This window comes from Anolis sagrei, chromosome 1 (genome assembly GCF_037176765.1).
Source record: "Anolis sagrei isolate rAnoSag1 chromosome 1, rAnoSag1.mat, whole genome shotgun sequence".
Classification (NCBI taxonomy): domain Eukaryota; kingdom Metazoa; phylum Chordata; class Lepidosauria; order Squamata; family Dactyloidae; genus Anolis; species Anolis sagrei.
Window position 1 is genome coordinate 232,954,504 of NC_090021.1, and position 55,866 is coordinate 233,010,369.

Consider the following 55,866-nt stretch of genomic DNA (forward strand, 5'->3'; position numbering starts at 1 on the left):
GATTTTCAGGCTCTAGGAGCACAGAAATCCCAAGAAAGCTGTGTGGATTGGGCCTGGAAGTTGCGTGCTGTAATCCCCAGGCCCAATTCACACAGGGCCCACAGCTGGAAAGACCAGGGTCTTTCCATGGGTCAAATTAATTCGGCACAAAGTAGGATTTTCCTGCTTTGTGATGAATTAATTCGCTATTTATTTATTTATTTATTTATTTATTTATTTATTTATTATAGTATTTATATTTTACCCTTCTCACCCGCAGAGGACTCAGGGCAGATTACAATGTACATATACATGACAAACATTCAATGCCATAGACACACAACATATATAGACAGACAGATGCAATTTAACTTTTCATGAGGGTATTCTAGCCACCAGGGGAGCTGTTGCTTCACCATCCATTTGTGACACTGACGAAGTACTTCCTCATTCTTTGCAGGCTTGCTGGAGATTTTTATGGCAACGTAAATTAGTTAACTTAACCTCCCCACGTGGGCGGTACCTAAATTTCCTACTTGACAGATGCAACTGTCTTTTGGGCTGCAAAGGTCGACAGCAAGCTACACAATTTGGTCAGACACTCACTCTGACCTGAGCTGGCTTCGAACTCATGACCTTTCAGTCAGTAGTGATCTTAATGCAGCTGACTCCAAGCCAGCTGTGCCACAGCTTTTACTAGAGGCGTTGTTTGGACAGCCCAGGTAAAAATGTGGGAGCTCGCACAAGTGTGAGCTATCTGGATGCACCCTAAGACTCCTAGATTCCTTTCACGTGTACTTTTTTTCAAGCCAGGGGCCCCTCGTGACACAGCGGGTTAAACTGCTCAGCTGCTGAACTTGCTGACTGAAAGGTTGGCAGTTTGATTCTGAGGAGTTGGGTGAGGTCCTGCTGTTAGCACCAGCTTCTGTCAACCTACCACTTCGAAAACATGCACATGTGAGTAGATCAATAGGTACCACTTCTGTGGTAAGGTAACACGCAGTCATGCCGTCCACATGACCTTGGAAGTGTCTATGGACAATGCAGGCTCTTCAGCTTAGAATGTTGCACTCAAGAGCAGGAACAGGACCCTCTAATCATTAATTACACCACACCTTGGATGAAAGAAGAGTAATTTATTTGAAGAATAATTGGAGTCAATAAAAGAGACGAATATAAAGTTGAAAAAAGTCAAAAGCAAAAAGCCAAATAAGCAGCAATAAAAAAACAGTGTCCAAACATAAAAATAATAACAAAGTTCCAAAAGCTTGCTATAATAATCAAGATGCAGTAAGATACCAAAAGCCTTCAGTCTAAAACCATGAACATAGCCACGGCTAATCCACTTAAAAAGCCAGGAAACCGTGGAGACAAAGCCACTTGAAGCAGGAATAACCAGGAGACTTGACCTGATTCTAAAGGATGCCTGATCTAAAGGAAATTTCCTAAGAGCTCAATTTAAGTCCCAGAAACTGATTTCTACTCCCCCCAGTCTTTGACCTTAACTGCCGGATTCTTTCCTACCTGCATAAACATTGGGCCTCTCTACGGTTCTGGCTGATTTCCAGACAGCAACTGGTCGTATCTATCTCCTCATTAGCTTCAGCAGATGTGAAACTATCTTGCAAACTGGAGCCTGGAGTAAACTTTCCTGCCTTCCCATGGCAAGAACTTTCTCATGAGAACTTAGCCTTTACCCTGACCCTTCTCGATCAGAGTCTGTAGTAACCTTATTGTCCAAAGTGTCTCCATTTTGCACCTCATCCTCACTGACATTGATCACATCAGGTTCACTATCCAAGTCAGGCTCAGAAACATTAGAAGGGGAAAACACTATAACAAATTCAGGCTCAAACACAGGCTGAGTCCCAACATAGAAATGGAGATGAGCATCACCACCCAGAGTCGGACACGACTGCACTTAATGTCAGGGGAAATCTTTACCTTTACCTTATCACTTGTCTTATAGTTGTACATTTAATTTTTATTGCCAAAATGTAGTACCATGCATTTCTCCCTGCTGAAATGAATTTTGTTAGTTTTCGCGCTTCTCTATAATCTGTTACAATCAATTTGGATTCTTTCTTTTGTAGTATTAGCTATCCCTCCCAATTTCATGTCATCTGCAAATTTGATAATCATGTCTTCTATACCATCATGCAAGCCATTTATAAAGATGTTGAATAGCACTGGGCCCAAGACAGAACCTTATGACTACATTTCACTCCCGGATCATGGGGAACCCTTGGCGAGCACCTTTTTAGGTTTAGTCAGGTAGCCAATTCCCAATCCACCTAATAGTAGCATTATCTACCATACATTTTTACCCACTTTTTATGAGAATATGAGAGACCTTCTAAATGGCCTTTCTGAAATTGAGATATGCGATAGTCACAGCATTCTTTTCACTTACCAAGCTTGTGTACTCTATTAGAAAGATATAAAATTAAGTAGGCATGACTGTTTTTGAGAACCCCATGTTGACTTTTAGTGACCATGGCATTCCTTTCTTCCATATTGTCTATTTAATAGTCTGCTCTAGAATCTCTCCTAGAATTGATGTCAAGCTGACTAGGCATAAATTTGGCAGTACTTGGATCTTGGAGTAACAGTAATAATAATGATAAATAAACTTTATTTTTACCGCTTCATCATCTCCCAAAAGGGACTTGGGGTGGCTTACAGAACATTCGTGATATAAAAATGCACACGTACAATAAAATACAAATACATCAATAGCAAAGGTGAAAACATAATTTATACCATCTATATAAATAAAAATGTAATGATAGTTTGTGGGATTAACATAACTCAAAAACCACTGGACGAATTGACATCAAATTTGGACACAATACACCTATCAGGCCAACGAGTGACCATAGCTCAAAAAAACACTGAGAAACACAGTGGAAGGGACTTTAAAAGCCAAAAAAAGCAAAAAGATGCTACAGCGAATGTGGAAAAATGACTTCCCAGGCAAACAAAACACACAATAGCATATCCACACTCTCTTCCAAACTACAGCTCCCAGCATCCCCTAGACCAGGCCCATTAGGAGAGGAGGATGATCCAAATACACTGCTTCCAAGCTGCAAGCTTTCTTCTCCTTGGATTTCTTTGAGAGCATCCCAATCCCTGCATATTTCCAATTTCCTATTCCTGGACTGCAACTCCCAGCAATTCTCCAGATAGATAAATCAGATAGAGATAGGTAGGTAGGTAGGTAGGTAGGTAGGTAGGTAAGTAGGTAGATCGAGCAGGAGTACTGCTGGGAGTTGCAGTCCAAGAATAGGTAGAGAAGGAAGAAAGGAGAAAAAGAGGAAGGGAAAGAAGAGGGGGGAGAGGAAGGGGAAGACAAGGAAGAAAGGAGAGAAGAAAAGGAAAAAAAGGGAGGGAAGGAGAGAAAGAAAGGAGGAGACAAAGAGGGAGGGAAGGTTGGCCACAGCAACGCGTGGCGGGGAACAGCTAGTCAATATATAAAATAATAAATACAAATTAAACCCTAAAATAAACATCAATAAAATGCCACGATAATTATGGACATAAAATGAATAGCAACCAACCCGTCACATAAAGTGCTTTCATTGAAAAAAATCACTGGGTCTACACATTTTTTAAAAGAACCTTTTCGGCTCTATACCTACTGAAAAACTTGAATAAAGAGCCAAGTTTTTAGGTTAGACCAAAAACATTGGAGGGTGGGGGCTAGCCTAATTTCCCTATGGAGGGCGTTCCAGATCTGGGGGCCACCACTAAGAAAGCCCTCTCCCTCATCTCCACCAACCACACTTGTAACAGCAGTGGGACCTCAGAGCCCACGCCAGTTCAAAAAAAGATAGGCTGGACCTGAACCATATAGGGCTTTGTAGGTAATAACCTGCACTTTGAATTGGGCCTGGAAACTTGTTGGCAGCCAGTGGAGCTGCTTCAATAGAGGCATGGTAGTAAAAGAGCAGATAACAAATGTAAATCTCAATGAATAGTAGGAAATTCTGGATGTACTATTGCAACATTTTTTTTTACAATATCTATATTTTTCCTTGTAGTTTCCAAATGGTGTGAGAGATATAAGAACCAGAGGAATCTTTGTTCATTTTGGTAGTTTTGCTTGCAAGTAGTTAGGTTACTGTAATTTTTTCCATATAATAAAAAGAAACACTCCCCACTCCTCAATAATTCTACAACAATTCTGCACTCCACAAATACAATATTAAGAGCCTTGGGATTGAAAGATGTGATCCTATATGTTTATGAATAAAAGATAGTTATAAAGCATTCAAATGTGATCAGATGCTTCAACAAAACTGGTCTTTATTCATTATTGGAGGTCAATGTGATCAGATGAAGATAAGACTTTAGATACAGTGCTTCAGAAATCAATACAAGTATCTGTACAGCCAAAGAAATTAACTCTCAAACTAAATTAGCTCTCACCTGTAGACTGATGACAAGAGTTATGATGGGATGAATGTGTGGCAGTGGCCAGGCAAACTTACAGTCCTCTTTTGTTCTTCCTCTCATATCTGTACCTCAGCATGGATACAGATATGACACAATTCAGGTAATTTCTGGTAGCCTCGACGCTCTTGAATGCTTCTCATGTGGACATTGCTTAGTGCGACATGTCCATATACAGGGTAACCAGCTGTGTGGGCTCTCATGCTTAGTTCTCTTAATGCCACAGCTGCATAGTGTTTCCCACGGTGTGCAGGCAGGGTGTAGCCAACTCCCGCGGCCCCAAGAGCATCCATTGCACACCAACTGATGAGCTGACCGTTGGGATCCAAGATGCAAAAACTGAAGAAATGCTGCACCAGGCTGGCTAGGTACCTATGACTTTGTTCATTGCCCCCATAGGCCCATGTTTCATCCATCAGGTCAACATGAGAGGCATTCAGGGTGGACACTGTGAAGCCGCGATCTAGCCTGCAAGAACAGAAATATAATTAGAATTTGGCCAAAGAGGGGTTTAAATAAAAGACTGATATACTGGCTGAGTCTAAAGATGTATACTCCAATAATGGCAAGTTATGAACTGGACAACAGTTTGCTTTTAGTGTCACCAAAAATGTTCTGTCTCTGAATGCTTTCCCCAAAATAAGTCTCCTCCTCAGTACATTCCACTCACAAGACTAATTCCACAAGGTTTCATGTGAGACAGATACAAATTTCTTGCCTGGGACCAAAAAATAAGTTATGCTTGAGCCCTGATAACAGCCATGGGATGACAGACTAAAATGCACATATGAGATTCAAATGGGAAGCTTATCAAAGGAACTTTTTTTCCAAGTGGAAGCAACACAGTATCCAAAAAGCATCACAGGTGAAATCCCCAATTTTAGTGTAATTTAGTGATACTCACTGGTACTCAACTAATTTATTTGGGTTGGGGTGTGTATAGGTAACGTAAGAAGTTGCTGACAGTGGCACATTCTTAATAGCAGCAGCAAGTTTGGATACTCGATATATGCCATCCTGGTTCCCTGCAGAGTCACAAAATAGTAAGCATATGGCATGAATATGTGTCTATTAGGCATGAGCAAAACAATTATAATTACATGAAAAATCAAATATGGAGATACAAAATTCACTTTCAAAATGAGTTTTGAACCATGCAGGAAAGGTGGGCAGGGGGGATTCCGAATTTGAACCACTTATCAATTATTTTCAGAAATATTTTGTAATGTTCGGATGTCTCCTGAGGTTATTTTAATTTTCACAACCATTTAGCAACTTTGGTAAAGGCAAGGGAACTTTTAAAATCTCATTCTTTTGGTTGGCACTGCCAGAAGGGATGTAGTGGACATGGCTAATAACAGCCATCTTAACTGTAGTTTGGGAAGGCCAAGCCTCCAATGGTAGAGATTGCAAAAGTTCCTGTTGTTAAGCTATATTTCTCACAATGAATGCCTGCTCAGTAGCCAAATGACGGCTGAAGGACCCAAAAATAGCTGTCTGTAGCAGTCTTCATCTAAATATAAAATAAACTGATTGAATCTACAAAGAGTACTAAAGAAGGCAGCAAAGCAATAAGCAACTTTTGCAAAGACAAGAGAACACAAACTGCTTTAAAAAACCAATCATTTTACTTTGGTCTAATTGCCATGAACAAGGCACTGAGGTAGCCAGCCACAGCCAGGCATCCCTTTACGTCAATAAATAATGATAAAATAAAATGATTGATTACATCTACAAAAAGGAATAAAGGGATGGTCATGTCTTGAGGGTCCTCTCCAACTCAGTAGAGGAAGCAAATGGATGTCAGGAGAGTTTGGATGGTGCCTTTCTGTTTAGAAGAAGGGAGTCAGTACTATGATTTCTGTTCTCTACCAATTTAACACAATTTGTGCCATACAAAAAAAGTTTCTGGTGTACAACAACTACTTTCAGAGTAAAGATCACCCAATGAAACCGGAAATAACCAGGAATAGATTTTCTTTATTATTAAAAATGTTTTTTATAAAAACTTTGAAAATTCTCCAAAACTCCATGGATATGTCAAAGCTTATGAAATTAGGTGAGCTAACAGTGGTCCATGTGTTCTACCACTGTAGCAAGTTTCATTAGGATTGGTCTAAAAATGAGGAAGGAAGAATTCCCTGAAATTTCCCCAGTGCCAGTGCTGTTTTTCCCTACTGCGCATGCACGTCCACATTAACGAATCAATTCAGAAGTTTTGGAAATTCTGACTTTTTTTCAGAAAAATTCAGAAGTGACTTTAAAATCTCACTACCTCTGAGGATGCTTGCCATAGATGCAGGTGAAATGTCAGGAGAAAAATTGCCTCCAGAACATGGCCACATAGCCCGGAAAAACCTACAACAACCCAGACTTTAAAATCAATTGAAATTATTCTCCTCTGCAACTCAGCTTCCTAACGGAGCTCCTGTGGCTTGTGTTTTTTTGTTTTTACATTGTTGAGCACTTGTGAATGTCACAAATGTAAGGTGGGGTGGAAGGGAATGGGAATAGACATGATTACAAGCCCTGTAAGTTAGTAGCAAATGTCAAGCCCATGCCAAAATAATGCAATATTTTGAATGGTTAAAATATGGAGATGTTATCTTTTTCCACCTGAACAGCCTTATAGGTGGTCTGAAAATATTATTAATCTCAATAGATTCAAAGGAATTCCTTATGTACAAAGGGTATATTATGTTGTTAATTGTGAATGAATGGTTCAGCAGAAAATGGTATAATATTGACTATGTTCAGATATTGCTAAAATTGCTGCTTTTTGGTAGACTTTTACCACAAGCATCTTGATTCTTTCTCTCCCAGTTCCACTGCTCTGTAATTTTAAAAAAACCTCAAATTTTCAATTCAAGTAAAACTTTATATGACCAAAAAATATTGCCTTGGGAATTGCAAAAAGAAAGTGGGAGAGTAGAAGAATCCCACCCCCTGTGCATGCTTGCACAGAAGTAAGTAGCTCTTCTGAACCAGTTAAGTAACAGAAACATGGGGTGATTTACAGCTACTGATAGCTTTTACTGTCCATAGTGGAGGACATTTTTTTCACTGGATGAAGGTGGAAGGGGGTAAGGTGAAATGAAGTAAGTGCTGAGAGATCCCTTCTCTTTCCAGGCTGAGGATGGGGAAAGCTCTACTCGCAGCAACTTCAATATTATTGCCCAATAGAACAACCTGAGAATTCCTCTACAGTAGTGGTTCTCAACCTGTGGGTCCCCAGGTGTTTTGGCCTACAACTCCCAGAAATTCCAGCCAGTTTACCAGTTGGAGAACCACTGCTCTACAGTAATGAGTTTCCAAAATTGATGAAAGGATCGTAGACTCTCTTGAAAGATCAACAATGGGGAGATGACTCCAGGGAAGAGGAAGATTCCCAAGGAGGTAAGCAATGGCTGTAGAACTGCACTATAAATATCAGGTCTTCCTCTTAGAGATTCTGGTCTGCTGGAATAGGAATAGTTCTTTCCTGTTGATAATCATAGCCAGGGAAACAGAGAGAGAGAGAGGGAGAGAAATACTGGAAGTCAACTTTAATTCTGTAGGTTATGGTTTAGGGGTGACTTGATTTTTGAACTATTATTTGCACTTCTATGTAGAAGGACTTTAGGAGAGATGGGCCATATTTCACAACGTTTGGAGAGAAGTGTTTCCTAGCAATCTAGTAAATCTAATCAGGAGAACTTTAAATCAAATCCTATGGAAGAGGGAGCGATTGAAGAGGACAGGGTGATACAAGCTACTGTTGAACATTGTATCAATGGTTAATGAAAAACTGGACCTGGCAGATGAATAACCAGTATTGGTAAGAATTGGGTGAGTAGCCAAAATCATAATGAGAAGGTCAGAAAGGCTAAAGCTCTCAAAACTGCAAAAATACATTAAAACAATGAAAAAGAGGATTTCACTTACATTAAGAGGAAAAAGATACACAAGAACAGTATGCATGGAGAAGATGGAGAAATGCTAATGGGAGAAAAAGTGAAGTCCTGTCAATAATAGACCTTCACCAAGGGGTATGCCTCAGTGCTCAACCTAGTGAAAATAGAATGAATCATATAGGGATCTTCAGATGAGTAAAGAGGGGATACAATAATACCTAGCTACTGGAAATTAATTCAGGTTTCTATAGTGAAATAAATCCCTGCAGGCACGTAGCCAGGATTTCGATTCGGGGGGGCTGAGTTTCAGGGGGGGGGGCTGAGTCTGAGTGAAAGAGGGTCTAGCCTAGCAAACCTTTTGTATCATTACCCCAATACCCCCATGCATATGGGATATATTGAGTATGGTGATCAGATCATGATATGAATAAACATAACAGTTTAAATAATGCACCAGTAAGGCCTCGTGAACCACCATGAGAATTTCGGGGGGGGGGGGGGGCTGAAGCCCCTCAAGCCCCCCCCCCCCCCCCCCCCCGGCTACATGCCTGAATCCCTGTAAAACAACTTACAGATGATAATTTCTCAAATCCCAGATCTGAGCAAGAACGAAGAAGGCCATCACAATAGCATCTGCTGAGGTTATAACAGGTGCCTGTGCAATCAGTAATAAGGAGGGTGTTGCTCTTCTGACGCAGCCTTGGTCAAACTGGGCCATCAGGTCAATAATATGGCTTCACCAAGGGGTATAGGTTTTAACTATATGTTTGGAATTCTATGCTTTTTAGCTCTTGTGATGTCAAGATGAATAGAATCTTGTCCTTGTTGATTAGCCAAAAGGATTTCAGTGCTCAACCTAGCACTGATATAACAAAGATATAACAAAATGAAGCAAGATGACTGCAGCCAAAGATGGGTAAAGAACAACTAACAATTTTAAATGAATTAGGGACTCTGGAGCCAAATGAACATCAAATTCAGTGAATTTGTACCTATTTGACCCAGAGAATCAAGGCAGTTCCTATCAATGATTAATCATCTTGGAGAGAATTGGCAATTATAGTGTTGCAAAGTTCTGATTGTCAGCCTCTTTATGAATTAATCTGTAAAGACAGAGGGGATTGACAGATCATACCGAACTGGGAAATGTAGTATATGGCTCAAATGATGGAATCAGGATATAATATGGTCTTAATAGATTAGGTAGCCTTAAAAAGAATGGTTCGACGTTTAAACAAGAAAAGCCACGTGCACAAACATTGCTTGAAGGCTATCGGCTTGACATCAATACACATGAAAAGTTCCAGATGCCTAGAATAAAATCCTTTGGGATGATCTTGGGTTTTTAAAAACTTATTTCTTTCCCCATATCCTTATTTGTTTCGGTCTGCATTGCCTTCTTTTTTGTCTGTCTTTACTCCTGCCTATCTGTACCCAGCCAATGCTCTGTGAGTGAGAGTGGTGGTGAAATGGGGGAAAACCTCATTTCATGGATCCATCCTATCCTTCTCCTTTTTTCTTTTGGGAATCCCTGATCTCCTCATAGAGGAAAACATAGAAGCTTTCCCCTCTATGCAAGTGTTATATACCATCAAAAAACATATCTCACCCTAAAGCTGGAAGCTTGCACTCTCCTTTTTAGAGGTTGTCTTTTCCTTTTTATATATCTTGGCCAAGACTCCACTTTATTGGGTTGTGCATCTTAATCTTAACTTTAAATCGTCTAATTTTTGGCACCATAATAATTATTTAATAATTGTACATGTAGAAGAAGACAAGAGTTCTATCCCATTTCATCAAGCTGTAGACCTATCAAAGGTTATATAGTTTTCATAACTATTTCCTCAGAAGGAAAGAACTTAAGAAGTTACCTTGGATACGGAAGCGTTGCATCCAGTTAACAGCATCTGTGTCCAGTACCAGAGTCTGGTAGACAGCAAGATCTTGGTAAAATGCTGCATACACATTGGCATAAAAATCAGAGTCATCAGAGACAACCTAAAAAGGAGAAGTGTGGAACTCTTCTGTAATTTAAAAACATATGTTTTCTGCCATTCCTGAGGTTTGGTCAAAGACCCATATTCTACATCACCTACTTAGTTCCGAATGTGTATCAAGTCATGTCCCAAACTTCAGTCCTACTTTACCAGGCAACAACTGCACTGAGAGATGGAAGTCTGTTCTGCTGGACAATGTTTTCACCCACGCAGCTCACTGTGACAAGGGATTATTACAGGAGACCTGCTTCTGGATTTCCACAGCCTCACTTGCTGGTGAGAAGGAGATGGATATGTAATCCTTCTCTGCCCTGGGAAGCAGAAAACAACTCTGCTCCCTCTTCCTTATGACATCCTTTCACATAATTATACATGACTATGTGATCTGGCCATGGTGGTCCATGCCTTAGTTACATCTTGTATGGATTACTGCAATGCACTACACGTGGGGCTGTCTCTGAAAATGGTTCAGAAGCTCCAGTTAGTACAAAGATCTGCAGCTAGGCTACTGACTGGGGCATGTTTTAGAGAACATAAAACCCGTTCTTAAAGCAGCTTCATTGGTTACCTATTTGCTTTTGGACCCAGTTCAAAGTGCAGGTCATTACCTATAAAGCCCTATACAGTTCAGTTCGTGCCTATTTATCCACTGCATCTCCCTTTATGAACCTGTCCAGGCTTTGAGATTGGCTGGGAGGCCCTCCTCTCGATCCCACCACCATTGCAAGTGAGGCTGGTGGGGCCGAGGGAGAGGGCCTTCTCAGTAGTGCCCCCCGCCTCCCGGCTCGGGAGCACCCTCCCCAGGGAAATCAGACAAGCAGCCAACCTCTTGACTTTTAAGAAGGAGTTAAAAACCTGAATATTCAAGCAGGCCTTTGAAAATGATATTCCTCTTAATGTGGACAAGGTCTTTGTTCTATGGATATACTTGAGTATTTTGGCTTTTATCTAGTTTATTCAATCTATTGAAACCACTGTGTTTTAAATATGTTTTTAACTGATGTTTCTACTGTTTATTGTTAAATCTGCCTATTTTGTTTTACTTTATTTTGTTTATTTCCTTTATTAACTTGTCATTTACTTTGTATATATTATTTATTGTATATACATATGTTGTGAGCCACCCTAAGTCCTTTCAGGGTGATGGGGCGAGCTAGAATAAAGATGGTGATGGTGGTGATGATGATGATGATGATGATGATGATGATGATTATTATTATTATTATTATTATTATTATTATTATATGTCTCCTCTCAATCTTCTCTTCTATAGGCTAAACATGCCCAGCTCTTTAAAATGCTCCTCATAGTGAATGGTCTCCAGACCTGTGATCATTTTAGTCATCCTTCTCTGGATACCTTACAGCTTAACAATATCTCTCTAAATTGGTGTGCCCAGAATTGGACACAGTATTCCAGGTGAGGTCTAACCAAAGCAGAATAGAGGGGCACCATGGCTTCCCTTGATCTAGACACTATACTTTTGATGCAGCCTAAAATCCCTTTTCCTTTTTGAGCTGTTGAACATGAACTGTTGGTTCATGTTCAATTTGTTGTCCATGAAGACTTCAAAATATTTTTCAAATTGACTGTTGTCAAGCCAAGCATCACCCAATCTGTATCTTTGCATTTCATTTTTTCTGTCTAAGTGAAACATCTTACATTTGTCCTTGTTGAAATTCATTTTGTTAGTTTTGGTCCAACTCTCTAATCTGTTAATATCATTTTTTAATTCTTATCCTGTCTTAGCTATCCCTCCTAATTTGATGTCATCTGCAAGCTTGATGAGCATGTCTTCTAAATCTTCATCCAAGTCATTAATAAAGATGTTGAATAGCACCGGGCCTAGGAGAGAACCCTGCACACTCCACTCGTCACTTCCTTCCAGGATGAAGTGGAATCATTGGTGAGCAGCCTTTTGGGTTCGGTTGCTTAACCAATTACAAATTCACCGAATAGTAGCATTGGTTAGCCCACATTTGACTAGTTTGCAAGAAGGTCATGAGGAACCTTGTCAAAGGCCTTACTGAAATCAAGAGGTGCTACATCCACGATATTCCCTGCATATACCAAGCTTGTAGCTCCATCGAAAAAAGAGATTACTTTGCCATGATTTGTTTTTGAGAAATCCATGTTGACTTGTTAAAAACAGTCAATTTTTAAAAGTCATTTTTTAAAAAGTTCACTATAAAATTTAAAAACAATTTAAATCATCACATAAAACTGTATAGATGATCCATGTTAAAAACAATTTAAAAAGATTTAAGATAAATGAAACAATCCAGTAAAAAGCTCCTCTGCTTACATATTAAAAGCCGGCTTAGACAAGAGCATCTTTGGCTGCCTGCAAAAGGAAAGCAAGGAGGGGGCTAACCTAGGCCCCTTCCACGCAGCTGTATAAAATCCACATTGAACTGGATTACATGGCAGTGTGGCCTCAGAAACCCAGTTCAAAGCAGATATTGTGGATTATCTGCCTTATATTCTGAGTTATATAGCTGTGTGAAAGGGCACTTAGCCTCCCATAGAGTTCCAGAGGGTGGGAGCAGCCTTTCCCTGTAGATTAGATTGGGAGATGTGGTGTTTCGGGTCTCTTCCACACAGCCATATAACACAGAATATCAAGGTAGATAATCCACAATATCTGCTTTGAACTGGGGCGGTTCCAGACAGACCGTTATCCCAGGAGCATAGTTCAAACAGATCAGGAAAACAATTGTTCTTGGCACTACATATAATGCATGTTCTGCAAGATCCCTCAAGGCCATTACCTCTCTTTGTGGCCGGGTGAGGACTGCTTTGAAATTGGGCCAGGAATCCACAATCACCTCATGGCCAGCTGGGTTCCCACGGTTTATGTTCATTACTGCACCATGGACCTGTCAAGAGTCAGATGTCAGAACTGGGGCTGCAGTGCAATCAAAAGGGCCAGCCTGAGACCAAAGAGTAGACTGAGGATCTCATTCAGATTTTCACCAGTTGTATCCACACACACACAGCTAAGAAAATGCATCTTCCTCACTAATATTTGAAGAAATGTAGGGATTCATTGGCACATTTCATGACAATTTAATCAGTAACCTTTGATTTGCACACATATATACACACATCCACTGCAATCCCATTTAGTCTCAACAATTTCCTGAATATTTCTAGATGGCAGCTTAGATCAGGGACACATTTTTCTGAGTATTGGTGTGTTGTACCAAAAGCCTAAAGCTGTTGGAGCTCAGCCTGTGGTTGTGTTTCAGGACAACGGTGCTTTGGATGTGGGGAGTGATGTCAATGAGTTTCAAGATGGCAATGGTTTGGTTGATGATATTGATGCAGAGAATGACCAGGAGATCCCTGTTCAAAGTGTAGTTTCCCATGAGAATGTCCCTGAGGGGTGTGGGGATGATGGTGTGCTTTCTAAATTGTCACCAGAGAGTTCTCATTATAGGGAACACCCAGCCCAGCTGCAGAAATTAATGAGCAAATAGGTAGACGGGAGGAGATCAGTCAAAACAGGAGAGCCGAACAGTGGCTTCAGCCTTCTGCCAGGCTTCGAGAGAAAAAGATAAGACACTCTCAGGTAAAGCGAAACCAATTTCTGCGCATTAGAGACATAGCTAACGAGGAGATAAAAGTCCCAAGTACAGGATATGTAGTTAGATCGTTTGTAATCAAGTTAAGATCTTGTCCTTGTTTCATGGAAGCTTTGCTTGGAAAATTCATGTTTTAAGTGCCTTTGTTTCATGGTTTTGATTCTTGGATTTTATGCTTTATATTCATGCCTTGGATTCATATTTCCTGATTTCTTGCATTTTGTTTGGGAAGCTTTGACTTTGTTTTTATGAACTTTGCTGAACTATTACCCTTGACTACTTTGTTCCTGCTTCTCTTCCAATCTAATTGGACTTACCTATTTCTTTAAAGTGCTTTTTTACTTTCCTGCTTTTTTAATTATCTTCAATAAAAGGATTGTTTCCCTATCCAACGGTGTGGTGTTTAAAGTCCGAGGGCTTTTCCTGTCCTGGAGTGCAACAAAAGCCATGGTATCCAATGTTTAGTTCTTCAGGCCTTTGGGGTTCCCAGCTCCTAGAAACCCTGGCTATCTTGTCCAATGCTAAGGATTTCTGGGAGCTGACATCCAAAATACCTGGAGGACCAAAGGTTGACACCACTTGTCTAAAGGCTATAACTAGAAACATGTAATTTCTGAAGTTTCCTTTTGATGCCAAATGACAAGGCTAGAAGTGCAGAAGATATCCATCTTAGGGCCCTTCCACACAGCACTATATCCCAGAATGTAAAGGCAAAAAATCCCACACTATCTACTTTGAACTGGGTTACTGTCTTAGATTCCAGTTCAAAGCAGATAATGTGGGGGTTTATTCAGCTGTGTAGAAGGGCCCTTAGCTCCTCAAATAGATTCCATGTTTTACAATTACCACAAGTGCTTGAGGGAGGCACTTCCTCAGTATCCCCTCCAGCAGCCGCAACTTGGAAGAACAGGAGAGAATCAACATTGTGTGGGAAGCAGAGGCAGATGAGCAGGTCTCTGATGAAACAGATTGGACAGCAAGCACCTAAGGAAGGGAGAGACCAATGCCGTCATCCCTTGTGTGTCATTAGCAAAGAGACATGGGGTCTTCCACACAGAATATCAAAGCAAATAATCCACAATATCCGCTTTGAACTGGGTTATCTGAGTCCCCACTGCCATATAATCCAGTTCAATGTGGATTTTATACAGCTGTATGGAAGGGACCTCCATATATATTGGTATATCCCCAAGGGAGACAAAAATAAGGCCTCCTTCCCCTTCCTTCCTGCCTCATTGCTCAAGAGTGGTGGTTCTCAACCTGTGGGTCCTTTTGGCCTTCAACTCCCAGAAATCCCAGCCAGTTTACCAGCTGTTAGGATTTCTGGAAGTTGAAGGCCAAAACATTTGGGGACCCACAGGTTGAGAACCACTGCTCAAGAGAGACAACACATACCCACATGAACCAATGTGACTGTCACACAGGCAGCTACTCACCAACAGCGGACCAGATTTTCTTGACAGAAGAAATCTTTTACAAATCAACTGCTGGAATTGCTTCCTCTATGCTTGTGTTTGATCCAGCTGAGTCTCCTGGCAAGACTGTTTTAATTTAGAACCGAAGCAAGGGGTGGGGCGAAGAGTATACTAGAATGAATGAAACATTAACAGAGACTGTTCTCAGCTTGTAGCTATTAATCTTAGGAATGGGATCTGTAACACACATAATAATTGGTTGACTATCCAAATAAAAGGAAAATGGCTGTTCTAAAGGATGGGGAAAGGTGTCTGCTGAATGGGAAGTTCCTGGTTTTTGCAGCTTCTTCCATCAAATGCTGCTGATGAAGAGATTTATAGGGAGAAAGTCTGAAAATGTCTGGCAAGGATAAGGCTTATCGGCATTATTAGGGTGGTTCCATACATCATTAAATTGCGCACTTTAGTCAGGGGCAGAAAAAACCAAGACCTGCAACCAGGTCCACACACGGAACTATCAGTCCAGAGATTTCTGCCTCCATTGTCCACACTTGCTACTTTGTCCCGGGATTTTGCAGCTCCCGAGATGGCCGCCACGGGACATCCACTGGAAATTTCGGCTTTAAAAACAAAACTTAAGATGTGAAGATGGGAATTATTATATAAGTTCCATTCCTGGGTTATATAAGCTGCAGGCCATCTGTGCAGACAGGTTTTGTGGCGTACTTGTGGCATGGAACAACAGGGTGTTGTTTTTGGATTATGCATGTCTGTTCCTGATTGCTTTTATTGTGAAAACATGTACAACATTGACTAGAGACTGACAATTTTGTCACACATTTCATTAAGTTTCTGGCACACAAACAAAGTTTTTGCATTCTACTCAACTGTCACCTTCTTGTTAGGAACCAACCAATTAGGAACAGACATCTAAAACCCAGGAACAAACCCAGATAAAAAATACCATGATTTCCGAGTGCAAGGACATACAGACATTCAAAGACGTGGATTTTTGGCTCAGACCGGGATAGTCCCACACCTGAAAAGCTCAATTTATTGTTTGTAGCAATTGCTTCTGAATTTATAGGAACGGTGTTTGGACACCCTCTAGTTTGCTTCGGGAGCTCCTGGGATAAAGGTACTCTCTGGATGAGCCCTTAGATGCCTTGGATGGGGACATGGCACTGAATTTTTTTTCATGTTCCTCTACTGAAAACAATACTATCATGACAGTGGCACAGGTGTCTCATTGACTACTTGCTGCTGGGTTTCAACATTTGTATAAGCCCCCTTCTACACAGCTGTATAAAATTCAGATTATTGCTTTGAACAGGATTTTATAGCAATGTAGATTCAGATAATCAAGTTCAAAGCAAATATTCTGGATATGACAGTGTAAAAGTGCCTTAAGACCTATATATTTAGCTACTAATGACTGTTTCTTGGCTATAGAAGTGCTGTCACCAAATACAGTCAGACACTGTTTCCTTTGTGTAGTAAACTCCAGAATTTGATTGCTGATACATGGCTAATAGTAGTAGTAGTAGTAATAATAATAATAATAATAATAATAATAATAGTAATAATAAATGTACCACAATTTACTCATGGCTTGAGGCAAGGTACAACACATTATAACATACATTTAATAGAGACTGCAGAGTTCTCCTCAGATAAGCACTTGGGGAAACAAGGCCCCTTCCACACAGTTGGAAAAAATCCCACATTATCTGCTTTGAACTGGAATATATGGCAGTGTGGACTCAGATAACCCACTTTAAAGCAGATATAGTGGAATTTTCTGGCTTGATATTCTGGGTTATATGGCTGTGTGGAAGGGCCCTAAGTTACACCTGTAGGTTATATCACTGGTTCAGAGATATCTTGGGGCCCTTCCAGTTCAAAGTAAATAATGTGGATTATCAACTTTGATATTCTGGATTATTTGGCAGTGTAGAAGGGCCCTAAGACCTATATATTTGGCTACTAACAACTGCTTCTTGGCTACATGAGTGCTGTCACCAAGTAGTCAGGCACTGCTTCCCTTGTGTAGTAAACTCCCCAGAGTTTGATTAGTGATCCGCGGTTAATAATTTCTACAAAATCTGTACTTTCCCTGTAGCTTTCAGACTGTGTCAGAGATGTAAGAACCAGAGAAGAATCTTTGCTCATTTTTGATAGTTTTGCTCGGAGACCAAGAGTGATTAGGTTAATGCCGTTTTTCAGCGTGGGGCACATGCCTCAGGGTAGGAGGAGGGTTTTGATTTGGGGGGGGGGCAATTTGAGAATGAGTTATTAACAGTGTTTTAACATTTCTAGGGATCTCATATACAGTATATAAATATATATTGTGACATATAAAAAGTAAAGGTTGTCCCCTGACATTAAGTCCAGTCATGTCTGTCTCTGGGGTGTGGTGCTCATCTCCATTTCTAAGCCGAAGAGCCATAGACACCTCCATAGACACCTCCAAGGTCATGTGGCCGGCATGACTGTATGGAGCGCAGTTACCTTCCCGCCGGAGCGGTACCTATTGATCTACTCACATTTGCATGTTTCTGAACTGCTGGGTTGGCAGAAGCTAGGGCTGACAACGGAAGCTCACGCCGCTCCCTGGAATCGAACCTGCGACCTTTTGGTCAACATGCTCAGCAGCTCAGTGCTTTAACCCACTGTGCCACCGGGGCCCCCTATTGTGACATATACATTTTCAAAATTAAAATCAGAATGGACACAGTGGTCAGCTGGTGATAATGGAGAGTGGGAAAGACCACTCATAGAGAAAAGTGGAGAGAGCATAGAGTTCACTAGAGAGTGCAGGAGCTCAGAAATCAAGCCACTCTCCTTCCAAACTGCCCCTCTAGATATTATTTTACCAGTAAAATTAGCAAAATTCAATAAAAACATATCAGATAGCTGCTGGAAGTGTGGAAAAGAGAAGGGATCTTTCTTCCACCTATAGTGGTCTTGTAAAAGAACCAAAAAATATTGGGAAAAAATTCACCAGGTCACTCAAAAAATACTTAAAACTAATTTTCCTCTAGCACCAGAGACATACTTACTAGGAATGCCCCCACCAAATTTAAACAAAAATCAAGATAAAATCCTCTTTTTAATAAGCACGGCTGCAAGGATATTATTTGCAAAGTTATGGAAACAAAAAGAAACACCAAGTGTCGAGGATTGGTTGCTGAAACTCTTTGACATTATCCAAATGAAAGAATTATCTCAAAGACTCAAAGGAGTAACAAAGAAGACAGACTGGTCAGGGTTCAAAGAATTCATCTCCAAAAAGGAGATTCCACTACTTATAGAACTGTCCAATATATGAAGAACAACAATGATAGAAACAAAGCCGGAAAAAGGACTTGAGATTATCAAAAGAACAACGCAAGAAGAGGACCTGGACGCTCTAACTCCTCTCTTGCCAGATAATCTCAGAAGACATTGGGAAGTCGAGCACTGGGCACGAAGGTCTTTTTTCCTTTTTTCCCCTTTTTTCTTCTTCTTTCATCTCTCTTCTTCTCTCCAGTTTTTTTTTTCTCACACTCACCAATCCCCCGCTTATCCCAACGCCATCCCCATGCTCTCCCCTCCCCGCTCCCTACTCCCACACCCCCATACACTCCTTTTTTTCCCCTTTTTATCTTTTTCTCTTATCAAGTGTAATATATAAAAAACCAATAAAAATTATTTTTAAAAAATAGATATTATTTTAATGTCACAATCTATACAAAATATATAAAAAATGTTTTTGTTCTGCATATTAATGTAGCAAGAAATATGTGAAAAATCCAAAGCACAATTTGTTGCACCCTAGCCCCGAGGCACCTGTTCACCCAGCACCAAACCAGAGGGCAATAGTCCAATAATAAAGTGTTTATTGAAGAAAGAGTATAAAAGGGGAGGATAGGGTTATATCCAAAAGTAGCAATTAGAATATAACTTGCAATATACAAAATAAGCCAGTGTTCAATAAAAGTCTTTCAAGAATGCCAAGGAAAGTTTGCAGAAGCTAGAAATCCAAAACATAGAAATAATCTAAGGTAATTCCAAGAACCTGAACACAGGAATCTCTTCCAGTCAAAACTCTTTGAGGATACATAGGCAAAGGCAGGAACATAAAGAAAGAATCTTGACATTTTAAGAACCATGGACTTGGGAACTTGGTAACATAAACAGTAGACTGTTTCTCTTTTAGTAATGCTGTCTCCTCTGAAGTGCTTGGAACCAAAACCTCAAATTTAAGCCCATCTAGGTTCCCATGAAATCATGTCAAAAAGCACCTTGATTTCCAGGCCTTATCTTGGAGGCACTGAGAAGACCTAGCCTGTCTACTTTTCATGTCCTGTGTTCTGAGATCTAATGTACACTCCCTTGTGGCCTTTTCGCCTTCCCCATCTTCCCAAGATCCTTTCTCCGGGGAAACGACAGTTTCACTTTCCCTGGTTTCTAAGAAAAGATTTAAAGATTTAAAGAATCTACAGTGTTGGGCGGGTCAGGCTGACCTGTCTGGAAATCTGTTGTGTGTAAAAAAAAAAAACTCCAAAAAACTACTGTGTGAAGCTCCTGTGTAAGTTTGGTCTGCGAGGAAGCTGTGTGAGAGTGAAGCTAGAAGCCGTTTATCTGCATAAGAAAGAATCCCAGCATGGAAGCAAAGAAGGAATTATAAAGAACTTTGTGTTATAGAAACTTTGTTCTTGTAAATAGTGTAACCATATTATTTTGCTATAAAGAAAAGCCTCCTATAGAAGAGATAACATTAGTCTGTGTGTTTTTGTTCTTTTTATCACTTTGAGCTACTGGTGCTGGGTCACGCTGCTATTAATAAGTTACTCTGCTGTACATTTATGAGGAGGGTCTTTGTTTTCATTAACAAAAATGGTATTCGACAAACAAATACTGTATTTACTCAAGTCTAGTGTGCCATCAATTATAATGCAAACCTTAATTTAGAGGTGTGGATTAGCAAAAAATGGATTTGCCATCCAATGTAATGTGCTCCTTCCCAGCTGGGTGCAAGCAGAAGCCACGCCCTTCTGCTTACAGCCTGGGCTTGGGATGTGTGGCTGTGTGCATTTCTCCTTTACCTCTCAGCTGGGGCTGACAACCTATGGATTTCTCACTTTCATTCTGGAAACCTATGGATTTCTGTTTCATTTGTGCTTGGTTTCCCACAGTATCTGATGTATATTACATACATTATAATACTGGTATCTGCTGGAGTTTGATTGTAGGATATGCTGTGGATAGCAGCATCTGTGGATGTCCAAGTCCCATTAGGGCTTAATGGTGTAACATTAGAAAATGTTGATCATTTCTGCTACCTTGGCAGCCACATCCCCATAAAAGTCAACATTGACACCACCTGAGCCATTGTCCTCCTAACCCTGCTATATGCCTGTGAAACGTGGACTGTCTACAGATGTCATATGCAACTCCTGTAACGATTCCATCATCGTTGCCTCTGAAAAATCCTGCAAATCTCTTGGGAAGACAGACAGACAAATGTCGCATTCTGGAAGAAGCAAAGACCACCACCAACAAAGTGATGCTCCTATGCCATCAATTCCGCTGGACTGGCTACGTTGTCTGAATGCCCAATCACAGTCTCCTGAAGCCGTTACTCTACTCCCAACTGAAGAATGGAAAATGGAATGTTGGTGGACAGAAAAAGAGATTTAAAGATGGACTTAAAGCCAACCTTAAAAACTGTAGCATAGACACCAAGAACTGAGAAGCCCTGGCCCCTGAGTACTCTAACTGGCTGTCAGCTGTGACCAGCAGTGCTGCAGAATCCGAAGAGGCACAAATGGAGTGCGAAAGGGAGAAATGTGCCAAGAGGAAGGCACGTCAAGCCAACCCTGACCAGGACCGCCTTCCACCTGCAAACCGATGTCCTCACTGCAGGAGAACATGTGGCTCCAGAATAGGGCTCCATAGCCACCTATGAACCCATCGTCAAGACACCAGACTTGGAGGACCATCATCCTCAGGCTATGAGGAATTGCCTAAGTAAAACAGAATGAAGGCTGTTTGACTCCCCTTTGAGTGCCATGGCTCAATGAATTCCTTAGCGCTTCTGGGAGTTGGAGGCCCAAACAGCTGAAGGCCGCACTTTGAGGATGCCTGTTATAGACTCATGATAGCTTGGTGAGGCACCAGCACCATTTCGCAAAGTGAACAACGTATTGTCGAAGGCTTTCATGGGTGGAATCACTGGGTTGTTGTAGGTTTTTGGGGCTATATGGCCATGTTCTAGAAGCATTCTCTCCTGACGTTTCGCCTGCATGTATGAGGTTGTGAGGATCGGCTGCCACGGGGAGGCTCGCGCTCTCTCCCTCCCTCCCCTGGAAAGCTCGGTGCGCTTGGCAGCCTCCCTGCGCAGGAGGAGGAGGAGTAGTTTCACTTTGCAAAGCGAAAGCAGCCCTGCCACTGGGCGAGAAAAACAACCCCCTCTGTGTCGCAGGCCTCTGGGCGCCGCCGCCTCCTTCCTTCCCCCTCCGGAGAGGCCACCTTTAGGGTCGCGGTCGCGTTTGGCAGCCTCTGGAGCTGTTCCCGGTAATGAAGCCCCTGCCTCGCCGAGCAGCTTTGCCCAGGAGGGCGCCCCCGGTTTCCCTTTCCTTGTTTGCGCCCTCCCTCCCTCCCTCCCTCCCTCCGCAGGAAGGCGACGGGCATCAAGAGGGGGGTCTCTCCTGCTTTTATTAAGAGGCTCGGCAGAAACAGTGGGGGGGGGGGGGGTTCTCCGGAGTCACCCGAGAGGAAGAGGAGGAGGGGGAGCAACAAGGGTGTCTCGCCAAAGGAAGGATGTTTGTTGGGGACTGCATGCTGGGACAGGTTGAATATCTGCATGAGACTTTCGAGAAGTGGTTCTCAACCTGTGGGTCCCCAGATGTTTTGGCCTCCAACTCCCAGAAATCGTAACAGCTGGTAAACTGGCTGGGATTTCTGGCAGTTGAAGGCCAAAACATCTGGGGACCCACAGGTTGAGAACCACTGCTTTAGAGACAGGCTGGATCTACACCAGGCATAGGCAAACTTCGGCCTTCCCGGTGTTTTGGATTTAAGTTCCCACAAATCCACCGACTGTTAGGAATAGTGGGAATTGGAGTCCAAAATACCTGGAGGGCCAAAGTTTGCCCATGCCTGGGTGATAGTATGATAGCTGGATTCAGAAGCTCCGAGCCTTATGGAGATGCCACAAAGGTGGCTTTGAATAAGGGAAAAGAGGGGGAAGAGCGAAGTGAGAGCGAAGGAAGGATAGAAAGGAGGGGACACTTAGGGTTTGGGTTAGGGCAAGGTTTTGGGTAAGGGTTACGGGTTGCAGTTAGGATATGGTTTAGGGTTTGGGTAAGGGTTAGGGTTTGGGGTAATAGTATCATAGCTGGGTCCAGAAGCTCCGAGAGTTAAGGAGATGCCACATCGCTCCTTCGAGAGCACTGTTTGTGCAAGAGAGACTTAGCTAATGTAAGCCAGGCCAGAGACAGATAATATTAGAAGGAATGTAAGAGTTATTTAATGGTGAAACCCTCACTCTTACCCTGACAGTAACCCTAAACCTTGCCCTTACCCTAAGCGTCCCCTCCTTTCTATCCTTCCTTCGCTCTCCTGGCTCTCACTCTGCCCTCTCTCTTCCCTTATTCACAGCATCTCCATAACGCTCGGAGCCTCCGGATCCAACTATCACCGGGTTTGGGCTAGTGTAAGGGTTAGGGTTAGGTTAAGGGTTTGACTAAGGGGTTAGGGTTAGGCTTATGGTACGGTTCAGGGTTAGGGTAAGGGTTTCACCTTTAACGAACTCTTACATTCCTTCTATATTATCTGTTTCTGGCCTGGCTTACATTAGCTAAGTCTCTCTTGCGCAAACAGCGCTCCCGAAGGAGCGATATGGCATCTCCGTAATGCTCAGAGCTTCTGGACCCAGCTATCATACTATTACCTATGCCTGATCTACACTGACCATGTAATTCAGTCCAAACTGTATTGTATGGGTCTACAACAGACATGGACAAACCTGGGCCCTCCAGGTGTTTTGAACCTCAACTCCAACAATTCCCAACAGCCACAAATGCTATGTTCAGCAAAGGACAAGAGGATCCTCTCACTTCTGCAGGAGTCTACTGTATACCATGCAGCTGTGGACAAGTCTACATAGGGACCACCAAACGCAGCATTGCCCAAACACAAATCAAGTAACACGAAAGGCACTGCAGACTAACTCAACCAGAGAAGTCAGAGAAGTCAGCCATAGCAGAGCACCCGATGAACCAACCTGGACACAAGATAATATTTGAGAACACAGAAATGCTGGACCACACTAACAACTACCAAGTCAGGTTACACAGAGAAGCCATTGAAATCCATAAGCATGTGGACAATTTCAACAGAAAGGAAGAAACCATGAAAATGAACGCAATATGGCTACTCGTATTTTTTTAAAAAACCTCTAAAATTATAACTGTAAATAATAAACAACACTCAATCACAGGGGAACTATAGACAAGAAACAGGGACGGCTAACCTCTCAACAAAGGATTCCCCCAGTAACAAGCCCCACCTAAAAACTGGCAGGCCATCAAATGCTAATCTAGGTGGCCAATTGAAAAACACATGAGTTCTTTCTCCCACCCTTGACTTTCTACAGATATATAAACCCATTTTTTCTAGTTTCCATCAGACCCCACAACTTCTGAGGACGCCTGCCATAGATGCAGGTGAAATATCAGGAAAGAATGCTTCTAGAACATGGCCATACAGCCCAAAAAACCTACAACAACTCAGTCAGTAGGCTGTTAGGAATCGTGGGAGTTTCAGTCCAAAACACCAGGAGGACCAAAGTTTGTCTATGCCTGGTCTACTTTGACCATATAACACAGTTCAAGATGCATTATATGGCAGTGTAGATCCAGCCTGAGAGAACAAAGTTAGTAGCTTCAGCTGTAGTACTTTGAGGCTTCATTACACTGTAGAATTAATGCAGCTTGACACCACTAATTGCCTTGGCCGCTCAGTGCTATGGAGTCATAGTTTGGAGAGGCACTGAAATTCTCTCTTTAGGCAGGGAAGGCCTAAAGACATGTACAACTACAACTCATAATACTATAGCTTTGAGCTGTAGCACAAAATCACCATCATCTTTATTTATATCCCACTACCATCTCCCATAAGGACTTGGGGCGGCTTACAAAATAGCACACAAAATCCACTTTAAATCCACTTTCTGCCTCCTTCAGAATTCTGGAGTTTGTAGTTTAGTGAGGCTGTTAAAGACTCCTCCATAAACTACAACCCCCAGAATTCTGCAGGAGATATAAACCAGATTTAAAGTGGATTTTTTCTCTAGTATGATGAGGCTGAATACATCAACATATAAAATCAATAACACATTTACATATAATCAGGCATATAAAATTAACAAAAGCAACCTCTGGTACCAGACCTCATTCACTTTACAGTGTAGATGCACCCAAAGTCTACAAAAGATGCATCTACACCACTTTTGATTGCTATGGCTCTGTACTTTGGGATCTTGGGATGTGTAGCTTTACAAGACCTTTAGCCTTCCCTGACAAGAATGCTGGTGCCTCCCCAAACTAGAACTGCCAGGGTCTCATAGCATGTCAGAAAAGAACTCCTAGACTAAGTTCTACTCCATAGATTGAAATTCTGGGCATTGTAATTGATTGTGGCACCAGAGTTCTCTGGCAAAGAAGGCTAAATATCTCAGGACTACAAATCTCAGAACTGTATAGCATTGAGTTGTGGCAGTTAACATGCTGTCAAACTGCATTAATTCTGCAGTTTGGCTACATCCTCTTGTCAATGAAAGCTTTTGCTACCGGCAGCATTCTCTCAGGTGTACAAGTACACCATAGAATAAATTAAGTTTGATCCCACTTTAACTGTAATCATGTAGTACTTTAGAATACTAGGAGTTGTCACTTTATTTGAGCCTTGCCAAATAATTCCTCACCAAACAACAGCTCCCATAATTCTATAGCAATGAACCATTGCAGTTAAACTCAGTTACTTCTACAGTGTAGATCAGTGGTTCTCAACCTGTGGGTGCTTTGGCCCAGTCAGTTTACCAACTGTTCGCATTTCTGGGAGGTGAAGGCCAAAACATCTGGGGAGCCACAGGTTGAGAACCACTAGTGTAGATGCATCCTCCGTCTCTCAGGTGCCACAAGATCTCTTTGCACTTTGTTGGTGATGTCAGAGAAGAGTTCCTTTTGGCCTGGAACCCTTGGGTGGGTTGGAAAAAGTGCTGCTAATGGATCAGAGCAGGTTGCAGGGCATGATCTGGTCATTGGTTCTCATGTAGAGCACCAGTTATTGCAATTCTGCATTGTTGGCGCTGCCAACTGTCTCACGGGCTAATGAGATTCTGTGTAGAGAAGAGATCCTGACCCCCAGAAACTCTCAGTAGCAGCATATGAGTTTTGGAAAATATGTCAAATTTTATAAGAGGAAGAGGTCTCTGAACATTTACAAAATATCTTTCCCTCCCCATTTAGTCAATCCCAGGAGCATTATGGAGGGAACAGCTTCTGGGTGGGATTGTGTCACTAGCGAGACAGGAGCCCAATATATCCCTCTTTTTTAGAAAATAGGTAGCTGAGGTGGGAACACAAAACAAGTTAGCTAAAGTTTCTGCTTCTCCTCCTTCTGTTGCTCCTTACTTAGACCAGCTGGTTAATGCTCTCTGAGCATCACAGGGAGCCATGGGTAGGAAGCGACTCATCACAGACTCATTCCAAGTGGTGAAGAAAAGGAAAAGAGGGAGGAAAGAAGGAAAGGAATGCCAAACCCCAACCCACGGTGAGCATTTCTACAAGAGACATCTTCCTATATTTTCTGCTAGTAATATGTGATCTGTGGGGGAAAATTTAACATTTCAGGTACTGAATTGTAGGCATACAAGAGCAGCAGCTTTGAGAAGTGCAAGACTTCAATTCTTTTAAGCACATTCCAACTTTTCCTGAATACCAGTGGCTGTAGGCTATATTTCAGAGGAATATTCTTTGCCTTAAAAACTCTTATGAAAATCATAGTGTCACTGTAAATCAACAAGTGACTTGAAGGCACATAAGCACAAGGCTTTTGCTGTTTTAAAAATAATAATCATATAATAGGGGACCAAAACCTTTGTTTTCCAGGACCACTGCTTTTGCATGTATATACATCAAGGAGATAAACTATCTTGGTGACATTACAACATTTCAACATTAACATCTTTGGAATGTGAGCCAGAGTTTAAGGTGGCTATGAATAACACTATTCCCCATTGTATGCAGCAGTATATATATTATATCTAACAGGATTATTGTGGGGGGGGGGGACTAGAGGAGGCATGCTCTAGGCTTCATAATTGGCAATGATGGTGTCAATCCATTTGGTCTTCTGGCCCAGGTTTTAGCAGTGGCAAGGAGTGTTCTGCACACCTCAAACTGGCGCACCAGTTGTGTCTGCTCCTTGAAAGATCAGATCTTCCTGTGGCACGTGACTCGATTGCATCATATTTGGATTACTGTGAGGTACTTATATTGCACTGCCTTTGGAAACTGAAATCTTCAAAACACTGAGGCCACGTTGCTGACTAGGGCAAGTCAACTTCTTGGCAGGGGGTTGGACTGGATGGCCTGCGAGGTCTCTTCCAATTCTATGATTTAATTATTCTAAGTTATAGGGAGCATCTAACCCTCTTGTGAAAAGAATTCCATTGGCTTTCCATTTGTTTCTGGGTAGAACTCAATGGGCTGGTTAGCCCCTTTAAAACCCTACCCAGCTTGAACTAAGACCATCTGAAAGAACATACAAGTCCGTCTGAGCTTTTAAGTTATGTGAGGAAAGGCTTCTTTTCAGTCCCGTCTCCACCACAAGGCTTGTCTGGTGAGGACACAAAAAACAGCATTCTTGGTAGCTGCTCTCAAGTTGTGAAACTCCCACCTATGGGAGGTCTGGTTGCTGGCAGGTAAAAATATTTTCATTTAGAGGCATTTGGTTTTAATGTGCTGCAGCAGATTGAGCTTTCAATGGGAGGGTGTTTTTAATTTTTATGTTTTAAATATATTTTAAATTGTGTTTTTAAACAACTCAGGTTTGATTGTGTTTTAACTTTTGTTTGAATAATTTTTTGTAGCTGTACAGTACTCTGTTTTAAATTGTTGTAATCTGCCATTTAGAGGATATTATTTTCTATTGAAAAAAGCAGGAAAAAATCTGTTCCTTCAAAACTTTTTGAGAATTTTACATCTCTGGGCATTTGTTAAATTGTGCTGGCTGGGAGATTCTGGGAACTGTAGTTGTGGTCATTTCATACAAGAAAAACACATGATGTTAATCCCTGTATTTCTATAAACAGACACAGCCCAGGCAGAATCTTCCTTGCAAGATGCTGCACAGCCAGACCAAGTGGAGTTACTGAAGCATTTTGACCTCAGCTGGGAATATGGTCCTTGCACAGGTAGGAATCAATGCCTGATTTCCACTCAGCCTAAGAGCATATTCTTGAAATGAATGCAGAGTTTCACTATGCCTTTCTCTTCCCCTTTTCTGTGCTGAATTTTAGATTATAAACTCTTTTGGGCAAAAGTTTTCAACTCAATGAAGTGCTGCTTACAAAGATAATGCCCTACAAATCATAGACAAAGGGGTACGCCTCATTTGTTGTTGTCATGTGCCCTCCAGTGGCAACTTTATCAGTTTTTTTCTAAGGCTCACAGAGTGTTACTTGCCCAAAACCACCCAATGGATTTTCATGGCTAAGGAGGGATTCAAGTCCTGTTCTCCAGTCGTAGTTCAACATTTAAATGACTTCACCAGAGTGGCTCTCTAAAATTCTCAGCTGCAGTAGCTTCTCAATGAAGTGGTTACAAAATGCAGCTCTTGACATGCCTCCACCTTTAATCCTGCCCTTTGCTTTGTTAACAGGAATCACCCGTTGGCAGCGCTGGGAGAGAGCAGAGTTGTTGGGTCTCCATCCCCCTGCCACCGTGAAGGAACTACTGCTGAAGTACAGTAAGGATCCCCTTGTCATACACAGGTTGGTATAGAAATTTGTCTGCACCCCATTCCCTAGGTAAAAGAACTTTATTTTAGGAGCAGTTTTTGCATTGAGCAGTTGCAAGACCCAGCTGCCATTCCCAATCCAACAGGGCAAATATCTCCAGCCATTTACTCTTTTTCTTTTTGCCACTGTGGTCACTTTTGGATATGGTATGGCCTAGACAGAAACCAGGAACAAACGTTTGACCTCTGGCTTGCCAAAGTTGTCCAGCAATAAAGCAGAAGCTTCTGTTTTGGAGGAGAAGGCTGTTGAAATTAGATTGGCAACAGCATTGTACTAGAGCAGTTTCACACTATACGATAGCAGTACAATTCAGCTCGTATCTGCATGTCCTCCTTAGGGCTATAAAGTTTGTGCATCGCCTGCACTAAGTACTCCCAGTGATCGGCATCCAAGTTTTAGGGAGCAGTATTTCAGAATGGTGAAAAGACTTAAAATGACATGTAGAGAAATGCAAGAATAATTTTCACACATTATTTCTATATGTTTACTTCTTGCCTCATCTCCTCCTCTCTAGCCAAGACTTACTGGTCTTGACAACCGAGAACCGTGGGACGGTCTCTGCCTCCAGATGGATCACTTGCTTAAGTTGACCATAAAATTTTGTCTGATCTGAGGCTGCCATTGTGGCGCTGGAGGAAGCCTAGCCCATTCCAGCTGTTTGACATGAGGCAGGGAAGAAGGCATGTTAAGATGCCAAGGCTGGATTCCCAAGAGAGTAATGGTACTCTGCATTCTTTCCTTGCAGCGTGTGGTATGAATACTCCCTCTGAGAAGAGCATGTGGTGGTTTCCTGGGTCACAAAGGAGCTTCTGCCAATTTGGCATAATCGCTTTATGGATAATTCCTTCATTCCTATAATGGACGTTGTTTTGTGGTGGGAGGCCAGGGCCGTGGAAGAACACCAAGGATTCCTGCTGGTCTTGTCATGGCTCTGTCTTCACCCTGCATGTCTACAATCAGACCAGGCTTATACCAAAAATGGCTTTGCCACTTTGAAGAATAAGAGTTCGTTGCATTGATAATGTAGCCTACGCCAAGTTAAAATACTGTTTGCAACTGATTAGTCTCAGTTTGCTGTGACAGACAAATCAACCTCAGAGCCAGGGTTAAATAGTCTTTAAAGTTTTCCTATTGTTTTATTGCATTTTAAAATCCAATTCATTTTTGTAAACATCCTTGGCTGTATAGTAAAACTCTTCCAAAATGTGTGAAAAGAAGAAATGATTGACTCCTTTATTTTTGCTTCATGCGTTACATGCTGGGTAATACTGTTCTCTTGCAAAATTGGGGGGGGGGGGGGGGGCTAACAAGAGACTTGCTTAAATACCTGGATTTGGTGTAGACAGATATTAGACAAAATAACTGAGAGTTTCATTAAATAAAACATAATAGGGAGAAAAAGTGTAACCTTACCATTACAAAACAAACACACAAAAATCAAAAGTGTTCCTTTAATATATTTGAGAACAGAAAAAGAAAACATATTGTGTGCTTTCTTTTTTTAAATAAAACAAAAATTGCCTGAGGAAAGACAAAATACAGGTTGAGACATGTTTTGGATTTTTCAGATTCTGGGATACCTGTATTTCCATATATGTATGCAATGATATCTTGGAGATGGGACCCAAGTCTCAATACTAAATTCATTTACATTTCACATATAGCTTATACACATAGTCTCAAAGTAATTTTATACAATATTTTAAATAATTTTGTGCATTAAGCAGAGTATATATACAGTGAACCATCAGAAAGCAAAGGTATCACTATCTCAACCATCCATTTGAACAATTTTGGAATATTTTGGAATATTCTGGAATATTCTGGATTACCAGGTGCAGCAATCTTAACCTGAACTTATAGTTTAGGGGAGCTACATTACAGATAAAAAGCCATTTTTGGCTTGAAAGTCAAACACGAATAGTCATTACACTAGAGAATAAGGGAGTAAAGGGAATAGTGATTCTTAGCAATCTGATACAGGGACTCCGCCTGAAACAGAATACAGGTTACTCAAGATGAAAATTTCTTTTCAGCAGTAAACAGAGTACATCCTACTCTGGACTAACTCCTCCCATTCAGCAAGAGGCAGGATCTCTGCTTATCTTTCAGATTCTCAAACCAATGTAAAAAGAAATTTCTCCCAATTTAAGGAAGCAAACCCAGTGCAGGAAGAAAGATTCAGACATCAAATAAGAGTAAGCATCAAACAATATACTTTGTCTTACCTACAGCCAGATTCAATTGGGAAGTTAGCCTCTACCCACTGCTACAAAGGAAATACCACTGCAAGGAACACAAATCAAAATTTCCCACATGATAAGAAAGTATCCTACTCTGGGATGTAGCAAAGAGGACATGCTGGTGAGCTTCTTACAATTTACACTGATTTCTTTCTGCTCCATCTCCCTACTGAAGGAGGCTTCCATGAATGGAAGTATACTTATCCAAACAAAAAAGCTCCAGACCACACTGTTGCATGACAAACATTCATCAATGTGAAACTAAATGTAGCTTATACAGCTCCACTCCTAGGGGAATGGGCACACGCTGATAGAAGAATAGCAGCTGATAGAGTTTGTTAATAGAAGAAAATCAAAACTCTTAATCCAGAAACAGAAAACTTGGAATATATCCACAAACTCCAATCCATAAATACTGAGCTGAACAGAGACAATGGCTTCCTGGCACACTATACATACTGTAATACTAGTTAACAACTTAAGCTCATGAAGGCCCTCTTGGACAGTTTATCATATCTCCTTTTTGGGTTCCCAGCCAGCACACTATATTTCAATACTCCCTCCACTATCTTGGTATCAAAGAGTATCAGCACACAATAGCATTTAGCCTAGATCAAAGAATGGCAAGAAAGCACAAGGTGTGTTTTGCTGGTAACCTGTAACAGAGAGACAGGTACAAGAGCTGGATTGGACAATGCAAGAAAGCAGTTGGCATGGGCTGTATCCTATTCTAAGGGTACAATCCTATACCCATTTATTTAGGGAGTAGGCCCAAAAGGAATTAAACCAGCTCAATTGTGAACATAATGTATAGGACACGTTAGGAAACCATCCCTACCCATCAAGAGAGCGAATCAAAATCTGGCCCTACTATCCATATACTTTTCATTCTGATAATAACAGTCAAGGATCTGTGTGTTATTCACATCCTGTTCTTGTGTAGAAATCCATCAGATGCCTAGAAAATTTATTTATTTATGTTTATGATCTTGGAGCTGGAATGAAACCTAGGGAAGTGATTAAACTACTTACAAGAGTCTGGCAGATATGATTGCGTAGATGAAATCTGCCATCATGCTGTAGTGCAAAGCAAGTTCTTCCAAACCATAAACAAATTGTGGTGAATACTGTTGACAGAATAGTCATCAATTTTCAAAGCCACAGATGATAAAGAATAGAAAATCTCTGTAACAAGAGTGCCTACAAGAGCCACTTCACTGCCCTCTGGTGGGGAAACAAAAAAAGGGAAGACACATTTTTCTATTCGAAAATTGAGTAAAGCTATGAGAATGCACTTTTATTCTGACTTGGTGCTCTGTTTCCCTCACTCTACTATCTTGACTCCATACTTTGTTCTGCAATAGAGGAAGAGTCAAGATGTTGGCCAGCACCAAAGTGAATCCCAAGATATTGCCTTTAGCACTTGGGACCTCAACAGTGTCACACAGGATAGCATCCTTCTTTTCCAGATAAATGAATCCCTGAGTTAGAGGTAAGAGGTCCCTGTTGTTGGCTGTTTTGACAGCATATAGGGCAGTTTAGGACATGCATAGACAAGTGGACCCAATCTTCATCCTAGCTGTTGCCCTTGCGGTGTGGAGGGCAAGACACTGCTTGAAGGGCTTGTTCGGGTAGTTGGGCTGGCTGCGTCAATATAGATGTGATCTTGCTGAGGTTTAGGAGGGAACCAGATATAGCTGTGGGGAGAAGGGAAAAAAAACAAAAGAAAATGACCCATCCTGATCCATATTTTCTCTCCAACCCTGGCAATGGGATCCTTCAAGTGTCTGAAGAGAGTTATTTATATACAACTATGAAGTCATCTAGAGTTCAATTTTTCAAAACTACAACAGCCAGTATTCTAAAGTCATAGCTAAGGCAGGATCCCAAGAGTCCACGACTAGGAACTGATAAAAGTATCCAAATGCCAGGCAATTATTTCTACCATCCTAGCAAAATAGGAATCCTCTATTCAACATATCACAGGGACTATCGATTAGCATCCAAACAGTTTTTAAACTACCAGCAAATTATCTCTCTCAAATGCTTGGGAGCAGAGGAACACCAAGATGATAACAGTGCACCCAGGCAGATGCCACACAGGATAGTCTGGGAGCAGGGCACAAGGGAAAGGCTCTCTTTGACACCACTCTCTGAGTTTCACTCTCAGGTACTAAGTTTTTTTTTGTCGTGTCAGGAGTGACTTGAGAAACTGCAAGTCACTTCTGGAGTGAGAGAATTGGCCGTCTGCAAGGATGTTGCCCAGGGGACGCCCGGATGTTTTGATGTTTTATCATCCTTGTGGGAGGCTTCTCTCATGTCCCCGCATGAGGAGCTGGAGCTGATAGAGGGAGCTCATCCACTCTCTCCCCGGATTCAAACCTGCAACCTGTCAGTCTTCAGTCCTGCCGGCACAGGGGTTTAACCCACTGCGCCACCAGGGGCTCCAGGTACTAAAATGAAGGCCCCAGATCTTAATCCAACATAAGGCCAGATCATAATGAGAAGTGATTTGAATTAGGGATTGAATTCTCAAGCTACATAAGGGTCTATAAGCAAAGCCGAGCACTTTCAACTGGGTCTACAAACATAATGGTAGCCAATACAACTGGCCAGAACTAGTGTTATAAGGCCAGACCTTTGAGTCACAGTCATCTGACCATACATACCAGGACGCAAGATGGGCAGGGTGCAGTGCTGCTCCAACCAACTTAATACTGACTGGCGGAACTCCTTGATGCTGGTTGTGTTCACTGTTCTAGTATAGCTCTCAAACAGAGGCTTAATCACCACGCTGAACTGCAGGTCAAGAGGAGTTAAGGAGTCTACACAAACCCAAGTTTCATCACCTAATTTTATACTCTGAAGGGCATCTCTGCCATGTGAAATTTTATCCACCCTCCTCCTCCCAGCTCAATTTGCTCCCTTTGCTGCACTTGAGAGCATCCCACTCCCCCAGATGCTGGTGGATACAAGCCAGAAGCGCCAGTCCTGCAAGGTCCGCTGGTGCACATAGTCCTCATAGAGCTGGGAAGCCCGGTCTGACTGTGGCGGTAACACAGGAGCTCCATTAGGTGGCAGCTGGCGCTGGTACTCACTACAATCAAGAGAGAAGCCACAGCCCATTTACAAAAAACCCTGGTCCCTTCACTCTATTCTAGTAGCAATTTAAACACTTTAGCCTACATCAGAACTCACTCAATGGCAGTGCTCAGCTCCTCAATCTCACTGCGTAGACTTTCTACTGTCTCCTGAGCTTGTTGGCGCTCCTGCTGCAGTCTCCTGACGTAAGCCACGCTCTTTTGCAGTAACAATGCTTTGCTGAGCTGGTGAGAAAGTAAAGATGTAAAACGGCACAAACGCAGTAACAGCCAGAAAGATTCTAGCATGCCCACTGAAATCAGAACGACAGGGACAGTGGCAAACATAGCCCTTTTCCATTGGCTGGTTCGGGATGTGCAGTCCTTTTACTTTTACTTTCACAGAAATTAGGGCTCTGGATTTCTTCAAAAGTGGAGAAAAACACATCTCCAGAACCCTCAAATTGTATTTGACATACACAAAAAGGTACCAGTATTGTTGGGATGTCAGGAAGGTGTTGGGAGGTCTAGGGATGATGAAGGGAGTGCCACCACTGTAAGAGCAGTTACTACAGCCCCCTTCCCACTGGTTTTGTTATCCTTGCCCCTGCTCCAAGCTTTCTCTTTCTCTCCTCCCCCATGGTAACCCAATTAGATGCTAGCCCTCCCTTCTTTGCAATCTCCCATTCCACCTTTACTATGCCTTGCCCACTTGGACAATTGCACAAGGAAATGCATGCACATCCTCCCACCTAGCACTCCCTTTTCCCACAGCCAGTTTGATTTCCTCCAAGCAACCAAAGATTTGACTGCTACCTAAGCCTGACTACACCAAATACTGTATTCCAAGATGTACAATGTTATCAGAATCCCTGTTAAAATGGTGTAATAAGCCAGCAAAAAATAATCTGTGAATAATCAAATCCATGAAGGTTAACCTCTCAAATGTGGAGAAATTACAATATACCTTAGCATTGTTCTGATCAGATCCTGGCAACACCAGGCTAGCAAGAGTGTTGAAGCCAGAACTGATGATCATACGGCGAGCACAATCAGAAGAAGCAAAACTGGAACGGCAGCTTCCCTGCAAGAGACAATCCAATCAGATCACACAAACACCTACCTATTCGCCTGATCCTTAGCTATATTTTGTGAAATAAAATTTCTTCTCCCACCCTGGCTCCTGATAATTAGATGGAGAAGGGACAAACTGGACTTTCTATTACCTTGGCAGACTGGCGCTTATACATTTCTTGGGGACCGCAAAGAATTTTCTCCTCACATCTCTCCCGAGTCTTGGCACCTGAAAGATTCCCAAAAATAATGGAGTAGGTGATTTTTTAAAAGCTGGATATAATCTTGATGTAGAATGCAAACAAATGCAGGATGTGCACACAAGACACTGCTAAGAGAAGAAGTCAAGCAATTTCACAAATTTTCTAGTCTACTTACCTGTGTCAGGGAAGGCAGGAGGAGGCAAAGGATACTTTTCTGTTGCGGAGACTGCACTGAGTGACACATTGGTAGAGAGCTTCTGGGTGTCACCATCCTATGGAGAAGGTGAAGCAAGGTTAGGAGAGAAAAGTAAAAATAGGAAGGGGAAGAAAAAGGAGAAAAAAGAGAAGGAGAAAGAACAAGATAGAAAAAGAGCGAGTGAGAGAAAGCGCACACCTGTCAATCCAAGAAGGTGAATATAAGGCCATTTCTGGAGGACTCCAAGCAGAGAAGGTGTATGGCAGAAGGAAGGTGGGAGAACTAGAGCTGCTCAGTCCTACCCTTTCCAGAAGATGGCAGAGGAGAGCTCCCTTACCTGTGAAGAGTTCGTGACTGAGGTGAGGGGCAGTGGGGCAGGACCTAAAGATGAGAGAGGGAAAGAGTTCTTTCTTGTTCTTCTAGAGTCTACATCCTTTTTGCTCATTGCTTGGTCAAGAAACAGCATGACCAATGCCCTCTAGCTCAATTTAATTTTTCACTTACAGATGGAAATAGTGTAATAGGCTGCATGTGCTTTAACTGAGCCATGCAGTTCTGTGAAATCCAACTAATCATAACTGAAAACATAAGCCAAGGATTGGTATTTTAATAATGGATGCCTTACCCAATACAGTGAATGACTGTTACCTCAACCAATGATTCCAAAAACGTACCTCAAAGGTTTGGGTTCCCTAAAATCATTGAGGAATTTCCTGCAAGTTCTCCCTGGTGTCCACTTTGATTTGGTAGAAATGGAGAACATAACTTATGATTTCTCTATCTTGAATAGAGAAAGGGCAAGATGGAGAACAAAGTTTTCTGGGTGCAGCTTGTGCTCTTGTAATGTTTATTTACTAAAATTTACAGGAATTGACATCTCCCCTGTTCTGCACAGTATTGGGTGAATCAGTCAACTGGGTGATTGAAAGATATATATATATATATATATATATATATATATATATATATATATAAATAATTAAAAAGCCAGTTAAAGCTGTATTATTAAAATGTATCATATTCTTTAGAGATTTGTTCACTTTATCTAATGATTTCTGTGTGGAACTATGCAACTTTTAGGAAAACTTTAAAATTCACATATTTAATTGGTTCTATTTACCTCATGAAGCAAGGCTATTTGCTTTAATTAGTATCTGAGAACCACGAAGGAGACTGAAGCAGTATCTTTAGCAAAAGCAGTACACGATTTTCCTTTCCTTTTCAAAATAGTATCTTTCTGCTCACTCTAATACGATTTTTAATTGTGGGTGGAGCAGCTGGGGAGATATACAATAACATTGTACCCCTACATGTAACCACAGCTACCGCCATACATGCATATTGGTATTAGCTACATGTCTTTCTTAAATCTAAAAAGTATTTTAATCTGACAAGTGTAACAAACTGAACTGTTATGCTATCCCTTGCACAATTTGTCCATGAATTCCTGTCATCTCAATCCTTCCACAATCATCATAGAACTGAATTCTGAATCACTCATTGCAATGCAGAAGTTGTTACCTAATGCACATGGGACTGAACCTCAATCGCTATAGTTAACAAAATAGTAAAAAACAAATTTCCCTGGTCATACATCAATCTTTTCTATACAGAAGATAGTTTTGTAACAACTGAGCAATAAGTATAACTTAAATGTAAACTTGCAATCATGTTCATAAAAAACCAAAAGCTAACAATCTACACAGCTGCCTAACTGAGGAGCATTAAAACTTGGCTCTAGTGAGACTAGCAAGTAAACCTTTCTAAGGCTCTCCAAGGCTACCAGATATGAAGATAATTAAAAAGGGGGCTGCCTGAATCCAAAGGATGACTCTGAAGTACAAATGCAAGGATTCCAGGAAGCTTTTCAAGGTCTCTATTAGGGGTGGGAAAAACACAGCCAAGAGGCAGCATGCAATCCCTATCATCTTTTTTGCATCTCTCCAAGCCCTCACAAATGTGCTGCCTCTCATAGGAGCTGGTGAGAATCTGGGATAATTATATTATTAGGGGGGGGGGGGAGGCAAAAAATCCCCCCTGCTTGCTGTTCTTGCTGTTAAGAGGACTTTTGTCTTTTCTCTTGGTACAAGAATCAACTTCTTGCAACCAGCTGCTTGCAGTTCAAAGGATCTCACATGTCATGCCTTCTTCATGTAGCAAGCTGATTCTTGATGCTGAGAGAAAACCAAACCTCTTCAAAAGCTTGAGAGGTGGAAACATGATTCCTGTTGCATCTGTAATTTCTGCACCTTTTCGCAATAAGGAAGAACTCTCCGTATTTTTGCTTGGGAGAGGATTTTGTTGTGTGACAGGCTCCTTCATAGACTCTCCCTATTGAACCTTTAATTATGAAAAACCCTCCAAGTTATCCTTTTAATAGTTTTTTTTTACAAAACAAAAAAATTATAGGGGTTTGAACGTAGCTTTTGAAGGTGGGCCAAGGTGATCCTCCAAACCCTGTTAATTGTCTGTTTCTGTTTCAATACCACTCAACCTTTCCTTATAGAAAGCCCATCCTGGCAGGCACATACCAGTTGTAAGGAGGCGGGTGAAGGTGGTACAAGGAGGCGATGGTTGTTGACTAGAGGAGGGAGCTGGAGCAATCCGTTGCAGCTGTCTGCACCTTCCTCCCATGGCTGTGGGAGAAGATGTGGGTACAGCAAAAGTACTTTCCGATGGGCCTGAGGTTGGTAAGGAGTTATTTTCTGATCCAGTCTGTGTGATAACAGAGAAGACCAAGGCAATCTGAGGCTGTACGTGCAAGACAGAAGGAGCTGGTGGAGGACTGGTCCTCTGTGGAGAAGGATGGAAGGATGGGAGGAAAGTCCGTTGTCCATTGTGAGGTGCAGGTGGCTTCACATCCGGCGAAAGGGACAAGGGCATCAGAGAGTATCCAGGAGATGGGAGTTTGGAAGCACCAGAGACAATAGTAGGCAGATCTGGGTCAGAGTGGCCCAAGGCAGTAGTGTCTGTCACCAGTGCAGGAGCCTTAGGTAGGAAAAGGAGTGAGTTAAGCACCATTCCTCAATTCAGACTTGAATTCCCCAGGAAATACCTGCCATGGAAATCCTACTGCAGCCATCCACAAATGTCAGAACTTCTACCCACCCACTCTTTTGCACAAGAAAAAGCTATTCACAGATGACTTATTTGCAACAAGCATCAGTGGGAGATTTCCCAGAAAAGGAAACAACACACTGGATAAATGTTTACCTCTTACCTGGACTGCAGGCTGAGAATGGCAAGAATTGATGAATTCTGTGAAGAGAATGAAACAACTGTAAAGAGTACAAGGCTAGAAAGGAACAAAAGCAAGGAAGAAGACAGCATAGCCCAAAGCAGTGGTGCACAACCTGTGGGTCCCAGATATTTTGGCCTTCAACTCCCAGAAATCATAAAAGCTAGTAAACTGGCTGGAATTTCTGGGAATTGTAGGCCAAAACACCTGGGGACCCACAGGTTGAGAACCACTGGTCTAAACCATGGGAGATATCACTAAGCAGAAATCAGCTGTTAGAAACCAATGAGAGACTATGCTAGAACTGTGGGAGTGGATAAGATTTGCATTTCAGGAGAATCCAGCAGCCATATGGCAGAAACATTCAAATACAGGACAGGGGTATCTGCAGGTTGGGACTGCTGATTTCAGAGCCATGGGATGGAGTGGCAAGAATGAAACTGAACCATGAGAGGAGCTATAATGCTTCAACCACACATTCAGACACTACAAATGTGGCAGAATACCTTGCAGACTTAACTTGCCCAGTTTGTTTTTCCTGTGAAATTTACTCAGAGAGCAGCTGTATAGAACTTTGCCTGGCTGAATGAGAAAATGGAAGTAGTAGGATATACTATGTCAAGCACAGAATGCATTTATGTGGCCTCAGTACAGATATTCAGATATTTTATGCAGACTCACAAAAAGCTAAAGCAGCCAACAGATCTGGTGCTAGAACACACATCACATTAACCTGTGATGAAATATGACCACTACTACTATGTTTATTATAAAGAAATAAAATGGGAAAATGATCATGCTGTGTATGTAGCAGACAACAGTGGTTGCATTACAGCCGCAGTTCCAATATGTGGAGGAAAAAATCCAAATATTCCTATAACTCTTATTTGCAGTGCCTGTTGGGACAGACAAGAGGAATTCAAAGGGGCCAGAAGGAACAGAAGTCACTGGAAGCAAGACTGAACCAACGGAAACCATGATAAATAGAAAAAGAATGAGCTATACTGACTGCAAAAAGCACAGAGAAAATAGATAAAATTGGTGCTGTGAGTGTTCCGGGCTGTCTGGCCATGTTCCAGAAGCATTCCGTTCTGATGTTTTGCCCACATCTATGGTAGGCATCTTTAGAGGTCATGAGGTCTGTTGGAAACTAGGCAAGTGTGGTTTATATATCAGTGGAATGTCCAGGGTGTGAGAAAGAACTCTTGTCTGTTGGAGGCATGTGGATGTTGCAATTAGCCAGCTTGATTAGCACTGAATGGCCTTGTGGCTTCAATGCCTGTCTGCTTCCTGCCTGAGGGAATCCTTTGTTGGGAGGTGTTAGCTCCCCATAGAGAAAATATTTTGCAGGGGGAGAGGAGAAGAACATTGATGAGAAGGAGGAACTAATCCATACAAAACAGGTATTACGCTGGATCATAGTACGATTTCAACTTAAGAGCCGTGTGGACCAACAGATGCTCTAAGAGCAAAAAGAATATGACCTGAACTGAGAAACACCACTGAATATATCCTAAGCATGAATAATTTATTAAAGATTTTGTCAAAATGATATATGCTTAAACTTTTAATTAACATTTCCCAGATATAACAACAAGCATCTTTTAACGAAAGCAGATGCTCTAAGTGCAATTTTCCTGCTTCCTGGCAGGGGGTTGGACTGGATGGCCCACGAGGTCTCTTCCAACTCTATGATACTATACACAACAAAAGGTGAAATCTTTCTGTTCAAGTGCCAGCCACCTTTCATTCTATTTCTTTCTATTTCTTTCTCCACAGGTTTCTATCATGCTCCCCAAAAATGTCAGTTAGTGTTTTGTGACCACTGAGGATGCTCAGTTCTAGCTGACTTATTTGAGGCTCTCCCGGCTTTAATCTTATGATTTCTTCCAAGTTTGCTCTGATCTCCATCTTATCAAGGGATGGTATTGTTTGAGTCACTTAAGGAGCACATTCAGATAATAAGTTTGTTCTTAGTAAACAAAAAGTCAACAAATTTAGCAAGTGTTTACAAATACATAGTTTTAGAGTTTTACCAAAAAAACATCTTTCCCAAACAATATTCTGTTGTGTCCTTGTGTGAACTAGAATTCTGAACTCACAACACACTAAAAAGGGCAATGGCAGGTCTCATCAGCTCTGCCCCTCATCCAGTCTAGGTGAGACCTAATACTATTTACTCAGAGGTTACAGGTCAGCCTCTCAGAATTTACTGATTAATGTGTGGGTTTGAAAAATAACCCAGCTTTTACTGATATTTGATTTGGGTTATTTATTTAATTAAAATATTTCTAGCCTGTCCTATATTAGGGTAGCAACAAACAACAAATACAAGAACAGCAATAACAAAAATACATCAATATGAAAAGCATTAAGTCCACAATTCTGCATGCAGCTAGTGATATTGAGTCAAACTGTGTTACAGTTAGCATGACTCAAAAGTTTGGATAAATAAATATGACTTAACTTTATGCTGAAATGAGACTAGTTTTATATATGTTTATTGTGTTTTAGCTTTTGTCTCGTGTATTTAATATGTGCATGTTTTAATATAGTGATGTTTTAATATGTTCTTTTAGAGATATATTTGACTATATTGTGTCTCACCTTGAGACAATAATAAATTATTCATCATCACCATGCAAGCCTCTCAGGAGATTGCATTCCACAATCAGAGTGCCACAGCTAAGAAAGCCCTCTCTCAAGTCATAAAAACTGCTTCAGGGGGGAATACAAATTCTGTCCATAATATGCCATACCCGACTACTGAGTTCTGCTTAGCCATATGAGGTGATTACTTTATGCTCTTACCATGAATAGGGTCCAAGGTGTCCATGAACTCCTCTCCAAAGATGGGGTGCAGTTGGGTCAGGGTGGGTTGGATCATGTCTGCATTACCCTGATGAGCTGAGGGCAAAAAGTGATAAAGATTAGCATCCATTGGTTATTCTGAAAGATTATCCACCACCATACCACTCAATAGCAAACTAAGACGAGTTTATTTGGGAAGCCCTCGACCACCGTGGCATCCAGACAAGACAGAGGTCCTCCTTGTCAGCTGAAAGGCTGACTGGAGTACAGGATGACAACAGCAATGGCCAGGCTGTTAATGTACTTATTTATTTCATGGGACCTAATTATAGGGAGCACACCATCCCCTACTAAAAGAGCTCCACTGGCTACCTATATGTTTCCAAGCCCAATTCAAAGTGCAGGTTATTACCTACAAATCCCTACACAGTTCAGGTCCAGTCTATTTGCATAACCATGTCACCTCCTATGAATCTACTCAGGCCCTGAGATCTGCCAGGGAGGTCCTTCTCACAGTCCCACTCCCATCACAAGAGTTGCTGCCGGGGATGAGAGAGAGGGTCTTCTCGGTGGTGGCCCCTGGCTCTGGAATGCCCTTCCCAAGGAGATTACACCGGTCAAAAGAGGAAAATCCTAGAAAGAAATGGAACGAGTACAAAGCAATGACCTTTACCAAGGCCACGTAGGTTGGGGCCACCATAAGGGTTGCGGCTGGAGTAGATGGTGTCAAGAAAAGCTTCCAGATCATGCAAAGGGTCAAGATCCATGGGGCTTCCACTTGCCATTTCACTGTTCATCTCTATCCCTGGAAAAACACTCTCAACTTCCTGTTTAGAATAAGAAGAAAACAGCTGTGAACTTCAGTATAATTGTGGGAAATTCAAATGAAAGACTGGAATGCTTAGTAGTTGCAGATAACCTCTTAAACATCTCCAGTTTCAACCTCTGCAAGAGAGGAAGAGGAACCTCAATGTAGTACTGGGCTAAACAAAGTATAAAAATAGCACCTGAATAGGACCACAGATTGGTTTATCCAGCTTCTTTTGGACCTAAAAGAAAACCAACAGAATTGTTACAATTAGCACAGATTTCTCAGAGAGCTACAAGAGATTAGAAATAATTAAAATAAGGTATTTGTTAATATGTTTTCAATAATGGTATAACTAAATTACCCTACAACTCAGCAAGGAAGAGCTTCAACTCTTTGGCACTATAATGGTAACTTTTAACTTATTTTATACTTGCAGGGTTGTGATCTCAAAAAATCATGAAAAAAGCATTGCATAAATACACTCATACTGCTTCTATAAGCTCTGTTGTGGGTGAGGATGAGGTACATGGGAGGAGTCTGTATTCTCTACCATTGGCCAATGGTTGATTTAGATTTTAAGATATTTTAAAGTACAGTAGTTACAATTGGGGGGAAAGGGGAAATTGCTACTTTAAAAAATGCTTCAATAACGGCAATAATGGGAGGGATGGAAGGCTGGAATAATGGTTAAAATTCATTACTTTTTAAAAGTAACTTTCTGAGTTCTCAGCACATTTCAGCTACCAGGATCAGGAGATGGCTTGGTGATGGCATCTTGTGCAAGCAGGAAAAATGTCAAGAGCATCTGTTAGAGCATCTGAAGATTATAACCTTTGGCCGAATGCATCTGCAGTATTAAGGTAAAGGTTTCCCCTTGACATTAAGTCTAGTCACGTCCAACTCTGGGGGGTGGTGCTCATTTCCATTTCTAAGCCAAAGAGCCAGCATTGTCTGCAGACTGCTCCAAGGTCATGTGGCTGCCATGACTGCACGGAGCATCATTACCATCCCGCTGGAGTGGTACCTATTCATCTACTCACATTTGCATGTTTTCAAACTGCTAGTTTGGCAGAAGCTGGGGCTAACAGTGGGAGCTCACCTCATTCCCGGGATTCGAACCACCAACCTTTCAGTCAACAAGTTCAGCAACTCAGCAGTTTAACCCCCCACACCACTGGGGGCTCCCTGCAGAATTATCTGTGTACTAATACCAGGTCACCTTATGACTACAGGTTATGAATTCTAAAGGAGCCATCTTATTACAAAAGTCTGGGAATCCAAGATCTCTCAGGATAGTCTGACATAACAAGAATTGTCTAAGAACAAAACTAGGATGGAAAAAAACACCTCATGAGGAAGGAATGTTATATGAAGTATATCTTGCTTCAGAAGAAACTTACCTGAGTATGGAAAAATGTCCTCCATTTGTGATACTCCCTAATAACAACCCCAATTTGCCGTTTCCAGTACTTTCCCTCCATGATGACAGCCTGCCAAAAAATGCAGCAAGGGTCACTTAAGAACTTATGGAGAATATTACTTTAAGCTCAAAAGGTCCACATATAACCCCTGCTCACCTCAGGCTTGCGGTGCTCATCTACATCACTGCACTCCAGTGGAGTCACAAAACCACACACAGGATTCTGCCGCTTCTCCACATCTGTACCCAGAATGAACAAGAAAGAGAGCTATGAATTCCAAGGGCAGTTCAAGGCATACAAACAAAGAATGACATGTCTTCACACCCAACAACAAAACAAGCTGATTTTTATCAGTGTGATGTTTTGCTTGCAGTCTACAATTCTGTAAGAAATACCGCAATCTCTTGGGCTATAGAGCTTGTGTACTCTCTTAAACTGGGCAGGGACTCTTTATTAGAAGTCTTTGACTTTACCCTGTTCCAAGCTACTCACACTGGAGATACCAGGCCCTCCATATGGCATTGTTTAGTCGGATCTTGTCACGCTGCAGTAAATTCAATCCCTTGAAGGTTTTCCATTTGGGAGAGACAATTTTGCCACTGGAAATGAACCAAAAGACCACAGTATTACAACCTCAGTTGTATTTGGTTTTCAAGTATGAACAAACCAAATAGAAGCAAAAAAGCACAGAACATGGGGAGCAAGAACATCTGTCTCTATATATGTTATCTGCCCCATAACATACAAATATAGCCACAGTCCTTTCTATTTTCTGAGTAACAGCAAACTTGTGAGGGGAATCCTGTCACCACCACCACCGCTAAAAAACCCCTCTAAACATGTGTGCAAGTGCACATCTTACATTCATATTCACTCAATGTACATGCTTTATTTCACATTAGATGATTGGATGCCTGGCCTCAGTACAGGCTGAGGCTTATTGGATTTCCAATTCAACATATCTTGAAAAGTCACAGATTAGAATAACTGATTAGAATCGAGCAGGCCAAGTTCTTGCACTTTTTTGTCTTTACACTTAGTCCAAAAGGAAACCTTAGGAAGAATGTAATACATTCAGTAGGAAACTGTTTTATGTTGGAAATCTGGAAAATCTGTAAATAAACATATTAAATGTACTAAATAAAGGCCAGAACAAAAATACAGTTCTGAGTACAGGATCTCTTAATTCCAGTAGGGTGTCAGCAGCTATTTAGGATAATTTGCCAAGAATCTGCCAAATACAAATTAAAACCTTTTCTTTTGAAATTTATTGGGATGTTCCTTTGCTGACTTGGTGTTTTCAGAGATTTAGTCTTTTAGAAAATTTAAGAATCTTGAGATACCATAAGAAAGGCACATCTCTTAAGTGGAAGCTAAAGCAATTATACTAAGGGGTGTGGATTTTGCCCTTCTTATTCTTGTTAAGAATGCTGGAACATTCGAGGCCTACGCATCAAGGAAAATAAAAAATGAAAAGAAAGGAAATGACAGAAGAAGTCAGTCTCTTGAGCAGACATTTTCATCCCCAAGTTTAGCTTTCAGCTAGTGATGCTACTTTTCAGTTCCCAATTAGAGGTCTTTTGCCACTGCCATTTTTCTACCTCCAGTAAGAGTGAATCTACACCACAGAATTAATGCATTTTGTAGAATAAATGCATAGGCCAATGCTATGGGGCTGTAGGAATTGTAGGCTTGCAAAATCTTTTAACTTTCTAGTAGATTTGAAGATCGCCTTAAAGGGGATTCAGTGAAAGAAAACATGTGGGTAGTTGTGGGTTAGTTATGTGATCCACACGGAGTGGTGTCGGAGGTCATGGGGGTTGGGTTCACGGGTGTGGGGTTAGAGGGAAAATAAATGTTAATGTATTATAACTGTACAGTCAAAGTTGATTATTCATATGTTTAACGAGCACTGACTGTATACTATTCTGTAAACTTGCATACAAAAGTATATCCTTTTTTTCTTTTCTGTTTTTTTGTTTGTTTTCTATTTATTTCTGTTTTCCTCTGGTGTCGGTTTTGTTTTCTGTATGCACTATAAATCAATAAAAAATAATTAAAAAATCTTTTAACTTTCTCTGCCAAAGATGCCTCACCAGACTACAACTCGCAGAATTCCATAGCATTGCGCTATATCAGTTAAAGTGATGTCAAACTGCATCAATTCCACAGTGTTGATATATCCTAAGGGTGCTAGACAAAAGGAAGGTGTATCTGAATTCCAAACAACTGAAGATATCTTAACAGGGCTTCCTTCTCTTGATTTAAATTAATTTCAGATATTTTTTCCTCACCCATCATGTACTCAGTCATTTAAAACTGGCACCAACATTTATTTTGTACCAGTTTTACATGTCCCAGTACCTGATGGGTGGAGAGAGAAAATGCATTTAAAAGCTGAATTTTGAGGCCTTTTGCACTAAAATCAAGCACTATGTACTTTGGGTGAAAATACATTAGCTACAATAAACATTGTATGTCCCAGTGAGGGAGTAGTCGTTTTAATTATTTGTAGAAAAGAAAGAAAAAACCCAAAGATCATGAAGACCTGAGATGGACAGTCAGTTTGGCACCGAGAATTAAAGCAAACCTTTTTTCAAGGATAAACTGGACTCTTTAGATTTATAAACCTAAATTTCAGAGCTTTAGCTCTTGAATTTGGCCCTGCCCAGCAAAATCTTCTGTGTTTTTAATGTTTGATTTTATATTGTTATGTCGCTTATTATATTGGTTTTGCATTTTATGTATTTTTTGTTTGGTTCTACTATGTTTTTGTGTTATATTGTGTGTACTGTATTGATGGGCGTGGCCTCATGTAAGCCGCACCGAGTCCCCCTGAGGGAGATGGAACGGGGTACAAATAAAGTTTATTATTATTATTATTATTATTATTATTATTATTATTATTATTGTAAGCACTAGACATAGGTTTCCTAGCTTTATTCTAGTCTACTTTCTTCCCCCAAAACATGGTAATGTTGAGCATGACTTTCTCTGGAAGTCTCGAAAGAAGATGTCAAAATATTCCCAAGCAATCTACTTCCTCTTGTGCATGTTAAAAATGTTAAGCCTAATGATAAAACCTGACAGTATACTGTAACTTTAAAAAAAAATCCAAAATACAACAGTTGTTACTAAAACAGACCAAAATTTTTTTATGTTAAACTGGGGTGGGCAAAATGTGCCCTTTGAGACTTTTGTTGGATTACAACTCTCATCTGCCATTAATAGTGCTGGGAGTTTTAAGGTAGCACTTATTGCCTTAATCATTAAAATTAAGCACAAGGGTTCATAGGAAACACCCATGAAGAATATAAAGGGGGAAATGGGCAGATACACATGTGCGCACTATGTTTCTTCATCTTATATTCCACTATGAGGGATAAACCACAGATATCTACCATCCTATGATTTTACATTTCTAGTACTGAGGAAGTTGTGGTGCTGCTCTTGTCATAAATTTCTTTAATTTAGAAAGAGCACCCATGTCAACCATCTATCGAATGTGTCCTATCAGGAAGAAACAATATTTAAGGTAACTTTTACATAAAAAGGAATCTTTAAAATGTTTTACTGCTTACTAAACAAGTGAGACAAGATCTGAGAGACAATGAAATTGGAAAAGGAAAGAAAAGAAGTTAAAATAATTTGCATAGGCCAGAGATATGGTCTAAGCAGGAAGATTTAGTGACAGTGATAACAGCTTCTCCCCTGATTCCCACTGTATGTGTCAGAAATCCCATATTTGAATATCACTCTTGTTTTTAATGCTGTTGTTTCTGTGTGCCTTATGGCAAACCTATCACAGAATTTTCTTGGCAAAGTTTGTTCAGAGAAAATTTTCCTTTGCTTTCCTCTGAGGTTGGGAGATTGTGACTTGCCCAAGGTCATCCAGTAGATTTCCATGGCTGAACAGGGAGTTGAACCCTAGCCTCCAGAGTCATAGTCAAATGCTTATACCACTATACATGGTTCTGCCCTGTATGTAAAACCTGTATGAAAATCATTCACTTATACTAAAAGTCTAGCATGCCTGTATTTATAGCATTATGATGGAAAACTATGTCTACCTCTAGGTGCATCCCTCCTATTGCTGGTCAGATGTTGAATGCTTTGTGGCAATACCACACACACTTTTGCACTCATGGCATGATGTTTGCAGTTAATGCTGAGATTCCTTGCATATTGCATTATGACTGATCTACTTCTGGTTCTGAAAAGACTGCTTTGCTACCCACTACTTGGTTTTGACATATTTCACTAACATAAACTTTTAGTTGTGTTTAGGAATGGACTTAAGAGAGACTAGTGCAGTTTTTTAAACACCGGAATACATATTTTAACCTTCAATGTACTGTTTTTCATAAGAAAAATACAAAATGTGTCATGGGGGATATTACTTTTTACAGCAGATGGGCAAAGTGCAATCTCAGGGCATTAAGTACACCCCAAGGCTGTTTTTGCAGACTCTGACCACTCCTCCCATTCTCTAGGCTGGCAAAAAGAAAAGGGATATTGCCTCCCTTGGAAATCTCCAGTCATGCCAATTCACTATTTAAAGAGGCCATACAGTTAAGCATTTTAAATATATATACCTACAAATAGAATTTGACATCTAGAAAGTTTTGGCTCAGTTTTACTTTTTGACAATCTGTGCAGCCCCCATCAAAATGGTCCCCAGATTGCTAAAGTTATCCAATCCTGGGTTTGCAACATTAGCTTAAGGAATTCAAGGCAACTTGGAGAGCACAGATTTTGATTACTGATGCTAAATAACTGGTCACACAAGGTAGCTTGTGGGGGGGGGGGGGAAGCAAAGCAAATGAGGTACAAAGCAGAGAGGTACAAAGTTATTCATCATGTATTGACGAATAAGTGGAGAAGACATCATTCTCTCAACCCAGATAGCCAGTGAAGTGGACAGCATGGTTTTGTTTGATCTGTCAGCTGCCAAGTCTGATCATTTGTAGGACAACATACATCAGTAGTTTGAGCTTTCTTGTGTAATTTCTATTTTTGAAAATGCAGAGAATCATAGAATCCTAGAGATGGAGGAGACAACAAGGGCCATCCAATCCCATTCTGCTATACAAAATCCCACCATCAAAACACTCCTGACAGATGGTCATCAAAGCACTCTGTTTAGAAACCTCCAGAGAAGGAGACTCCACCACATCCCCAGGCCACATATTCCACTACCAAACAACTCTTATTGTCAGAAAGTTTATTATTTATTTATTTATTTATTTATTTCATATACTTATACCCCGCCCTTCTCACCCCTGAGGGGGGCACATCAAGCACCATTCAGTGCCATCATAATGGTAATGGTTCATAATGATAAGAACCATCAACAAATTCATTAAAACAAAACATTAAATAAACAGTTGTTAAAACACACCAATTAAAATCTGGGTCCGGGTCAATTTACTGTCACTTCAAAATTGCTTATGTCTTCTTCATACAAGCTGCTGTTCGATGGTCAAATGCAAGGTCCCACAGCCAAGTCTTGAGTTTCCTTCTAAGGGACAAGAGGGAGGTGGCCAGTCTGATGTCTTCGAGAAGGGAATTCCACAGATGGGGAGCCACTATTGAGAAGGCCCTGTCTCTCGTCTCCACCAATTGCGTTCGCAATGGCGGTGGGATTGAGAGCAGGGCCTCTCCAGATAATCTTAAACTTCGTGATGATTCGTAGTAGGAGATACATTCTGACATGTAGTCTGGGCCAGAACCATTTAGAGCTTTAAAGGTTAAAACCAGCACTTTGAATTGTGCTCGGAAGCAATAATGTTTAGGTGGAATCTCTTTTCCTGCAATATGAATCCATTGCTCCATGTCCTTGTCTCTGTGAGCAGCAGAGAACAATCTTGCCTCCTCCTCAAGGTGGCATCCTTTCAAACACAGCTGTCGTATCTCCCCTTGGCCTAAACCTTCCTTTTTCCAAGCTAAACATATTATTTATTTATTTAATAATAATATAATAAGAGAGAGAGGGCCTTCTCAGTGATTGCCCCTCGGCTATGGAATTCTCTTCCTGATGAGATTACACCAGCTCCTTCTCTCCTGTCCTTCAGAAGAATGATGAAAACTTGGCTGTGGGACCAAGCTTTTGGGACAATGCAATAAGGCAGCAATAGGAAACCTTACCATGCCAACCAGATTTGATGCAGATGATTGAGACGGTTTTAAACAGTGGATTTTAATGTTGAGATAAATGATTGTAATATTTATTTATGTGTATAATCTGTTTATGTCCCAGCATTATATGTTTGCTGCTTGTATGTTGTGCTCCACCCTGAATCCCCTTCGAGGTGAAAAGGGAGGAATATAAATGTTTTAAATATTTATTTATTTACCACATTTGTACCCTGCCCTTCTCAATCCTGAGGGGGACTCTGAGTGGCTTTACAAATCGGCAATAATTAAATTCCATAAAACCATATCATTAAATAAACATTTATATTATAAATCCAGAATTAAAATATCAAACAATTATAAGCAATTATTAAAATCACGTTGTCCAAAATCATAGTCCAGTGCCATTCCAGATGTTATTGCACAGATTTTACATTCATTTATTCATACCCAGCTGCCTAAACCTAAGAAAGCCTTTATACCAGTGGTTCTCAACCTGTGGATTCCCAGATGTTTTGGCCTTCAACTCCCAGAAATCCTAATAGCTGGAAAACCGGTTGGGATTTCTGGGAGTTGTCAGCCAAAACACCTGGGGAACCACAAGTTGAGAACCATTGCTTTATAGAGAGCTGATATAATGTAGTGCTTCCAGCATTAGACTACAACCCTGAAGACCAGGTTTGAATCCCTGCTCAGCCCTGGAAACCCATTTTGGGCAAGTCATGGTCTCTCAACCTCAGACGAAAGCCCCTGAACAAATCTTGCCAAGAAAACCCCATTGTGAGCTTTGTAATAGATTGGAAATGACTGGTTTTGAAAAGCCCAATAAGCTTAGCTTTTGGTTGCTGTATGATGAATTGTGTTTTTATGATGTTTGTATATGTAATTTAATCATGTATATTTTAACTCTGTTTGTCTGGGCTCGGTCCCCATGTAAACTACCCCAAGTCCCTTCGGGGAGAGGGTGGTGGGATACAAAAATACAATTGCTATTATTATTATTATTATTATTATTAGAAACACAACAAGATGGGTTCACAGCAGACACTCTGCTGGCTGTTGTATTAGATCACACGTCAGACACTTCCCAAGTGTCTAGGACTATGTGATGTATCGGCGAATAATGTGTGCAGATCCCAGTAAGGTGGCCTTCTGCAGCTGGCAGATGGTAATTTTGTCAGCGCCAATTGTATTTAAGTGCAGGCCAAGGTCTTTAGGCACAGCACCCAGTGTGCCGATCACCACTGGGACGACCTTTACTGGCCTGTATCAGAGTCTTTGCAGTTCGATCTTGTCAGCTTTTCCAGTTGTTTCTCTTCAATCCTGCTGTCACCTGGGATTGCAACATTGACAATCCATATTTTGTTTTTTAACACGATCGTGAGGTCAAAAGTATTGTGTTCCAAAACTCTGTCTGAATTCAGAAGTCCCAGAGGAGTTTGGTGTGTTCATTCTCTGTAACTTTTTCCAGCTTGTGATCCCACCAGTTCTTTGTCGCAGGCAGATGGTATTTTTGGCACAGGCTCTAGTGAATTATTATTATTATTATTAGACAGGAAACAACAATAACCCCCCGTGCAAACAAAGGCTACGTCCACACTGCAGAATGAATGCAGTTTGGCACCACTTTAATGTAGTTGGGAGTTTTTCAAGGTCTTTAGCCTTCTCTGCCAAAGCGGGCCAAACTACAATTGCATGGCATTGAGCCAGGGCAGTTACAGTGGTGTCAAACTGCGTTAATTCCACCGTGTGGCGGAGTTCCCCTCTCCTTGCCCCCCCCCCCTTATTCCCTCCCCCTCACCTGTAGGCCAGAGTCATGCACTCGAAGAGCTTGGAGAGCGAGGCGTCGATGTTGAGGGCCCCGCTGCTCCGCGGCCCGTAGCGGTAGACCAGGCATGTTCCCTGGCCCCCCGCGCCTAGGCCCTGCCCCGAGGCCGAGGCCTGGTCCGCCGCGCAAGGCCCCGGGCCCTCCCGTCGGGCCGGGCTCAGCTCCGCCTCGGGGTCCGGCTCGGGCTCGGCGTGGGGCTCCGACACCATGAAGTGGCCGCTGTGGATGATCTGGGGGCGCGCCATCTTCCCGGGCCTGGCGCATCTCTAGGCGGCCCGGAGCAAAGGCGCCGTCGCCGTGGCAACCGTCCCCCGAAGAGAGGGAGGGGGCTCCGAGCCCGAAGACGAGGCCGAGACACAGGAAGCAGGGAGGCTGGCTACTCCAGAGCCTCCCGAAGCCTCCTCCTGACAGCTCCCATAGCAACACAGGGGAAAGCCATGCTGCGCATGCGCCATCCTGGATGACGCCTCCGCCGCAAAGCATTGTGGTTTTCATAGTTCTTCCCCAGCTTCCTGCCAGCACCCCATCTCAAAAGATAGAGCTCTTCCACACAGCCCTATAGCTCAGAATATCAAGGCAGAAAATCCCACATTATCTCAGTGTGGACTCAGTTCAGAGCAGATATTGTGCGATTTTCTGCCTTGATATTCTGGGATATGGGGCTGTCTGGAAGGGCCCATACTATATGAAGGTGGAGACTTGGGGCCGCTCCACACAGCCATGTACATAACCCAGAATATCAAGGCAGAAAATCCCGCAATATTGCTTTCAACTGGGTTATCTGAGTCCACACTGCCATATATATTCCAGTTCAAACTAGATAATGTATTTTATTCAGCTGTGTGGAAGGGGGCCTTAGGGATTAGCTTGCTTCCTGTGCATCTGCACTGTGGAGTGATTGCGGTCTGACACCACTTTAAATCATGGGACTTGGAGTTTGGGGAGGCACCAGCAGTCTTTGGCAAAGAAGGAAAAGACCTTGCAAAGCGACAACTTCCAGATCCCATAGCATTGTGCCAGGGCAGTTCAAAGTAGTGACTGATTGCATTCACTCTTCAGGGGAGAGGACCCCACAGACACCCAAGTCAGAATGAAAAGCTAATTCTCTACAAGTATAGTGGCAACAGCCTATCACAGGCCTGGGCAAACTTGGGCCCTCTAGGTGTTTTTGGACTTCCTAACAGCCTCAGGCCGCTTCCTTTTCCCCCTTTAGCTGCTTACGCCGCTTCCATAGCATAAGTTGCTAATATTTATAAGTCATATCAGTAATGTGTTGTTGGCTTCTTGGTAGATGCTCTTTGCAAGTGCATCTGGCGCTTGAAATGCTTAGTACAGTTGTAAACTCCTTCAGAAAATAAGTGTATAGTATTGAAAGGATGCAATGAGATGTGTCCTTAATAATAGATTGCCAAGAAGACAATGGAAGCCTTAATCCAATCAAAACCTCACAATGGAGGTGCATCCCACATCTGGTTTACAGCAGTACCCCCCTTCAAAACTATTTTGTAAAGTATTGTCTGAATGAACAGATGCAAAAAAAAAGTGCAATTAGCTCCTCTTTGTTTTGTTTTGGGGATTATTATTATTATTATTGAGGCTGAGGGGGGAAAGGGCCTGAGGCTGTTAGGAATTTTGGGAGTTGGAGTCCAAAACACCTGGAAGACCCGAGTTTGGCCAGGCCTGGCCTAACAAGATTACATCTGTATATATGTGCCTTCAAGCTACCTGTAAGCTTTGCGAATTTCATAGGACTGCTTTAGGCAAGGAGAAACCCAGAGGTGGCGTTGCCAGTTCCTCCTTCTGAAATAAAGCCTAGAGCAGTGCTTTTTAAACTTTTTTCCACTTGGAATCCTTGATTTTACTTTTTGTGGCATACAGCCAAAGCATTTTCTGCATGTTGTCAAGCCACAATGCCCCCCCTCCAATTTATAGTTCTCAAATTCTTTATTATTTTCTAAATATCCTTTTGAAATTTTGCAATTTCGAAGCATCTGGGATTGAGAACCAGCAGCAACTTCAACCCCCCGAAACTTTATCATTCCAACCCTTCAATAAATTATATGTTTTTCTTGAGTTCCCATGTAAATTGTATCTTTCTGTGTACTTACAAAATGTAAGCAGATAAGCCCAGAGACAGTCACCTCTTCCTAATCCTGCTGAGGAATTTCCTGAGAACAAGAAGATTGGGCAAATCCCTCTGGCTGTTTCCCAGCCAGCCAGTCATCATAATCCATTGTTCATGTATGCAGAGATAGTTTCCCGTGTCAGCCCAGATAGGCACAGAATTATTCGCCTATCTAAATGGTATACTTGAGGCTGAGATTGCTGACGTGGAAATAGAAGTTGAGAGTATGTATACTAGTCAAACCTTTTATTGACATCCCAGCCCTTGATTGCACCTTTTATTTTATGAGCCTTGCACCTTTGTCCGCAGAAGATCCTACTGTTGTCAAACTCAGAATTGGACCATTAAGCTAATCAATAGCTCATTATTTCTTTAGCATTGTCTTTGCAAGTGACGCCTTTCCAAGGGACGCCCTATTAGCTGATTGGCCTGTCAGCCAGCCAATCCCGAACTCTCATTTCCCCACAAAAGGGAATCCTCGCCTGGAGGTGGCAGTGTCAGTAACACCCTCAACCAATCAGGGCATGGATCCAGACCAGCCCCTCTCTCTCAGCCAATAGGGGAAATGAGAAGGTTTTTTAAAATAGCTGTCAAACTATATAAGACTTCCTCTTTATGTTTTGTGCTTGTACACTTTGAAGGACCTGCTTGTACTTGCATAACTTCTAGCTGAATTGAATAAACCTCTATGGCTTGTCTTCAACCTGGTGTTTCCCTATCCTGGTCCATTTGGTTTAGCTTGTGCAAGTCCTTTTATCCACAGTCCTAGTTATCCACTTCATACTGAGTCCACTGCAAACACTGTACATGGTTGCTAACAGATCTGTGTAAATGGTTGGCACCCAGAAACCTTTTACTGTGACCAAGTTTTTGTGACCCCAACATTGAACTAAGGGGACCCCATTTGGCATTGGCATTCACAATTTAAGAAGCAGTGATCTAGAGCATTATTCAATGATCTCCCATTTAAGTGGCAACCAGGTCTGATCCTCCTTAGCTTTTAAGATTAGATAGGATGTGATATCTTTAGTGTATTATAATGAAATGGGGGACACAATTTTCTCCTTGTATTCCTTGTAGGGCAAAGAAGGAACAAATGTAACTTCACATATGACTTCTATGAAAGTGGGTTTCATGTCACATTCAAACCCAATGATTTAAAAAAAAAAAAAAAGAAACACTGAAGCACACCAAATCAAAACCAAGTACTAACTTTTGTCAAATCCAGTCCCTAACATGTGAGGATAAGAAAATACTGAATATTGAAATCTAAAATGCTTGTGATGCATCTGAAATAGTTGACAGGTTCCAAAACTTTATTTTTATTTTAGTACTATTGGGTTTGCTGAGTCTGTGATCTGGTATGCAGATTTGTAGCATAATAACAAAATATTTTAAGTTATTGCATCTTTTCATAGACCTCTCCCTCATACTATGCAGCAATTCAGTCATTCTTTTCTAAAACGTTTAACCCTTGTTGGCTCCCACCAACAGAACGGAGACAGCTATGTCAAGTTCTCATGAGAAAGAAAAGGAATGTTAATAGTATATTGAAGGTCTCATAATCTTTTAATTGTTTTTGTTCCTCTGTTCAGCCTTTTGTAAATAAACCCTGCTTAATTCACGTAGTCTGCCATTTGTTGTTGTGGCTCTGTGTGAATCTCAGCCAAGTATCATTCAAAGGAAGTTTGTTGCCACACTTTCAGGTTGTCTATTATTTCTGACTACCACTTATTCTGCTTCCCTGTGCTTGCCATAGATGAAACTCAGCTCCTGAAACTGCTGTAGCCCCCGCAAAATATGGGATATTTTAGCAACTGGCTGCTAACAGGTAGGTATTTCATTAGGCACAATGGAGCAACTACTTTTGTTAAAAGTTCACGTCACAAAAATTGGCAACAGTAATAGGTTTGTGAATGCCACCCATTTATACAAATCTGTTAGCAATCACTTGGCAGTGTTTACAGTGGACTCTGCAGAAAATGCTTCACAAAAAAGAAAAATCAGCTTGTTTAGCAAGCCTTGCAAATGCTGATTTATTACTGATAAATGTTTGATTTTTATACCTATTTTATATAACTATATACCCAGGGTCATGAAAAAAAATTATCTGGCCAAAAGGGGTTGTGAATGGAAAAGATTAAGAAACTCTGCTACAGAACAGCAGAGCCTATGAATTGTAATTCATTGTCTCTTGACAATGGTGGTGGATATTAGTACACTGCCAGCATTGGAATAAGATTCAGCTTCCAGTCAAATCCACTTTTGTAAGTGAAGTGGGGAGCAGGTATAATTTTGTC

General features: G+C 41.4%; 3 protein-coding genes across 4 annotated transcripts; 1 reads left to right on the forward strand and 2 right to left on the reverse strand.

Annotated features, from left to right (window-relative positions):
* Positions 1 to 4,273: 4,273 nt before the first annotated feature.
* LOC132761910 (glycine N-acyltransferase-like protein 3) lies at positions 4,274 to 15,442 on the reverse strand. Its single transcript, XM_060754954.2, has 6 exons — positions 15,351 to 15,442; positions 14,761 to 14,898; positions 13,099 to 13,206; positions 10,202 to 10,328; positions 5,342 to 5,462; positions 4,274 to 4,905 (listed from the first exon to the last, which is right to left on the reverse strand). Exons 2-6 carry the CDS (start codon positions 14,836 to 14,838, stop codon positions 4,497 to 4,499), a joined length of 843 nt encoding a protein of 280 aa, XP_060610937.2. The 5' UTR covers positions 14,839 to 14,898; positions 15,351 to 15,442; the 3' UTR covers positions 4,274 to 4,496.
* Positions 15,443 to 21,741: 6,299 nt separating this feature from the next.
* POLD4 (DNA polymerase delta 4, accessory subunit) lies at positions 21,742 to 29,622 on the forward strand. Its single transcript, XM_060772219.2, has 5 exons — positions 21,742 to 21,890; positions 26,016 to 26,150; positions 27,694 to 27,795; positions 28,263 to 28,374; positions 29,147 to 29,622. Exons 2-5 carry the CDS (start codon positions 26,054 to 26,056, stop codon positions 29,169 to 29,171), a joined length of 336 nt encoding a protein of 111 aa, XP_060628202.1. The 5' UTR covers positions 21,742 to 21,890; positions 26,016 to 26,053; the 3' UTR covers positions 29,172 to 29,622.
* Positions 29,623 to 29,838: 216 nt separating this feature from the next.
* Positions 29,839 to 51,894, reverse strand: LOC132773184 (MLX-interacting protein-like). 2 transcript variants are annotated; one of them, XM_060772198.2, is made up of 17 exons: positions 51,415 to 51,894; positions 43,971 to 44,077; positions 43,635 to 43,717; positions 43,458 to 43,547; positions 42,254 to 42,295; positions 41,914 to 42,073; positions 41,247 to 41,342; positions 38,418 to 38,455; positions 37,729 to 38,185; positions 35,535 to 35,578; positions 35,177 to 35,273; positions 34,951 to 35,027; positions 34,692 to 34,808; positions 33,843 to 33,970; positions 33,618 to 33,741; positions 33,314 to 33,443; positions 29,839 to 32,341 (listed from the first exon to the last, which is right to left on the reverse strand). In XM_060772198.2, the coding sequence occupies exons 1-17, from the start codon at positions 51,684 to 51,686 to the stop codon at positions 32,220 to 32,222; spliced, it is 2,184 nt and encodes a 727-aa protein (XP_060628181.2). In that variant the 5' UTR covers positions 51,687 to 51,894; the 3' UTR covers positions 29,839 to 32,219. The 2 variants fall into 2 exon arrangements, with proteins under 2 accessions (XP_060628181.2, XP_060628190.2); XM_060772207.2 differs by having other exon boundaries at positions 41,920 to 42,073; positions 51,415 to 51,893.
* Positions 51,895 to 55,866: the final 3,972 nt, after the last annotated feature.

Bases quoted from the DNA above. Each gene is read 5' to 3' on its own strand.
- LOC132761910 (XM_060754954.2), bottom strand. From the start codon at position 14,838: ATGTTGATTCTCTCCTGTTCTTCCAAGTTGCGGCTGCTGGAGGGGATA. The intron at 5,463-10,201 runs GTAACTTCTTAA...GTGACTCTGCAG, and splicing joins GCAACGCTTCCGTATCCAAG to GGAACCAGGATGGCATATAT. The intron at 4,906-5,341 runs GTGAGTATCACT...CTGTTCTTGCAG, and splicing joins AATAAATTAGTTGAGTACCA to GCTAGATCGCGGCTTCACAG.
- LOC132773184 (XM_060772198.2), bottom strand. From the start codon at position 51,686: ATGGCGCGCCCCCAGATCATCCACAGCGGCCACTTCATGGTGTCGGAG. The intron at 35,274-35,534 runs GTAAGGGAGCTC...CCTTCTCCATAG, and splicing joins CAGTCACGAACTCTTCACAG to GATGGTGACACCCAGAAGCT. The intron at 32,342-33,313 runs GTATGTATGGTC...TTCTCCCCACAG, and splicing joins CCTGCCCATCTTGCGTCCTG to CTATATCTGGTTCCCTCCTA.
- POLD4 (XM_060772219.2), top strand. From the start codon at position 26,054: ATGGGTAGGAAGCGACTCATCACAGACTCATTCCAAGTGGTGAAGAAA. The intron at 27,796-28,262 runs GTAGGAATCAAT...CTTTGTTAACAG, and splicing joins GGAATATGGTCCTTGCACAG to GAATCACCCGTTGGCAGCGC. The intron at 28,375-29,146 runs GTTGGTATAGAA...CTTTCCTTGCAG, and splicing joins GATCCCCTTGTCATACACAG to CGTGTGGTATGAATACTCCC.